The sequence below is a fragment of the Gorilla gorilla genome, chromosome 17 (assembly GCF_029281585.2).
Source record: "Gorilla gorilla gorilla isolate KB3781 chromosome 17, NHGRI_mGorGor1-v2.1_pri, whole genome shotgun sequence".
In the NCBI taxonomy this organism is placed as follows: domain Eukaryota; kingdom Metazoa; phylum Chordata; class Mammalia; order Primates; family Hominidae; genus Gorilla; species Gorilla gorilla.
In genome coordinates, this window is record NC_073241.2 from 18,142,322 (window position 1) to 18,214,410 (window position 72,089).

The following is a 72,089-nucleotide window of genomic DNA, read 5'->3' on the forward strand; positions in this document are numbered from 1 at the left end:
ATTCCATTCCATTCCATTCCATTCCATTCCATTCCATTCCATTCCATTCGATTCCGTTCGATTCCATTCCATTCCATTCCATTCCAATCCTGTCCATTCTACTCGGGTTGATTCCATTCCATTCCATTCCATTCCATTCCATTCCATTCCATTCCATTCCATTCCATTCCATTCCAATCCATTCCATTCTACTCGGGTTGCTTCCATTCCATTCCATTCCATTCCATTCGATTCCATTCCATTCCATTCCATTCCATCCCATTCTATACCATTCCATTCCATTCGATTGCATTCGATTCCATTCGATTCCATTCCATTCCATTCCTTTAAATTCCATTCCATTCCATTCCATTCCATTCCATTCCATTCCATTCCATTCCATTCCGTTCTGCTCGGGTTGATTCCATTCCATTCCATTCCATTCCATTCCATTCCATTCCATTCCATTCCATTCCATTCCATTCGATTCCATTCCAATCCATTCCATTCCAATCCATTCCATTCTACTCGGGTAGATTCCATTAAATTCCATTCCATTCCATTCCATTCCTTTCTATTCCATTCCATTCCATTCGATTCCATTCGATTCCATTCCATTCCATTCCATTCCAATCCATTCCATTCTACTCGGGTTGATTCCATTCCATTCCATTCCATTCCATTCCATTCCATTCCATTCCATTCCATTCCATTCCATTCCATTCCAATCCATTCCATTCTACTCGGGTTGATTCCATTCCATTCCATTCCATTCCATTCCATTCCATTCCATTCTATTCCTTTCCATTCCATTCCATTCCATTCGATTCCATTCGATTCCATTCGATTCCATTCCATTAAATTCCATTCCATTCCATTCCATTCCATTCCATTCCATTCCATTCCATTCCATTCCATTCCAATCCATTCCATTCTACTCGGGTTGATTCCATTCCATTCCATTCCATTCCATTCCATTCCATTCCATTCCATTCCATTCCTTTCGATTCCATTCCATTCCATTCCATTCCATTCCATTCCATTCCATTCCATTCCATTCCATTCCATTCCATTCCATTCTATTGCATTCCATTCCATTCCATTCCATTCCGTTCTACTCGGGTTGATTCCAATCTATTCCATTCCATTCTATTCCGTTACATTCCATTCCATTCCATTCCATTCCATTCCGTTCCATTCCATTCCATTCCATTCCAGTCCATTCCAATCCATTCCATTCTACTCGGGTTGATTCCATTCCATTCCATTCCATTACATTACATTCCATTCCAATCCATTCCATTCTACTTGGGTTGATACCGTTCCATTCCATTCCATTCCATTCCATTCCATTCCATTCCATTCCATTCCATTCCATTCCATTCTATTCCACTCCATTCCATTTCATTCCATTCCATTCCATTCCATTCCATTCCAATCCATTCCATTCTACTCGGGTTGATTTGATTCCATTCCATTCCGTTCCATTCCATTCCATTTCATTCCATTCCAGTCCATTCCAATCCATTCCATTCTACTCGGGTTGATTTGATTCCATTCCATTCCATTCCATTCCATTCCAGTCCATTCCAATCCATTCCATTCTACTCGGGTTGATTCCATTCCATTCCATTCCATTCCATTCCATTCAATTCCATTCCGTTCCTTTCTACTCGTTTTGACTCCATTGAGTTTCGTTCCGTTCCGTTTCGTCCCGTCCCGTCCCGTCCCATCCCGTCCCGTCCCATCCCGTCCCGTGCCGTTGTACTCTGGTTGATTACATTCCATTACGTTCCGTTCCTTTCCGTTCCGTTCCATTCCGTTCCACACGGGTTGATTCAATTCCATTCTATTACATTGAATTCCATTCCATTCCATTCCATTCCATTCTACTCGGATTGATTCCATTCCATTCCATTCCATTCCAGTCCACTCCAATCCATTCCATTCTACTCGGGTTGATTCCAGTCCATTCCATTCCATTCCATTCCATTCCATTCCATTCCAATCCATTCCTTTCTACTCGGGTTGATTCCATTCGATTCCATTCCATTCCATTCCATTCCATTCGATTCCATTCCATTCCAATCCATTCCATTCTACTCGTGTAGATTCCATTCCTTTCCATTCCATTCCATTCCATTCCATTCCATTCCATTCCATTCCATTCCATTCCATTCTGTTCCGTTCCATTCCATTCCATTCCATTCCATTCCATTCCATTCCAATCCATTCCATTCAACTCGGGTTGATTTGATTCCATTCCATTCCATTCCATTCCATTCCATTCCATTCCATTCCATTCCAGTCCATTCCAATCCATTCCATTCTACTCGGGTTGATTCCATTCCATTCCATTCCATTCCATTCCATTCCATTCCAATCCATTCCATTCTACTCGGGTTGATTCCATTCCATTCCATTCCATTCTATTCCACTCCATTCCATTTCATTCCATTCCATTCCATTCCATTCCGTTCTACTCGGGTTGATATCATTCTATTCCATTCCATTCCATTCGATTCCATTCGATTCCATTCCACTCCATTCCATTAAATTCCATTCCATTCCATTCCATTCCGTTCCATTCCATTACGTTCTACTCGGGAAGATTTCATTCTATTCCATTCCATTCCATTCCATTCCTTTCCATTCCATTCCATTCCATTCGATTCCATTCGATTCCATTCCATTCCATTCCATTCCAATCCATTCCGTTCTACTCGAGTTGATTCCATTCCATTCCATTCCATTCCATTCCATTCCATTCCATTCCATTCCATTCCATTCCATTCCATTTAAATCCACTCCTTTCTACTCGGGTTGATTCCATTCAATTCCATTCCATTCCATTCAATTCCATTCCGTTCCTTTCTACTCGTTTTGACTCCATTGAGTTCCGTTCCGTTCCGTTTCGTCCCGTCCCGTCCCGTCCCATCCCGTCCCGTCCCATCCCGTCCCGTGCCGTTGTACTCTGGTTGATTACATTCCATTACGTTCCGTTCCTTTCCGTTCCGTTCCATTCCGTTCCACACGGGTTGATTCAATTCCATTCTATTACATTGAATTCCATTCCATTCCATTCCATTCCATTCTACTCGGATTGATTCCATTCCATTCCATTCCATTCCAGTCCACTCCAATCCATTCCATTCTACTCGGGTTGATTCCAGTCCATTCCATTCCATTCCATTCCATTCCATTCCATTCCAATCCATTCCTTTCTACTCGGGTTGATTCCATTCCATTCCATTCCATTCCATTCCATTCCATTCCATTCGATTCCATTCCATTCCAATCCATTCCATTCTACTCGTGTAGATTCCATTCCTTTCCATTCCATTCCATTCCATTCCATTCCATTCCATTCTATTCCATTCCATTCCATTCTTTTCCGTTCCATTCCATTCCATTCCATTCCATTCCATTCCATTCCAATCCATTCCATTCAACTCGGGTTGATTTGATTCCATTCCATTCCATTCCATTCCATTCCATTCCATTCCAGTCCATTCCAATCCATTCCATTCTACTCGGGTTGATTCCATTCCATTCCATTCCATTCCATTCCATTCCATTCCATTCCATTCCAATCCATTCCATTCTACTCGGGTTGATTCCATTCCATTCCATTCCATTCTATTCCACTCCATTCCATTTCATTCCATTCCATTCCATTCCATTCCGTTCTACTCGGGTTGATCCCATTCTATTCCATTCCATTCCATTCGATTCCATTCGATTCCATTCCACTCCATTCCATTAAATTCCATTCCATTCCATTCCATTCCGTTCCATTCCATTACGTTCTACTCGGGAAGATTTCATTCTATTCCATTCCATTCCATTCCATTCCTTTCCATTCCATTCCATTCCATTCCATTCGATTCCATTCGATTCCATTCCATTCCATTCCATTCCAATCCATTCCGTTCTACTCGGGTTGATTCCATTCCATTCCATTCCATTCCATTTCATTCCATTCCATTCCATTCCATTCCATTCCATTTCAATCCACTCCTTTCTACTCGGGTTGATTCCATTCCATTCCATTCCATTCCATTCGATTCCATTCCATTCCATTCCATTCCATTCCATTCCATTCCAATCCATTCCATTCTACTCGGGTTGATTCCATTCCATTCCATTCCATTCCATTCCATTCCATTCCATTCCATTCCATTCCTTTCCATTCGATTCCATTCCATTCCATTCCATTCCGTTCTACTCGGGTTGATTCCATTCTATTCCATTCCATTCCATTCCATTCCATTCCATTCCTTTCCATTTCATTCCATTTGATTCCAATCCATTCCATTCCATTAAATTCCATTCCATTCCATTCCATTCCATTCCATTCCATTCCATTCCATTCCATTCCGTTCTACTCGGGTTGATTCCATTCCATTCCATTCCATTCCATTCCATTCCATTCCATTCCATTCCATTCCATTCCAATCCATTCCATTCTACTCGGGTAGATTCCATTCCATTCCATTCCATTCCATTCCATTCCATTCCATTCCATTCCATTCCGTTCCGTTCCATTCCATTCGATTACATTCCGTTCCAATCCAATCCATTCCATTCTACTCGTGTTGATTTCATTCCATTCCATTCCATTCCGTTCCTTTCTACTCGGGTTGACTCCATTGAGTTCCATTCCGTTCTCTTCCGTCCCGTCCCGTCCCGTCCCATCCCGTCCCGACCCGTCCCCACCAGTGCCGTTGTTCTCCGGTTGATTCCATTCCATTCCGTTCCGTTCCTTTCCGTTCCGTTCCATTCCGTTCCACACGGGTTGATTCAATTCCATTCTATTCTATTCCATTCCATTCCATTCCATTCCATTCCATTCCATTCCATTCCATTCCATTCCATTCTACTCTGGTTGATTCCATGCCGTTCCGTTCCGTTCCATTCCGTTCCACCCCGACCCGTCCCGTACCGTCCCGTCCCGTCCCATCCCGTTCCGATCTGCTCGGGTTGATTCCGTTCCATTCCGTTCCGTTCCTTTCCTTTCCGTTCCGTTCCATTCCGTTCCACGCGGGTTGATGCAATTCCATTCTATTACATTGAATTCATTCCATTCCATTCCATTCCATTCAACTCGGATTGATTCCATTCCATTAAATTCCATTCCAGTCCATTCCAATCCATTCCATTCTACTCGGGTTGATTCCATTCCATTCCATTCCATTCCATTCCATTCCATTCCATTCCATTCCAATCCATTCCATTCTACTCGGGTTGACTCCATTCCATTCCATTCCATTCCATTCCATTCCATTCCATTCCATTCCATTCCATTCCATTCCATTCTATTCCTTTCCATTCCATTCCATTCCATTCGATTCCATTCGATTCCATTCGATTCCATTCCATTAAATTCCATTCCATTCCATTCCATTCAATTCCATTCCATTCCATTCCATTCCATTCCGTTCTTCTCGGGTTGATTCCATTCCATTCCATTCCATTCCATTCCATTCCATTCCATTCCATTCCATTCCATTCCATTCCATTCGATTCCATTCCATTCCATTCCATTCCAATCCATTCCATTCTACTCGGGTTGATTCCATTCCATTCCATTCCATTCCATTCCATTCCATTCCATTCCATTCAATTCCATTCCATTCCATTCCATTCCATTCCATTCCATTCCATTCCATTCCATTCCATTCAATTCCATTCCATTCCATTCCATTCCATTCCATTCGATTCCATTCCATTCCATTCCATTCCATTCCAATCAATTCCATTCTACTCGGGTTGATTTGATTCCATTCCATTCCATTCCATTCCATTCCAGTCCATTCCAATCCATTCCATTCTACTCGGGTTGATTCCATTCCATTCCATTCCATTCCATTCCAATCAATTCCATTCTACTCGGGTTGATTCCATTCCATTCCATTCCATTCTATTGAACTCCATTCCATTTCATTCCATTCCATTCCATTCCATTCCATTCCAATCCATTCCATTCTTCTCGGGTTGATTCCATTCCATTCCATTCCATTCCATTCCATTCCATTCCATTCCAATCTATTCCATTCTACTCGGGTTGATTCCATTCCATTCCATTCCATTCCATTCCATTTCATTCCATTCCATTGCATTCCTTTCCATTCCATTCGATTCCATTCCAATCCATTCCATTCCAATCCATTCCATTCTTCTCGGGTAGATTCCATTCCATTCCATTCGATTCCATTCGATTCCATTCCATTCCATTCCATTCCAATCCATTCCATTCTACTCGGGTTGATTCCATTCCATTCCATTCCATTCCATTCCATTCCATTCCATTCCATTCCATTCCAATCCATTCCATTCTACTCGGGTTGCTTCCATTCCATTCCATTCCATTCCATTCGATTCCATTCCATTCCATTCCATTCCATCCCATTCTATACCATTCCATTCCATTCGATTGCATTCGATTCCATTCGATTCCATTCCATTCCATTCCATTAAATTCCATTCCATTCCATTCCATTCCATTCCATTCCATTCCATTCCATTCCATTCCATTCCATTCCATTCCATTCCATTCCGTTCTACTCGGGTTGATTCCATTCCATTCCATTCCATTCCATTCCATTCCATTCCATTCCATTCCATTCGATTCCGTTCGATTCCATTCCATTCCATTCCATTCCAATCCTGTCCATTCTACTCGGGTTGATTCCATTCCATTCCATTCCATTCCATTCCATTCCATTCCATTCCATTCCATTCCATTCCATTCCAATCCATTCCATTCTACTCGGGTTGCTTCCATTCCATTCCATTCCATTCCATTCGATTCCATTCCATTCCATTCCATTCCATCCCATTCTATACCATTCCATTCCATTCGATTGCATTCGATTCCATTCGATTCCATTCCATTCCATTCCTTTAAATTCCATTCCATTCCATTCCATTCCATTCCATTCCATTCCATTCCATTCCATTCCGTTCTGCTCGGGTTGATTCCATTCCATTCCATTCCATTCCATTCCATTCCATTCCATTCCATTCCATTCCATTCCATTCGATTCCATTCCAATCCATTCCATTCCAATCCATTCCATTCTACTCGGGTAGATTCCATTAAATTCCATTCCATTCCATTCCATTCCTTTCTATTCCATTCCATTCCATTCGATTCCATTCGATTCCATTCCATTCCATTCCATTCCAATCCATTCCATTCTACTCGGGTTGATTCCATTCCATTCCATTCCATTCCATTCCATTCCATTCCATTCCATTCCATTCCATTCCATTCCAATCCATTCCATTCTACTCGGGTTGATTCCATTCCATTCCATTCCATTCCATTCCATTCCATTCCATTCTATTCCTTTCCATTCCATTCCATTCCATTCGATTCCATTCGATTCCATTCGATTCCATTCCATTAAATTCCATTCCATTCCATTCCATTCCATTCCATTCCATTCCATTCCATTCCATTCCGTTCTACTCGGGTTGATTCCATTCCATTCCATTCCATTCCATTCCATTCCATTCCATTCCATTCCATTCCATTCGATTCCATTCGATTCCATTCCATTCCATTCCATTCCAATAAATTCCATTCTACTCGGGTTGATTCCATTCCATTCCATTCCATTCCATTCCATTCCATTCCATTACATTACATTCCAATACATTCCATTCTTCTCTGTTTTATTCCATTCCATTCCATTCCATTCCATTCCATTCCAATCTATTCCATTCTACTCGGGTTGATTCCATTCCGTTCCTTTCCATTCCATTCCATTCCATTCCATTCCGTTCCATTCCATTCCATTCCATTCCATTCGTTTCCATTCCTTTCCATTCCATTCCATTCCATTCCATTCCATTCTACTCGGGTTGATCCCATTCTATTCCATTCCATTCCATTCGATTCCATTCGATTCCATTCCACTCCATTCCATTAATTTCCATTCCATTCCATTCCATTCCGTTCCATTCCATTACGTTCTACTCGTTTAGATTTCATTCTATTCCATTCCATTCCATTCCATTCCTTTCCATTCCATTCCATTCCATTCGATTCCATTCGATTCCATTCCATTCCATTCCATTCCAATCCATTCCGTTCTACTCGGGTTGATTCCATTCCGTTCCATTCCATTCCATTCCATTCCATTCCATTCCATTCCGTTCCATTCCATTTCAATCCACTCCTTTCTACTCGGGTTGATTCCATTCAATTCCATTCCATTCCATTCGATTCCATTCCATTCCATTCCATTCCATTCCATTCCAATCCATTCCATTCTACTCGGGTTGATTCCATTCCATTCCATTCCATTCCATTCCATTCCATTCCATTCCTTTCCATTCGATTCCATTCCATTCCATTCCATTCCGTTCTACTCGGGTTGATTCCATTCTATTCCATTCAATTAAATTCCATTCCATTCCATTCCATTCCATTTCATTCCATTCGATTCCAATACATTCCATTCCATTAAATTCCATTCCATTCCATTCCATTCCATTCCATTCCATTCCATTCCATTCCATTCCATTCCATTCCATTCCATTCCGTTCTACTCTGGTTGATTCCATTCCATTCCATTCCATTCCATTCCATTCCATTCCATTCCATTCCATTCCATTCCATTCCAATCCATTCCATTCAACTCGGGTTGATTCCATTCAATTCCATTCCATTCCATTCCATTCCATTAAATTTTATTCCATTCCATTCCATTCCATTCCTTTCCATTCCATTCCATTCCATTACGTTCTACTCGGGTTGATTTCATTCCATTCCATTCCATTCCATTCCATTCCATTCCATTCCATTCCATTCCATTCCATTCCTTTCGATTCCATACGATTCCATTCCATTCCATTCCATTCCAATCAATTCCGTTCTACTCGGGTTGATTCCATTCCATTCCATTCCATTCCATTCGATTCCATTCCATTCCATTTCAATCCATTCCATTCTACTCGGATTGATTCCATTCCATTCCATTCCATTCCATTCCATTCAATTCCATTCCATTCCATTCCAGTCCATTCCAATCCATTCCATTCTACTCGGGTTGATTCCATTCCATTCCATTCCATTCCATTCCATTCCATTCCATTCCATTCCATTCCATTCCTTTCTACTCGGGTTGATTCCATTCGATTCCATTCCATTCCATTCCATTCCATTCCAGTCCAGTCCATTCCAATCCATTCCATTCTACTCGGGTTGATTTGATTCCATTCCATTCCATTCCATTCCATTCCAGTCCATTCCAATCCATTCCATTCTACTCGGGTTGATTCCATTCCATTCCATTCCATTCCATTCCATTCAATTCCATTCCGTTCCTTTCTACTCGTTTTGACTCCATTGAGTTTCGTTCCGTTCCGTTTCGTCCCGTCCCGTCCCGTCCCATCCCGTCCCGTCCCATCCCGTCCCGTGCCGTTGTACTCTGGTTGATTACATTCCATTACGTTCCGTTCCTTTCCGTTCCGTTCCATTCCGTTCCACACGGGTTGATTCAATTCCATTCTATTACATTGAATTCCATTCCATTCCATTCCATTCCATTCTACTCGGATTGATTCCATTCCATTCCATTCCATTCCAGTCCACTCCAATCCATTCCATTCTACTCGGGTTGATTCCAGTCCATTCCATTCCATTCCATTCCATTCCATTCCATTCCAATCCATTCCTTTCTACTCGGGTTGATTCCATTCGATTCCATTCCATTCCATTCCATTCCATTCGATTCCATTCCATTCCAATCCATTCCATTCTACTCGTGTAGATTCCATTCCTTTCCATTCCATTCCATTCCATTCCATTCCATTCCATTCCATTCCATTCCATTCCATTCCATTCTGTTCCGTTCCATTCCATTCCATTCCATTCCATTCCATTCCATTCCAATCCATTCCATTCAACTCGGGTTGATTTGATTCCATTCCATTCCATTCCATTCCATTCCATTCCATTCCAGTCCATTCCAATCCATTCCATTCTACTCGGGTTGATTCCATTCCATTCCATTCCATTCCATTCCATTCCATTCCATTCCAATCCATTCCATTCTACTCGGGTTGATTCCATTCCATTCCATTCCATTCTATTCCACTCCATTCCATTTCATTCCATTCCATTCCATTCCATTCCGTTCTACTCGGGTTGATATCATTCTATTCCATTCCATTCCATTCGATTCCATTCGATTCCATTCCACTCCATTCCATTAAATTCCATTCCATTCCATTCCATTCCGTTCCATTCCATTACGTTCTACTCGGGAAGATTTCATTCTATTCCATTCCATTCCATTCCATTCCTTTCCATTCCATTCCATTCCATTCGATTCCATTCGATTCCATTCCATTCCATTCCATTCCAATCCATTCCGTTCTACTCGAGTTGATTCCATTCCATTCCATTCCATTCCATTCCATTCCATTCCATTCCATTCCATTCCATTCCATTCCATTCCATTTAAATCCACTCCTTTCTACTCGGGTTGATTCCATTCAATTCCATTCCATTCCATTCAATTCCATTCCGTTCCTTTCTACTCGTTTTGACTCCATTGAGTTCCGTTCCGTTCCGTTTCGTCCCGTCCCGTCCCGTCCCATCCCGTCCCGTCCCATCCCGTCCCGTGCCGTTGTACTCTGGTTGATTACATTCCATTACGTTCCGTTCCTTTCCGTTCCGTTCCATTCCGTTCCACACGGGTTGATTCAATTCCATTCTATTACATTGAATTCCATTCCATTCCATTCCATTCCATTCTACTCGGATTGATTCCATTCCATTCCATTCCATTCCAGTCCACTCCAAACCATTCCATTCTACTCGGGTTGATTCCAGTCCATTCCAATCCATTCCATTCCATTCCATTCCATTCCAATCCATTCCTTTCTACTCGGGTTGATTCCATTCCATTCCATTCCATTCCATTCCATTCCATTCGATTCCATTCCATTCCAATCCATTCCATTCTACTCGTGTAGATTCCATTCCTTTCCATTCCATTCCATTCCATTCCATTCCATTCCATTCTGTTCCGTTCCATTCCATTCCATTCCATTCCATTCCATTCCATTCCAATCCATTCCATTCAACTCGGGTTGATTTGATTCCATTCCATTCCATTCCATTCCATTCCATTCCATTCCAGTCCATTCCAATCCATTCCATTCTACTCGGGTTGATTCCATTCCATTCCATTCCATTCCATTCCATTCCATTCCATTCCAATCCATTCCATTCTACTCGGGTTGATTCCATTCCATTCCATTCCATTCTATTCCACTCCATTCCATTTCATTCCATTCCATTCCATTCCATTCCGTTCTACTCGGGTTGATCCCATTCTATTCCATTCCATTCCATTCGATTCCATTCGATTCCATTCCACTCCATTCCATTAAATTCCATTCCATTCCATTCCATTCCGTTCCATTCCATTACGTTCTACTCGGGAAGATTTCATTCTATTCCATTCCATTCCATTCCATTCCTTTCCATTCCATTCCATTCCATTCGATTCCATTCGATTCCATTCCATTCCATTCCATTCCAATCCATTCCGTTCTACTCGGGTTGATTCCATTCCATTCCATTCCATTCCATTTCATTCCATTCCATTCCATTCCATTCCATTCCATTTCAATCCACTCCTTTCTACTCGGGTTGATTCCATTCCATTCCATTCCATTCCATTCGATTCCATTCCATTCCATTCCATTCCATTCCATTCCAATCCATTCCATTCTACTCGGGTTGATTCCATTCCATTCCATTCCATTCCATTCCATTCCATTCCATTCCATTCCATTCCTTTCCATTCGATTCCATTCCATTCCATTCCATTCCGTTCTACTCGGGTTGATTCCATTCTATTCCATTCCATTCCATTCCATTCCATTCCATTCCTTTCCATTTCATTCCATTTGATTCCAATCCATTCCATTCCATTAAATTCCATTCCATTCCATTCCATTCCATTCCATTCCATTCCATTCCATTCCATTCCGTTCTACTCGGGTTGATTCCATTCCATTCCATTCCATTCCATTCCATTCCATTCCATTCCATTCCAATCCATTCCATTCTACTCGGGTAGATTCCATTCCATTCCATTCCATTCCATTCCATTCCATTCCATTCCATTCCGTTCCGTTCCATTCCATTCGATTACATTCCGTTCCAATCCAATCCATTCCATTCTACTCGTGTTGATTTCATTCCATTCCATTCCATTCCGTTCCTTTCTACTCGGGTTGACTCCATTGAGTTCCATTCCGTTCTCTTCCGTCCCGTCCCGTCCCGTCCCATCCCGTCCCGACCCGTCCCGACCAGTGCCGTTGTTCTCCGGTTGATTCCATTCCATTCCGTTCCGTTCCTTTCCGTTCCGTTCCATTCCGTTCCACACGGGTTGATTCAATTCCATTCTATTCTATTCCATTCCATTCCATTCCATTCCATTCCATTCCATTCCATTCCATTCCATTCCATTCCATTCTACTCTGGTTGATTCCATGCCGTTCCGTTCCGTTCCATTCCGTTCCACCCCGACCCGTCCCGTACCGTCCCGTCCCGTCCCATCCCGTTCCGATCTGCTCGGGTTGATTCCGTTCCATTCCGTTCCGTTCCTTTCCTTTCCGTTCCGTTCCATTCCGTTCCACGCGGGTTGATGCAATTCCATTCTATTACATTGAATTCATTCCATTCCATTCCATTCCATTCAACTCGGATTGATTCCATTCCATTAAATTCCATTCCAGTCCATTCCAATCCATTCCATTCTACTCGGGTTGATTCCATTCCATTCCATTCCATTCCATTCCATTCCATTCCGTTCTACTCGGGTTGATTCCATTCCATTCTATTCCATTCCATTCCATTCCATTCCATTCCATTCCATTCCATTCCAATCCATTCCATTCCAATCCATTCCATTCTACTCGGGTAGATTCCATTCCATTCCATTCCATTCCATTCCATTCCTTTCCATTCCATTCCATTCCATTCGATTCCATTCGATTCCATTCCATTCCATTCCATTCCAATCCATTCCATTCTACTCGGGTTGATTCCATTCCATTCCATTCCATTCCATTCCATTCCATTCCATTCCATTCCAATCCATTCCATTCTACTCGGGTTGACTCCATTCCATTCCATTCCATTCCATTCCATTCCATTCCATTCCATTCCATTCCATTCCATTCTATTCCTTTCCATTCCATTCCATTCCATTCGATTCCATTCGATTCCATTCGATTCCATTCCATTAAATTCCATTCCATTCCATTCCATTCCATTCCATTCCATTCCATTCCATTCCATTCCATTCCGTTCTTCTCGGGTTGATTCCATTCCATTCCATTCCATTCCATTCCATTCCATTCCATTCCATTCCATTCCATTCCATTCCATTCCATTCCATTCGATTCCATTCCATTCCATTCCATTCCAATCCATTCCATTCTACTCGGGTTGATTCCATTCCATTCCATTCCATTCCATTCCATTCCATTCCATTCCATTCAATTCCATTCCATTCCATTCCATTCCATTCCATTCCATTCCATTCCATTCCATTCAATTCCATTCCATTCCATTCCATTCCATTCCATTCGATTCCATTCCATTCCATTCCATTCCATTCCAATCAATTCCATTCTACTCGGGTTGATTTGATTCCATTCCATTCCATTCCATTCCATTCCAGTCCATTCCAATCCATTCCATTCTACTCGGGTTGATTCCATTCCATTCCATTCCATTCCATTCCAATCAATTCCATTCTACTCGGGTTGATTCCATTCCATTCCATTCCATTCTATTGAACTCCATTCCATTTCATTCCATTCCATTCCATTCCATTCCATTCCAATCCATTCCATTCTTCTCGGGTTGATTCCATTCCATTCCATTCCATTCCATTCCATTCCATTCCATTCCAATCTATTCCATTCTACTCGGGTTGATTCCATTCCATTCCATTCCATTCCATTCCATTTCATTCCATTCCATTGCATTCCTTTCCATTCCATTCGATTCCATTCCAATCCATTCCATTCCAATCCATTCCATTCTTCTCGGGTAGATTCCATTCCATTCCATTCGATTCCATTCGATTCCATTCCATTCCATTCCATTCCAATCCATTCCATTCTACTCGGGTTGATTCCATTCCATTCCATTCCATTCCATTCCATTCCATTCCATTCCATTCCATTCCATTCCATTCCAATCCATTCCATTCTACTCGGGTTGCTTCCATTCCATTCCATTCCATTCCATTCGATTCCATTCCATTCCATTCCATTCCATCCCATTCTATACCATTCCATTCCATTCGATTGCATTCGATTCCATTCGATTCCATTCCATTCCATTCCATTAAATTCCATTCCATTCCATTCCATTCCATTCCATTCCATTCCATTCCATTCCATTCCATTCCATTCCATTCCATTCCATTCCATTCCATTCCGTTCTACTCGGGTTGATTCCATTCCATTCCATTCCATTCCATTCCATTCCATTCCATTCCATTCCATTCGATTCCGTTCGATTCCATTCCATTCCATTCCATTCCAATCCTGTCCATTCTACTCGGGTTGATTCCATTCCATTCCATTCCATTCCATTCCATTCCATTCCATTCCATTCCATTCCATTCCATTCCATTCCAATCCATTCCATTCTACTCGGGTTGCTTCCATTCCATTCCATTCCATTCCATTCGATTCCATTCCATTCCATTCCATTCCATCCCATTCTATACCATTCCATTCCATTCGATTGCATTCGATTCCATTCGATTCCATTCCATTCCATTCCTTTAAATTCCATTCCATTCCATTCCATTCCATTCCATTCCATTCCATTCCATTCCATTCCATTCCATTCCGTTCTGCTCGGGTTGATTCCATTCCATTCCATTCCATTCCATTCCATTCCATTCCATTCCATTCCATTCCATTCGATTCCATTCCAATCCATTCCATTCCAATCCATTCCATTCTACTCGGGTAGATTCCATTAAATTCCATTCCATTCCATTCCATTCCTTTCTATTCCATTCCATTCCATTCGATTCCATTCGATTCCATTCCATTCCATTCCATTCCAATCCATTCCATTCTACTCGGGTTGATTCCATTCCATTCCATTCCATTCCATTCCATTCCATTCCATTCCATTCCATTCCATTCCAATCCATTCCATTCTACTCGGGTTGATTCCATTCCATTCCATTCCATTCCATTCCATTCCATTCCATTCCATTCCATTCCATTCCATTCCATTCTATTCCTTTCCATTCCATTCCATTCCATTCGATTCCATTCGATTCCATTCGATTCCATTCCATTAAATTCCATTCCATTCCATTCCATTCCATTCCATTCCATTCCATTCCATTCCATTCCGTTCTACTCGGGTTGATTCCATTCCATTCCATTCCATTCCACTCCATTCCATTCCATTCCATTCCATTCCATTCGATTCCATTCGATTCCATTCCATTCCATTCCATTCCAATAAATTCCATTCTACTCGGGTTGATTCCATTCCATTCCATTCCATTCCATTCCATTCCATTCCATTACATTACATTCCAATACATTCCATTCTTCTCTGTTTTATTCCATTCCATTCCATTCCATTCCATTCCATTCCATTCCATTCCAATCTATTCCATTCTACTCGGGTTGATTCCATTCCGTTCCTTTCCATTCCATTCCATTCCATTCCATTCCGTTCCATTCCATTCCATTCCATTCCATTCGTTTCCATTCCTTTCCATTCCATTCCATTCCATTCCATTCCATTCTACTCGGGTTGATCCCATTCTATTCCATTCCATTCCATTCGATTCCATTCGATTCCATTCCTCTCCATTCCATTAATTTCCATTCCATTCCATTCCATTCCGTTCCATTCCATTACGTTCTACTCGTTTAGATTTCATTCTATTCCGTTCCATTCCATTCCATTCCTTTCCATTCCATTCCATTCCATTCGATTCCATTCGATTCCATTCCATTCCATTCCATTCCAATCCATTCCGTTCTACTCGGGTTGATTCCATTCCGTTCCATTCCATTCCATTCCATTCCATTCCATTCCATTCCGTTCCATTCCATTTCAATCCACTCCTTTCTACTCGGGTTGATTCCATTCAATTCCATTCCATTCCATTCGATTCCATTCCATTCCATTCCATTCCATTCCATTCCAATCCATTCCATTCTACTCGGGTTGATTCCATTCCATTCCATTCCATTCCATTCCATTCCATTCCATTCCATTCCTTTCCATTCGATTCCATTCCATTCCATTCCATTCCGTTCTACTCGGGTTGATTCCATTCTATTCCATTCAATTAAATTCCATTCCATTCCATTCCATTCCATTTCATTCCATTCGTTTCCAATCCATTCCATTCCATTAAATTCCATTCCATTCCATTCCATTCCATTCCATTCCATTCCATTCCATTCCATTCCATTCCATTCCATTCCGTTCTACTCTGGTTGATTCCATTCCATTCCATTCCATTCCATTCCATTCCATTCCATTCCATTCCATTCCATTCCAATCCATTCCATTCTACTCGGGTAGATTCCATTCCATTCCATTCCATTCCATTCCATTCCATTCCATTCCATTCCATTCCGTTCCGTTCCATTCCATTCGATTACATTCCATTCCAATCCAATCCATTCCATTCTACTCGTGTTGATTTCATTCCATTCCATTCCATTCCGTTACTTTCTACTCGGGTTGACTCCATTGAGTTCCATTCCGTTCTCTTCCGTCCCGTCCCGTCCCGTCCCATCCCGTCCCGTCCCGTCCCGACCAGTGCCGTTGTTCTCCGGTTGATTCCATTCCATTCCGTTCCGTTCCTTTCCGTTCCGTTCCATTCCGTTCCACACGGGTTGATTCAATTCCATTCTATTCCATTCCATTCCATTCCATTCCATTCCATTCCATTCCATTCCATTCTACTCTGGTTGATTCCATGCCGTTCCGTTCCGTTCCATTCCGTCCCACCCCGACCCGTCCCGTACCGTCCCGTCCCGACCCATCCCGTTCCGATCTGCTCGGGTTGATTCCGTTCCATTCCGTTCCGTTCCTTTCCTTTCCGTTCCGTTCCATTCCGTTCCACGCGCGTTGATGCAATTCCATTCTATTACATTGAATTCATTCCATTCCATTCCATTCCATTCTACTCGGATTGATTCCATTCCATTAAATTCCATTCCCGTCCATTCCAATCCATTCCATTCTACTCGGGTTGATTCCTTTCCATTCCATTCCATTCCATTCCGTTCTACTCGGGTTGATTCCATTCCATTCCATTCCATTCCATTCCATTCCATTCCATTCCATTCGATTCCATTCCAATCCATTCCATTCCAATCCATTCCATTCTACTCGGTTAGATTCCATTCCATTCCATTCCATTCCATTCCATTCCTATCCATTCCATTCCATTCCATTCGATTCCATTCGATTCCATTCCATTCCATTCCATTCCAATCCATTCCATTCTACTCGGGTTGATTCCATTCCATTCCATTCCATTCCATTCCATTCCATTCCATTCCATTCCATTCCAATCCATTCCATTCTACTCGGGTTGATTCCATTCCATTCCATTCCATTCCATTCCATTCCATTCCATTCCATTCCATTCCATTCCATTCCATTCTATTCCTTTCCATTCCATTCCATTCCATTCGATTCCATTCGATTCCATTCGATTCCATTCCATTAAATTCCATTCCATTCCATTCCATTCCATTCCATTCCATTCCATTCCATTCCATTCCATTCCATTCCATTCCGTTCTACTCGGGTTGATTCCATTCCATTCCATTCCATTCCATTCCATTCCATTCCATTCCATTCCATTCCATTCGATTCCATTCGATTCCATTCCATTCCATTCCATTCCAATAAATTCCATTCTACTCGGGTTGATTCCATTCCATTCCATTCCATTCCATTCCATTCAATTCCATTACATTACATTCCAATACATTCCATTCTTCTCTGGTTTATTCCGTTCCATTCCATTCCATTCCATTCCATTCCATTCCATTCCAATCTATTCCATTCTACTCGGGTTGATTCCATTCCGTTCCTTTCCATTCCATTCCATTCCATTCGTTTCCATTCCTTTCCATTCCATTCCATTCCATTCCATTCCATTCCATTCTACTCGGGTTGATCCCATTCTATTCCATTCCATTCCATTCGATTCCATTCGATTCCATTCCACTCCATTCCATTAATTTCCATTCCATTCCATTCCATTCCGTTCCATTCCATTACGTTCTACTCGTTTAGATTTCATTCTATTCCATTCCATTCCATTCCATTCCTTTCCATTCCATTCCATTCCATTCGATTCCATTCGATTCCATTCCATTCCATTCCATTCCAATCCATTCCGTTCTACTCGGGTTGATTCCATTCCATTCCATTCCATTCCATTCCATTCCATTCCATTCCATTCCATTCCGTTCCATTCCATTTCAATCCACTCCTTTCTACTCGGGTTGATTCCATTCAATTCCATTCCATTCCATTCGATTCCATTCCATTCCATTCCATTCCATTCCATTCCAATCCATTCCATTCTACTCGGGTTGATTCCATTCCATTCCATTCCATTCCATTCCATTCCATTCCTTTCCATTCGATTCCATTCCATTCCATTCCATTCCGTTCTACTCGGGTTGATTCCATTCTATTCCATTCAATTAAATTCCATTCCATTCCATTCCATTCCATTTCATTCCATTCGATTCCAATCCATTCCATTCCATTAAATTCCATTCCATTCCATTCCATTCCATTCCATTCCATTCCATTCCATTCCATTCCATTCCATTCCATTCCGTTCTACTCTGGTTGATTCCATTCCATTCCATTCCATTCCATTCCATTCCATTCCATTCCATTCCATTCCATTCCATTCCAATCCATTCCATTCTACTCGGGTAGATTCCATTCCATTCCATTCCATTCCATTCCATTCCATTCCATTCCATTCCATTCCGTTCCGTTCCATTCCATTCGATTACATTCCATTCCAATCCAATCCATTCCATTCTACTCGTGTTGATTTCATTCCATTCCATTCCATTCCGTTACTTTCTACTCGGGTTGACTCCATTGAGTTCCATTCCGTTGTCTTCCGTCCCGTCCCGTCCCGTCCCATCCCGTCCCGTCCCGTCCCGACCAGTGCCGTTGTTCTCCGGTTGATTCCATTCCATTCCGTTCCGTTCCTTTCCGTTCCGTTCCATTCCGTTCCACACGGGTTGATTCAATTCCATTCTATTCCATTCCATTCCATTCCATTCCATTCCATTCCATTCCATTCTACTCTGGTTGATTCCATGCCGTTCCGTTCCGTTCCATTCCGTCCCACCCCGACCCGTCCCGTACCGTCCCGTCCCGACCCATCCCGTTCCGATCTGCTCGGGTTGATTCCGTTCCATTCCGTTCCGTTCCATTCCTTTCCGTTCCGTTCCATTCCGTTCCACGCGCGTTGATGCAATTCCATTCTATTACATTGAATTCATTCCATTCCATTCCATTCCATTCTACTCGGATTGATTCCATTCCATTAAATTCCATTCCAGTCCATTCCAATCCATTCCATTCTACTCGGGTTGATTCCATTCCATTCCATTCCATTCCATTCCATTCCATTCCATTCCATTCGATTCCATTCCAATCCATTCCATTCCAATCCATTCCATTCTACTCGGGTAGATTCCATTCCATTCCATTCCATTCCATTCCATTCCTTTCCATTCCATTCCATTCCATTCGATTCCATTCGATTCCATTCCATTCCATTCCATTCCAATCCATTCCATTCTACTCGGGTTGATTCCATTCCATTCCATTCCATTCCATTCCATTCCATTCCATTCCATTCCATTCCATTCCATTCCATTCCATTCCAATCCATTCCATTCTACTCGGGTTGATTCCATTCCATTCCATTCCATTCCATTCCATTCCATTCCATTCCATTCCATTCCATTCCATTCTATTCCTTTCCATTCCATTCCATTCCATTCGATTCCATTCGATTCCATTCGATTCCATTCCATTAAATTCCATTCCATTCCATTCCTTTCCACTCCATTCCATTCCATTCCATTCCATTCCATTCCATTCCATTCCATTCCGTTCTACTCGGGTTGATTCCATTCCATTCCATTCCATTCCATTCCATTCCATTCCATTCCATTCCATTCCATTCGATTCCATTCGATTCCATTCCATTCCATTCCATTCAAATAAATTCCATTCTACTCGGGTTGATTCCATTCCATTCCATTCCATTCCATTCCATTCCATTCCATTACATTACATTCCAATACATTCCATTCTTCTCTGGTTTATTCCATTCCATTCCATTCCATTCCATTCCATTCCATTCCATTCCAATCTATTCCATTCTACTCGGGTTGATTCCATTCCGTTCCTTTCCATTCCATTCCATTCCATTCCATTCCGTTCCATTCCATTCCATTCCATTCCATTCGTTTCCATTCCTTTCCATTCCATTCCATTCCATTCCATTCCATTCCATTCTACTCGGGTTGATCCCATTCTATTCCATTCCATTCCATTCGATTCCATTCGATTCCATTCCACTCCATTCCATTAATTTCCATTCCATTCCATTCCATTCCGTTCCATTCCATTACGTTCTACTCGTTTAGATTTCATTCTATTCCATTCCATTCCATTCCATTCCTTTCCATTCCATTCCATTCCATTCGATTCCATTCGATTCCATTCCATTCCATTCCATTCCAATCCATTCCGTTCTACTCGGGTTGATTCCATTCCATTCCATTCCGTTCCATTCCATTTCAATCCACTCCTTTCTACTCGGGTTGATTCCATTCAATTCCATTCCATTCCATTCGATTCCATTCCATTCCATTCCATTCCATTCCATTCCAATCCATTCCATTCTACTCGGGTTGATTCCATTCCATTCCATTCCATTCCATTCCATTCCATTCCATTCCATTCCATTCCATTCCATTCCATTCCATTCCTTTCCATTCGATTCCATTCCATTCCATTCCATTCCGTTCTACTCGGGTTGATTCCATTCTATTCCATTCAATTAAATTCCATTCCATTCCATTCCATTCCATTTCATTCCATTCGAATCCAATCCATTCCATTCCATTAAATTCCATTCCATTCCATTAAATTCCATTCCATTCCATTCCATTCCATTCCATTCCATTCCATTCCATTCCATTCCATTCCATTCCATTCCGTTCTACTCTGGTTGATTCCATTCCATTCCATTCCATTCCATTCCATTCCATTCCATTCCATTCCAATCCATTCCATTCTACTCGGGTAGATTCCATTCCATTCCATTCCATTCCATTCCATTCCATTCCATTCCATTCCATTCCGTTCCGTTCCATTCCATTCGATTACATTCCATTCCAATCCAATCCATTCCATTCTACTCGTGTTGATTTCATTCCATTCCATTCCATTCCGTTACTTTCTACTCGGGTTGACTCCATTGAGTTCCATTCCGTTCTCTTCCGTCCCGTCCCGTCCCGTCCCATCCCGTCCCGTCCCGTCCCGACCAGTGCCGTTGTTCTCCGGTTGATTCCATTCCATTCCGTTCCGTTCCTTTCCGTTCCGTTCCATTCCGTTCCACACGGGTTGATTCAATTCCATTCTATTCCATTCCATTCCATTCCATTCCATTCCATTCCATTCCATTCCATTCTACTCTGGTTGATTCCATGCCGTTCCGTTCCGTTCCATTCCGTCCCACCCCGACCCGTCCCGTACCGTCCCGTCCCGACCCATCCCGTTCCGATCTGCTCGGGTTGATTCCGTTCCATTCCGTTCCGTTCCTTTCCTTTCCGTTCCGTTCCATTCCGTTCCACGCGCGTTGATGCAATTCCATTCTATTACATTGAATTCATTCCATTCCATTCCATTCCATTCTACTCGGATTGATTCCATTCCATTAAATTCCATTCCAGTCCATTCCAATCCATTCCATTCTACTCGGGTTGATTCCATTCCATTCCATTCCATTCCATTCCGTTCTACTCGGGTTGATTCCATTCCATTCCATTCCATTCCATTCCATTCCATTCCATTCCATTCGATTCCATTCCAATCCATTCCATTCCAATCCATTCCATTCTACTCGGGTAGATTCCATTCCATTCCATTCCATTCCATTCCATTCCTTTCCATTCCATTCCATTCCATTCGATTCCATTCGATTCCATTCCATTCCATTCCATTCCAATCCATTCCATTCCATTCCATTCCATTCCAATCCATTCCATTCCAATCCATTCCATTCTACTCGGGTAGATTCCATTCCATTCCATTCCATTCCATTCCATTCCTTTCCATTCCATTCCATTCCATTCGATTCCATTCGATTCCATTCGATTCCATTCCATTCCAATCCATTCCATTCTACTCGGGTTGATTCCATTCCATTCCATTCCATTCCATTCCATTCCATTCCATTCGATTCCATTCCAATCCATTCCATTCCAATCCATTCCATTCTTCTCGGGTAGATTCCATTCCATTCCATTCGATTCCATTCGATTCCATTCCATTCCATTCCATTCCAATCCATTCCATTCTACTCGGGTTGATTCCATTCCATTCCATTCCATTCCATTCCATTCCATTCCATTCCATTCCATTCCATTCCATTCCAATCCATTCCATTCTACTCGGGTTGCTTCCATTCCATTCCATTCCATTCCATTCGATTCCATTCCATTCCATTCCATTCCATCCCATTCTATACCATTCCATTCCATTCGATTGCATTCGATTCCATTCGATTCCATTCCATTCCATTCCATTAAATTCCATTCCATTCCATTCCATTCCATTCCATTCCATTCCATTCCATTCCATTCCATTCCGTTCTACTCGGGTTGATTCCATTCCATTCCATTCCATTCCATTCCATTCCATTCCATTCCATTCCATTCCATTCGATTCCGTTCGATTCCATTCCATTCCATTCCATTCCAATCCTGTCCATTCTACTCGGGTTGATTCCATTCCATTCCATTCCATTCCATTCCATTCCATTCCATTCCATTCCATTCCATTCCATTCCAATCCATTCCATTCTACTCGGGTTGCTTCCATTCCATTCCATTCCATTCCATTCGATTCCATTCCATTCCATTCCATTCCATCCCATTCTATACCATTCCATTCCATTCGATTGCATTCGATTCCATTCGATTCCATTCCATTCCATTCCATTAAATTCCATTCCATTCCATTCCATTCCATTCCATTCCATTCCATTCCATTCCATTCCATTCCATTCCGTTCTACTCGGGTTGATTCCATTCCATTCCATTCCATTCCATTCCATTCCATTCCATTCCATTCCATTCCATTCCATTCGATTCCATTCCAATCCATTCCATTCCAATCCATTCCATTCTACTCGGGTAGATTTCATTAAATTCCATTCCATTCCATTCCATTCCTTTCTATTCCATTCCATTCCATTCGATTCCATTCGATTCCATTCCATTCCATTCCATTCCAATCCATTCCATTCTACTCGGGTTGATTCCATTCCATTCCATTCCATTCCATTCCATTCCATTCCATTCCATTCCATTCCATTCCATTCCAATCCATTCCATTCTACTCGGGTTGATTCCATTCCATTCCATTCCATTCCATTCCATTCCATTCCATTCCATTCCATTCCATTCCATTCCATTCTATTCCTTTCCATTCCATTCCATTCCATTCGATTCCATTCGATTCCATTCGATTCCATTCCATTAAATTCCATTCCATTCCATTCCATTCCATTCCATTCCATTCCATTCCATTCCATTCCATTCCATTCCATTCCGTTCTACTCGGGTTGATTCCATTCCATTCCATTCCATTCCATTCCATTCCATTCCATTCCATTCCATTCGATTCCATTCGATTCCATTCCATTCCATTCCATTCCAATAAATTCCATTCTACTCGGGTTGATTCCATTCCATTCCATTCCATTCCATTCCATTACATTACATTCCAATACATTCCATTCTTCTCTGGTTTATTCCATTCCATTCCATTCCATTCCATTCCATTCCATTCCATTCCATTCCATTCCAATCTATTCCATTCTACTCGGGTTGATTCCATTCCGTTCCTTTCCATTCCATTCCATTCCATTCCATTCCGTTCCATTCCATTCCATTCCATTCCATTCGTTTCCATTCCTTTCCATTCCATTCCATTCCATTCCATTCCATTCTACTCGGGTTGATCCCATTCTATTCCATTCCATTCCATTCGATTCCATTCGATTCCATTCCACTCCATTCCATTAATTTCCATTCCATTCCATTCCATTCCGTTCCATTCCATTACGTTCTACTCGTTTAGATTTCATTCTATTCCATTCCATTCCATTCCATTCCTTTCCATTCCATTCCATTCCATTCGATTCCATTCGATTCCATTCCATTCCATTCCATTCCAATCCATTCCGTTCTACTCGGGTTGATTCCATTCCGTTCCATTCCATTCCATTCCATTCCATTCCATTCCATTCCATTCCGTTCCATTCCATTTCAATCCACTCCTTTCTACTCGGGTTGATTCCATTCAATTCCATTCCATTCCATTCGATTCCATTCCATTCCATTCCATTCCATTCCATTCCAGTCCATTCCATTCTACTCGGGTTGATTCCATTCCATTCCATTCCATTCCATTCCATTCCATTCCATTCCTTTCCATTCGATTCCATTCCATTCCATTCCATTCCGTTCTACTCGGGTTGATTCCATTCTATTCCATTCAATTAAATTCCATTCCATTCCATTCCATTCCATTTCATTCCATTCGATTCCAATCCATTCCATTCCATTAAATTCCATTCCATTCCATTCCATTCCATTCCATTCCATTCCATTCCATTCCATTCCATTCCATTCCATTCCGTTCTACTCTGGTTGATTCCATTCCATTCCATTCCATTCCATTCCATTCCATTCCATTCCAATCCATTCCATTCTACTCGGGTAGATTCCATTCCATTCCATTCCATTCCATTCCATTCCATTCCATTCCATTCCATTCCGTTCCGTTCCATTCCATTCGATTACATTCCATTCCAATCCAATCCATTCCATTCTACTCGTGTTGATTTCATTCCATTCCATTCCATTCCGTTACTTTCTACTCGGGTTGACTCCATTGAGTTCCATTCCGTTCTCTTCCGTCCCGTCCCGTCCCGTCCCATCCCGTCCCGTCCCGTCCCGACCAGTGCCGTTGTTCTCCGGTTGATTCCATTCCATTCCGTTCCGTTCCTTTCCGTTCCGTTCCATTCCGTTCCACACGGGTTGATTCAATTCCATTCTATTCCATTCCATTCCATTCCATTCCATTCCATTCCATTCCATTCTACTCTGGTTGATTCCATGCCGTTCCGTTCCGTTCCATTCCGTCCCACCCCGACCCGTCCCGTACCGTCCCGTCCCGACCCATCCCGTTCCGATCTGCTCGGGTTGATTCCGTTCCATTCCGTTCCGTTCCTTTCCTTTCCGTTCCGTTCCATTCCGTTCCACGCGCGTTGATGCAATTCCATTCTATTACATTGAATTCATTCCATTCCATTCCATTCCATTCTACTCAGATTGATTCCATTCCATTAAATTCCATTCCCGTCCATTCCAATCCATTCCATTCTACTCGGGTTGATTCCATTCCATACCATTCCATTCCATTCCGTTCTACTCGGGTTGATTCCATTCCATTCCATTCCATTCCATTCCATTCCATTCCATTCCATTCGATTCCATTCCAATCCATTCCATTCCAATCCATTCCATTCTACTCGGGTAGATTCCATTCCATTCCATTCCATTCCATTCCATTCCTTTCCATTCCATTCCATTCCATTCGATTCCATTCGATTCCATTCCATTCCATTCCATTCCAATCCATTCCATTCTACTCGGGTTGATTCCATTCCATTCCATTCCATTCCATTCCATTCCATTCCATTCCATTCCATTCCATTCCAATCCATTCCATTCTACTCGGGTTGATTCCATTCCATTCCATTCCATTCCATTCCATTCCATTCCATTCCATTCCATTCCATTCCATTCCATTCCATTCTATTCCTTTCCATTCCATTCCATTCCATTCGATTCCATTCGATTCCATTCGATTCCATTCCATTAAATTCCATTCCATTCCATTCCATTCCATTCCATTCCATTCCATTCCATTCCATTCCATTCCATTCCATTCCATTCCATTCCGTTCTACTCGGGTTGATTCCATTCCATTCCATTCCATTCCATTCCATTCCATTCCATTCCATTCCATTCCATTCCATTCCATTCGATTCCATTCGATTCCATTCCATTCCATTCCATTCCAATAAATTCCATTCTACTCGGGTTGATTCCATTCCATTCCATTCCATTCCATTCCATTCCATTCCATTACATTACATTACATTCCAATACATTCCATTCTTCTCTGGTTTATTCCATTCCATTCCATTCCATTCCATTCCATTCCATTCCATTCCAATCTATTCCATTCTACTCGGGTTGATTCCATTCCGTTCCTTTCCATTCCATTCCATTCCATTCCATTCCGTTCCATTCCATTCCATTCCATTCCATTCGTTTCCATTCCTTTCCATTCCATTCCATTCCATTCCATTCCATTCCATTCTACTCGGGTTGATCCCATTCTATTCCATTCCATTCCATTCGATTCCATTCGATTCCATTCCACTCCATTCCATTAATTTCCATTCCATTCCATTCCATTCCGTTCCATTCCATTACGTTCTACTCGTTTAGATTTCATTCTATTCCATTCCATTCCATTCCATTCCTTTCCATTCCATTCCATTCCATTCGATTCCATTCGATTGCATTCCATTCCATTCCATTCCAATCCATTCCGTTCTACTCGGGTTGATTCCATTCCATTCCATTCCATTCCATTCCATTCCATTCCATTCCATTCCGTTCCATTCCATTTCAATCCACTCCTTTCTACTCGGGTTGATTCCATTCAATTCCATTCCATTCCATTCGATTCCATTCCATTCCATTCCATTCCATTCCATTCCATTCCAATCCATTCCATTCTACTCGGGTTGATTCCATTCCATTCCATTCCATTCCATTCCATTCCATTCCATTCCTTTCCATTCGATTCCATTCCATTCCATTCCATTCCGTTCTACTCGGGTTGATTCCATTCTATTCCATTCAATTAAATTCCATTCCATTCCATTCCATTCCATTTCATTCCATTCGATTCCAATCCATTCCATTCCATTAAATTCCATTCCATTCCATTCCATTCCATTCCATTCCATTCCATTCCATTCCATTCCATTCCATTCCATTCCATTCCATTCCGTTCTACTCTGGTTGATTCCATTCCATTCCATTCCATTCCATTCCATTCCATTCCATTCCATTCCATTCCAATCCATTCCATTCTACTCGGGTAGATTCCATTCCATTCCATTCCATTCCATTCCATTCCATTCCATTCCATTCCATTCCATTCCGTTCCGTTCCATTCCATTCGATTACATTCCATTCCAATCCAATCCATTCCATTCTACTCGTGTTGATTTCATTCCATTCCATTCCATTCCGTTACTTTCTACTCGGGTTGACTCCATTGAGTTCCATTCCGTTCTCTTCCGTCCCGTCCCGTCCCGTCCCATCCCGTCCCGTCCCGTCCCGACCAGTGCCGTTGTTCTCCGGTTGATTCCATTCCATTCCGTTCCGTTCCTTTCCGTTCCGTTCCATTCCGTTCCACACGGGTTGATTCAATTCCATTCTATTCCATTCCATTCCATTCCATTCCATTCCATTCCATTCCATTCTACTCTGGTTGATTCCATGCCGTTCCGTTCCGTTCCATTCCGTCCCACCCCCACCCGTCCCGTACCGTCCCGTCCCGACCCATCCCGTTCCGATCTGCTCGGGTTGATTCCGTTCCATTCCGTTCCGTTCCTTTCCTTTCCGTTCCGTTCCATTCCGTTCCACGCGCGTTGATGCAATTCCATTCTATTACATTGCATTCATTCCATTCCATTCCATTCCATTCTACTCGGATTGATTCCATTCCATTAAATTCCATTCCAGTCCATTCCAATCCATTCCATTCTACTCGGGTTGATTCCATTCCATTCCATTCCATTCCATTCCGTTCTACTCGGGTTGATTCCATTCCATTCCATTCCATTCCATTCCATTCCATTCCATTCCATTCCATTCGATTCCATTCCAATCCATTCCATTCCAATCCATTCCATTCTACTCGGGTAGATTCCATTCCATTCCATTCCATTCCATTCCATTCCTTTCCATTCCATTCCATTCCATTCGATTCCATTCGATTCCATTCCATTCCATTCCATTCCAATCCATTCCATTCTACTCGGGTTGATTCCATTCCATTCCATTCCATTCCATTCCATTCCATTCCATTCCATTCCATTCCAATCCATTCCATTCTACTCGGGTTGATTCCATTCCATTCCATTCCATTCCATTCCATTCCATTCCATTCCATTCCATTCCATTCCATTCTATTCCTTTCCATTCCATTCCATTCCATTCGATTCCATTCGATTCCATTCGATTCCATTCCATTAAATTCCATTCCATTCCATTCCATTCCATTCCATTCCATTCCATTCCATTCCATTCCATTCCATTCCATTCCATTCCATTCCGTTCTACTCGGGTTGATTCCATTCCATTCCATTCCATTCCATTCCATTCCATTCCATTCCATTCCATTCCATTCGATTCCATTCGATTCCATTCCATTCCATTCCATTCCAATAAATTCCATTCTACTCGGGTTGATTCCATTCCATTCCATTCCATTCCATTCCATTCCATTCCATTACATTACATTCCAATACATTCCATTCTTCTCTGGTTTATTCCATTCCATTCCATTCCATTCCATTCCATTCCATTCCATTCCAATCTATTCCATTCTACTCGGGTTGATTCCATTCCGTTCCTTTCCATTCCATTCCATTCCATTCCATTCCGTTCCATTCCATTCCATTCCATTCCATTCGTTTCCTTCCTTTCCATTCCATTCCATTCCATTCCATTCCATTCCACTCTACTCGGGTTGATCCCATTCTATTCCATTCCATTCCATTCGATTCCATTCGATTCCATTCCACTCCATTCCATTAATTTCCATTCCATTCCATTCCATTCCGTTCCATTCCATTACGTTCTACTCGTTTAGATTTCATTCTACTCCATTCCATTCCATTCCATTCCTTTCCATTCCATTCCATTCCATTCGATTCCATTCGATTCGATTCCATTCCATTCCATTCCAATCCATTCCGTTCTACTCGGGTTGATTCCATTCCATTCCATTCCGTTCCATTCCATTTCAATCCACTCCTTTCTACTCGGGTTGATTCCATTCAATTCCATTCCATTCCATTCGATTCCATTCCATTCCATTCCATTCCATTCCATTCCAATCCATTCCATTCTACTCGGGTTGATTCCATTCCATTCCATTCCATTCCATTCCATTCCATTCCATTCCATTCCATTCCATTCCATTCCATTCCATTCCTTTCCATTCGATTCCATTCCATTCCATTCCATTCCGTTCTACTCGGGTTGATTCCATTCTATTCCATTCAATTAAATTCCATTCCATTCCATTCCATTCCATTTCATTCCATTCGATTCCAATCCATTCCATTCCATTAAATTCCATTCCATTCCATTCCATTCCATTCCATTCCATTCCATTCCATTCCATTCCATTCCGTTCTACTCTGGTTGATTCCATTCCATTCCATTCCATTCCATTCCATTCCATTCCATTCCATTCCATTCCAATCCATTCCATTCTACTCGGGTAGATTCCATTCCATTCCATTCCATTCCATTCCATTCCATTCCATTCCATTCCATTCCATTCCGTTCCGTTCCATTCCATTCGATTACATTCCATTCCAATCCAATCCATTCCATTCTACTCGTGTTGATTTCATTCCATTCCATTCCATTCCGTTACTTTCTACTCGGGTTGACTCCATTGAGTTCCATTCCGTTCTCTTCCGTCCCGTCCCGTCCCGTCCCATCCCGTCCCGTCCCGTCCCGACCAGTGCCGTTGTTCTCCGGTTGATTCCATTCCATTCCGTTCCGTTCCTTTCCGTTCCGTTTCATTCCGTTCCGCACGGGTTGATTCAATTCCATTCTATTCCATTCCATTCCATTCCATTCCATTCCATTCCATTCCATTCTACTCTGGTTGATTCCATGCCGTTCCGTTCCGTTCCATTCCGTCCCACCCCGACCCGTCCCGTACCGTCCCGTCCCGACCCATCCCGTTCCGATCTGCTCGGGTTGATTCCATTCCATTCCGTTCCGTTCCTTTCCTTTCCGTTCCGTTCCATTCCGTTCCACGCGCGTTGATGCAATTCCATTCTATTACATTGCATTCATTCCATTCCATTCCATTCCATTCTACTCGGATTGATTCCATTCCATTAAATTCCATTCCAGTCCATTCCAATCCATTCCATTCTACTCGGGTTGATTCCATTCCATTCCATTCCATTCCATTCCGTTCTACTCGGGTTGATTCCATTCCATTCCATTCCATTCCATTCCATTCCATTCCATTCCATTCGATTCCATTCCAATCCATTCCATTCCAATCCATTCCATTCTACTCGGGTAGATTCCATTCCATTCCATTCCATTCCATTCCATTCCTTTCCATTCCATTCCATTCCATTCGATTCCATTCGATTCCATTCCATTCCATTCCATTCCAATCCATTCCATTCTACTCGGGTTGATTCCATTCCATTCCATTCCATTCCATTCCATTCCATTCCAATCCATTCCATTCTACTCGGGTTGATTCCATTCCATTCCATTCCATTCCATTCCATTCCATTCCATTCCATTCCATTCCATTCTATTCCTTTCCATTCCATTCGATTCCATTCGATTCCATTCGATTCCATTCCATTAAATTCCATTCCATTCCATTCCATTCCATTCCATTCCATTCCATTCCATTCCATTCCATTCCATTCCGTTCTACTCGGGTTGATTCCATTCCATTCCATTCCATTCCATTCCATTCCATTCCATTCCATTCCATTGCATTCGATTCCATTCGATTCCATTCGATTCCATTCCATTCCAATAAATTCCATTCTACTCGGGTTGATTCCATTCCATTCCATTCCATTCCATTCCATTCCATTACATTACATTACATTCCAATACATTCCATTCTTCTCTGGTTTATTCCATTCCATTCCATTCCATTCCATTCCATTCCATTCCATTCCAATCTATTCCATTCTACTCGGGTTGATTCCATTCCGTTCCTTTCCATTCCATTCCATTCCATTCCATTCCATTCCATTCCGTTCCATTCCATTCCATTCCATTCCATTCGTTTCCATTCCTTTCCATTCCATTCCATTCCATTCCATTCCATTCCATTCTACTCGGGTTGATCCCATTCTATTCCATTCCATTCCATTCGATTCCATTCGATTCCATTCCACTCCATTCCATTAATTTCCATTCCATTCCATTCCATTCCGTTCCATTCCATTACGTTCTACTCGTTTAGATTTCATTCTATTCCATTCCATTCCATTCCATTCCTTTCCATTCCATTCCATTCCATTCGATTCCATTCGATTCCATTCCATTCCATTCCATTCCAATCCATTCCGTTCTACTCGGGTTGATTCCATTCCATTCCATTCCATTCCATTCCATTCCATTCCATTCCATTCCATTCCGTTCCATTCCATTTCAATCCACTCCTTTCTACTCGGGTTAATTCCATTCAATTCCATTCCATTCCATTCGATTCCATTCCATTCCATTCCATTCCATTCCAATCCATTCCATTCTACTCGGGTTGATTCCATTCCATTCCATTCCATTCCATTCCATTCCATTCCATTCCTTTCCATTCGATTCCATTCCATTCCATTCCTTTCCGTTCTACTCGGGTTGATTCCATTCTATTCCATTCCATTAAATTCCATTCCATTCCATTCCATTCCATTTCATTCCATTCGATTCCAATCCATTCCATTCCATTAAATTCCATTCCATTCCATTCCATTTAATTCCATTCCATTCCATTCCATTCCATTCCATTCCATTCCATTCCATTCCATTCCATTCCATTCCATTCCATTCCATTCCGTTCTACTCTGGTTGATTCCATTCCATTCCATTCCATTCCATTCCATTCCATTCCATTCCATTCCATTCCATTCCATTCCAATCCATTCCATTCTACTCGGGTAGATTCCATTCCATTCCATTCCATTCCATTCCATTCCATTCCATTCCATTCCATTCCGTTCCGTTACATTCCATTCGATTACATTCCATTCCAATCCAATCCATTCCATTCTACTCGGGTAGATTCCATTCCATTCCATTCCATTCCATTCCATTCCATTCCATTCCATTCCATTCCGTTCCGTTCCATTCCATTCGATTACATTCCATTCCAATCCAATCCATTCCATTCTACTCGTGTTGATTTCATTCCATTCCATTCCATTCCGTTACTTTCTACTCGGGTTGACTCCATTGAGTTCCATTCCGTTCTCTTCCGTCCCGTCCCGTCCCGTCCCATCCCGTCCCGTCCCGTCCCGACCAGTGCCGTTGTTCTCCGGTTGATTCCATTCCATTCCGTTCCGTTCCTTTCCGTTCCGTTCCATTCCGTTCCACACAGGTTGATTCAATTCCATTCTATTCTATTCCATTCCATTCCATTCCATTCCATTCCATTCCATTCTACTCTGGTTGATTCCATGCCGTTCCGTTCCGTTCCATTCCGTCCCACCCCGACCCGTCCCGTACCGTCCCGCCCGACCCATCCCGTTCCGATCTGCTCGGGTTGATTCCATTCCATTCCGTTCCGTTCCTTTCCTTTCCGTTCCGTTCCATTCCGTTCCACGCGGGTTGATGCAATTCCATTCTATTACATTGAATTCATTCCATTCCATTCCATTCCATTCTACTCGGATTGATTCCATTCCATTAAATTCCATTCCAGTCCATTCCAATCCATTCCATTCTACTCGGGTTGATTCCATTCCATTCCATTCCATTCCATTCCGTTCTACTCGGGTTGATTCCATTCCATTCCATTCCATTCCATTCCATTCCATTCCATTCCATTCCATTCCATTCGATTCCATTCCAATCCATTCCATTCCAATCCATTCCATTCTACTCGGGTAGAATCCATTCCATTCCATTCCATTCCATTCCATTCCTTTCCATTCCATTCCATTCCATTCGATTCCATTCCATTCCATTCCATTCCATTCCATTCCAATCCATTCCATTCTACTCGGGTTGATTCCATTCCATTCCATTCCATTCCATTCCATTCCATTCCATTCCATTCCATTCCAATCCATTCCATTCTACTCGGGTTGATTGCATTCCATTCCATTCCATTCCATTCCATTCCATTCCATTCCATTCCATTCCATTCCATTCCATTCTATTCCTTTCCATTCCATTCCATTCCATTCGATTCCATTCGATTCCATTCGATTCCATTCCATTAAATTCCATTCCATTCCATTCCATTCCATTCCATTCCATTCCATTCCATTCCATTCCATTCCATTCCATTCCATTCCATTCCGTTCTACTCGGGTTGATTCCATTCCATTCCATTCCATTCCATTCCATTCCATTCCATTCCATTCCATTCCATTCCATTCCATTCGATTCCATTCGATTCCATTCCATTCCATTCCATTCCAATAAATTCCATTCTACTCGGGTTGATTCCATTCCATTCCATTCCATTCCATTCCATTCCATTCCATTCAATTCCATTCCATTCCATTCCATTCCATTCAATTCCATTCCATTCAATTCCATTCCATTCCATTCCATTCCATTCCATTCCATTCCAATCCATTCCATTCTACTCGGGTTGATTTGATTCCATTCCATTCCATTCCATTCCATTCCAGTCCATTCCAATCCATTCCATTCTACTCGGGTTGATTCCATTCCATTCCATTCCATTCCATTCCAATCCATTCCATTCTACTCGGGTTGATTCCATTCCATTCCATTCCATTCTATTGAACTCCATTCCATTTCATTCCATTCCATTCCATTCCATTCCATTCCAATCCATTCCATTCTTCTCGGGTTGATTCCATTCCATTCCATTCCATTCCATTCCATTCCATTCCATTCCATTCCTTTCCGTTCCATTCCATTCGATTACATTCCATTCCAATCCAATCCATTCCATTCTACTCGTGTTGATTTCATTCCATTCCATTCCATTCCGTTACTTTCTACTCGGGTTGACTCCATTGAGTTCCATTCCGTTCTCTTCCGTCCCGTCCCGTCCCGTCCCATCCCGTCCCGTCCCGTCCCGACCAGTGCCGTTGTTCTCCGGTTGATTCCATTCCATTCCGTTCCGTTCCTTTCCGTTCCGTTCCATTCCGTTCCACACGGGTTGATTCAATTCCATTCTATTCTATTCCATTCCATTCCATTCCATTCCATTCCATTCCATTCTACTCTGGTTGATTCCATGCCGTTCCGTTCCGTTCCATTCCGTCCCACCCCGACCCGTCCCGTACCGTCCCGTCCCGACCCATCCCGTTCCGATCTGCTCGGGTTGATTCCGTTCCATTCCGTTCCGTTCCTTTCCTTTCCGTTCCGTTCCATTCCGTTCCACGCGCGTTGATGCAATTCCACTCTATTACATTGAATTCATTCCATTCCATTCCATTCTACTCGGATTGATTCCATTCCATTAAATTCCATTCCAGTCCATTCCAATCCATTCCATTCTACTCGGGTTGATTCCATTCCATTCCATTCCATTCCATTCCGTTCTACTCGGGTTGATTCCATTCCATTCCATTCCATTCCATTCCATTCCATTCCATTCCATTCCATTCCATTCCATTCCATTCCATTCGATTCCATTCCAATCCATTCCATTCCAATCCATTCCATTCTACTCGGGTAGATTCCATTCCATTCCATTCCATTCCATTCCATTCCATTCCTTTCCATTCCATTCCATTCCATTCGATTCCATTCGATTCCATTCCATTCCATTCCATTCCAATCCATTCCATTCTACTCGGGTTGATTCCATTCCATTCCATTCCATTCCATTCCATTCCATTCCATTCCATTCCATTCCATTCCAATCCATTCCATTCTACTCGGGTTGATTTCATTCCATTCCATTCCATTCCGTTACTTTCTACTCGGGTTGACTCCATTGAGTTCCATTCCGTTCTCTTCCGTCCCGTCCCGTCCCGTCCCATCCCGTCCCGTCCCGTCCCGACCAGTGCCGTTGTTCTCCGGTTGATTCCATTCCATTCCGTTCCGTTCCTTTCCGTTCCGTTCCATTCCGTTCCACACGGGTTGATTCAATTCCATTCTATTCTATTCCATTCCATTCCATTCCATTCCATTCCATTCCATTCTACTCTGGTTGATTCCATGCCGTTCCGTTCCGTTCCATTCCGTCCCACCCCGACCCGTCCCGAACCGTCCCGTCCCGACCCATCCCGTTCCGATCTGCTCGGGTTGATTCCGTTCCATTCCGTTCCGTTCCTTTCCTTTCCGTTCCGTTCCATTCCGTTCCACGCGCGTTGATGCAATTCCATTCTATTACATTGAATTCATTCCATTCCATTCCATTCCATTCTACAAGGATTGATTCCATTCCATTAAATTCCATTCCAGTCCATTCCAATCCATTCCATTCTACTCGGGTTGATTCCATTCCATTCCATTCCATTCCATTCCGTTCTACTCGGGTTGATTCCATTCCATTCCATTCCATTCCATTCCATTCCATTCCATTCCATTCCATTCCATTCGATTCCATTCCAATCCATTCCATTCCAATCCATTCCATTCTACTCGGGTAGATTCCATTCCATTCCATTCCATTCCATTCCATTCCTTTCCATTCCATTCCATTCCATTCGATTCCATTCGATTCCATTCCATTCCATTCCATTCCAATCCATTCCATTCTACTCGGGTTGATTCCATTCCATTCCATTCCATTCCATTCCATTCCATTCCATTCCATTCCAATCCATTCCATTCTACTCGGGTTGATTCCATTCCATTCCATTCCATTCCATTCCATTCCATTCCATTCCATTCCATTCCATTCCATTCCATTCCATTCCATTCCATTCCATTCCATTCCATTCCATTCTATTCCTTTCCATTCCATTCCATTCCATTCGATTCCATTCGATTCCATTCGATTCCATTCCATTAAATTCCATTCCATTCCATTCCATTCCATTCCATTCCATTCCATTCCATTCCATTCCATTCCATTCCATTCCATTCCATTCCGTTCTACTCGGGTTGATTCCATTCCATTCCATTCCATTCCATTCCATTCCATTCCATTCCATTCCATTCCATTCCATTCGATTCCATTCCATTCCATTCCATTCCATTCCAATAAATTCCATTCTACTCGGGTTGATTCCATTCCATTCCATTCCATTCCATTCCATTCCATTCCATTCCATTCCATTACATTCCAATACATTCCATTCTTCTCTGGTTTATTCCATTCCATTCCATTCCATTCCATTCCATTCCATTCCATTCCATTCCAATCTATTCCATTCTACTCGGGTTGATTCCATTCCGTTCCTTTCCATTCCATTCCATTCCATTCCATTCCGTTCCATTCCATTCCATTCCATTCCATTCGTTTCCATTCCTTTCCATTCCATTCCATTCCATTCCATTCCATTCCATTCCATTCTACTCGGGTTGATCCCATTCTATTCCATTCCATTCCATTCGATTCCATTCGATTCCATTCCACTCCATTCCATTAATTTCCATTCCATTCCATTCCATTCCGTTCCATTCCATTACGTTCTACTCGTTTAGATTTCATTCTATTCCATTCCATTCCATTCCATTCCTTTCCATTCCACTCCATTCCATTCGATTCCATTCGATTCCATTCCATTCCATTCCATTCCAATCCATTCCGTTCTACTCGGGTTGATTCCATTCCATTCCATTCCATTCCATTCCATTCCATTCCATTCCATTCCATTCCATTCCATTCCATTCCGTTCCATTCCATTTCAATCCACTCCTTTCTACTCGGGTTGATTCCATTCAATTCCATTCCATTCCATTCGATTCCATTCCATTCCATTCCATTCCATTCCATTCCAATCCATTCCATTCTACTCGGGTTGATTCCATTCCATTCCATTCCATTCCATTCCATTCCATTCCATTCCTTTCCATTCGATTCCATTCCATTCCATTCCATTCCGTTCTACTCGGGTTGATTCCATTCTATTCCATTCCATTAAATTCCATTCCATTCCATTCCATTCCATTTCATTCCATTCGATTCCAATCCATTCCATTCCATTAATTTCCATTCCATTCCATTCCATTCCATTCCATTCCATTCCATTCCATTCCATTCCATTCCATTCCATTCCATTCCATTCCATTCCGTTCTACTCTGGTTGATTCCATTCCATTCCATTCCATTCCATTCCATTCCATTCCATTCCATTCCATTCCATTCCATTCCAATCCATTCCATTCTACTCGGGTAGATTCCATTCCATTCCATTCCATTCCATTCCATTCCATTCCATTCCATTCCATTCCGTTCCGTTCCATTCCATTCGATTACATTCCATTCCAATCCAATCCATTCCATTCTACTCGTGTTGATTTCATTCCATTCCATTCCATTCCGTTCCTTTCTACTCGGGTTGACTCCATTGAGTTCCATTCCGTTCTCTTCCGTCCCGTCCCGTCCCGTCCCATCCCGTCCCGTCCCGTCCCGACCAGTGCCGTTGTTCTCCGGTTGATTCCATTCCATTCCGTTCCGTTCCTTTCCGTTCCGTTCCATTCCGTTCCACACGGGTTGATTCAATTCCATTCTATTCTATTCCATTCCATTCCATTCCATTCCATTCCATTCCATTCTACTCTGGTTGATTCCATGCCGTTCCGTTCCGTTCCATTCCGTCCCACCCCGACCCGTCCCGTACCGTCCCGTCCCGACCCTTCCCGTTCCGATCTGCTCGGGTTGATTCCGTTCCATTCCGTTCCGTTCCTTTCCTTTCCGTTCCGTTCCATTCCGTTCCACGCGGGTTGATGCAATTCCATTCTATTACATTGAATTCATTCCATTCCATTCCATTCCATTCTACTCGGATTGATTCCATTCCATTAAATTCCATTCCAGTCCATTCCAATCCATTCCATTCTACTCGGGTTGATTCCATTCCATTCCATTCCATTCCATTCCGTTCTACTCGGGTTGATTCCATTCCATTCCATTCCATTCCATTCCATTCCATTCCATTCGATTCCATTCCATTCAATTCCATTCCAATCCATTCCATTCTACTCGGGTTGATTCCATTCCATTCCATTCCATTCCATTCCATTCCATTCCATTCCATTCCAATCCATTCCATTCTACTCGGGTTGATTCCATTCCATTCCATTCCATTCCATTCCATTCCATTCCATTCCATTCCATTCCATTCCATTCCATTCCATTCTATTCCTTTCCATTCCATTCCATTCCATTCGATTCCATTCGATTCCATTCGATTCCATTCCATTAAATTCCATTCCATTCCATTCCATTCCATTCCATTCCATTCCATTCCATTCCATTCCATTCCGTTCTACTCGGGTTGATTCCATTCCATTCCATTCCATTCCATTCCATTCCATTCCATTCCATTCGATTCCATTCGATTCCATTCCATTCCTTTCCATTCCAATAAATTCCATTCTACTCGGGTTGATTCCATTCCATTCCATTCCATTCCATTCCATTCCATTCCATTCCATTCCATTCCATTCCATTCCATTCCATTCCCTTCCATTCCATTCCATTCCATTCCATTCCAATCCATTCCATTCTACTCGGGTTGATTTGATTCCATTCCATTCCATTCCATTCCATTCCAGTCCATTCCAATCCATTCCATTCTACTCGGGTTGTTTCCATTCCATTCCATTCCATTCCATTCCAATCCATTCCATTCTACTCGGGTTGATTCCATTCCATTCCATTCCATTCTATTGAACTCCATTCCATTTCATTCCATTCCATTCCATTCTATTCCATTCCAATCCATTCCATTCTTCTCGGGTTGATTCCATTCCATTCCATTCCATTCCATTCCATTCCATTCCAATCCATTCCATTCTACTCGGGTTGATTCCATTCCATTCCATTCCATTCCATTCCATTCCATTCCATTCCATTCCATTCCATTCCATTACATTACATTCCATTCCATTCCAATCCATTCCATTCCAATCCATTCCCTTCTACTCGGGCAGATTCCATTCCATTCCATTCGATTCCATTCGATTCCATTCCATTCCATTCCATTCCAATCCATTCCATTCTACTCTGGTTGATTCCATTCCATTCCATTCCATTCCATTCCATTCCATTGCATTCCATTCCATTCCATTCCATTCCAATCCATTCCATTCTACTCGGGTTGCTTCCATTCCATTCCATTCCATTCCATTCGATTCCATTCCATTCCATTCCATTCCATCCCATTCTATACAATTCCATTCCATTCGATTCCATTCGATTCCATTCGATTCCATTCCATTCCATTCCATTAAATTCCATTCCATTCCATTCCATTCCATTCCATTCCATTCCATTCCATTCCATTCCATTCCATTCCGTTCTACTCGGGTTGATTCTATTCCATTCCATTCCATTCCATTCCATTCCATTCCATTCCATTCCATTCCAGTCCATTCCAATCCATTCAATTCTACTCGGGTTGATTCCATTCTGTTCCATTCCATTCCATTCCATTCCATTCCATTCCATTCCATTCCATTCCATTCCATTCCTTTCCATTCCATTCCATTCCATTCCGTTCTACTCGGGTTGATTCCATTCTATTCCATTCCATTCCATTCGATTCCATTCGATTCCATTCGATTCCATTCCATTCCATTCCATTAAATTTCATTCCATTCCATTCCATTCCATTCCATTCCATTCCATTCCTTTCCATTCCATTCCGTTCTATTCCATTCCATTCCATTCCATTCCAATGCAATCCTTTCCATTCTACTCGGGTTGATTCCATTCCATTCCATTCCATTCCATTCCATTCCATTCCGTTCCATTCCAATCCATTCCATTCTACTCGGGTTGATTCCATTCCATTCCATTCCATTCCATTCCATTCCATTCCATTCCATTCCATTCCATTCCATTCGAATCCATTCCATTCTACTCGGGTTGATTCCATTCCATTCCATTCCATTCCATTCCATTCCATTCCATTCCAATCCATTCCATTCAACTCGGGTTGATTCCATTCAATTCCATTCCATTCCATTCCATTCCATTAAATTTTATTCCATTCCATTCCATTCCATTCCTTTCCATTCCATTCCATTACATTACGTTCTACTCGGGTTGATTTCATTCCATTCCATTCCATTCCATTCCATTCCATTCCATTCCATTCCATTCCATTCCATACGATTCCATTCCATTCCATTCCATTCCAATCCATTCCGTTCCACTCGGGTTGATTCCATTCCATCCCATTCCATTCCATTCCATTCCATTCCATTCCATTCCATTCCATTCCATTTCAATCCATTCCATTCTCCTCGGGTTGATTCCATTCCATTCCATTCTATTCCATTCCATTCCATTCCATTCCATTCCATTCCATTCCAGTCCATTCCAATCCATTCCATTCTACTCGGGTTGATTCCATTCCATTCCATTCCATTCCATTCCATTCCATTCCATTCCATTCCATTCCTTTTGATTCCATTCCATTCCATTCCATTCCATTCCATTCTATTGCATTCCATTCCATTCCATTCCATTCTGTTCTACTCGGGTTGATTCCAATCTATTCCATTCCATTCCATTCCGTTACATTCCATTCCATTCCATTCCATTCCATTCCGTTCCATTCCATTCCATTCCATTCCAGTCCATTCCAATCCATTCCATTCTACTCGGGTTGATTCCATTCCATTCCATTCCATTCCATTACATTCCATTCCAATCCATTCCATTCTACTTGTGTTGATTCCATTCCATTCCATTCCATTCCAATCCATTCCGTTCCACTCGGGTTGATTCCATTCCATCCCATTCCATTCCATTCCATTCCATTCCATTCCATTCCATTCCATTCCATTTCAATCCATTCCATTCTCCTCGGGTTGATTCCATTCCATTCCATTCTATTCCATTCCATTCCATTCCATTCCATTCCATTCCATTCCAGTCCATTCCAATCCATTCCATTCTACTCGGGTTGATTCCATTCCTTTCCATTCCATTCCATTCCATTCCATTCCATTCCATTCCATTCCATTCCATTCCATTCCATTCCATTCTATTGCATTCCATTCCATTCCATTCCATTCTGTTCTACTCGGGTTGATTCCAATCTATTCCATTCCATTCCATTCCGTTACATTCCATTCCATTCCATTCCATTCCATTCCGTTCCATTCCATTCCATTCCATTCCAGTCCATTCCAATCCATTCCATTCTACTCGGGTTGATTCCATTCCATTCCATTCCATTCCATTACATTCCATTCCAATCCATTCCATTCTACTTGTGTTGATTCCATTCCATTCCATTCCATTCCATTCCATTCCATTCCATTCCATTCCATTCCATACGGTTCCATTCCATTCCATTCCATTCCATTCCATTCCATTAAATTTTATTCCATTCCATTCCATTCCATTCCTTTCCTTTCCATTCCATTCCATTCCATTCCATTACGTTGTACTCGGGTTGATTTCATTCCATTCCATTCCATTCCATTCCATTCCATTCCATTCCATTCCATTCCATTCCATTCGATTCCATTCCATTCCATTCCATTCGATTCCATTCCGTTCCATTCCATTCCAATCCATTCCGTTCTACTCGGGTTGATTCCATTCCATTCCATTCCATTCCATTCCATTCGATTCCATTCCATTCCATTTCAATCCATTCCATTCTACTCGGGTTCATTCCATTCCATTCCATTCCATTCCATTCCATTCCATTCCATTCCATTCCATTCCAATCCATTCCGTTCTAGTCGGGTTGATTCCATTCCATTCCATTCCATTCCATTCCATTCCATTCCATTCCATTCCATTTCATTCCATTCCATTCCATTCCAATCCATTCCATTCAACTCGGGTTGATTCCACTCAATTCCATTCCATTCCATTCCATTCCATTAAATTTTATTCCATTCCATTCCATTCCATTCCTTTCCATGCCATTCCATTCCATTCCATTCCATTACGTTCTCCTCGGGTTGATTTCATTCCATTCCATTCCATTCCATTCCATTCCATTCCATTCCATTCCATTCCATTCCTTTCGATTCCATACGATTCCATTCCATTCCATTCCATTCCAATCCATTCCGTTCTACTCGGGTTGATTCCATTCCATTCCATTCCATTCCATTCCATTCCATTCCATTCCATTTCAATCCATTCCATTCTACTCGGGTTGATTCCATTCCATTCCATTCCATTCCATTCCATTCCAATCCATTCCATTCCATTCCATTCCAGTCCATTCCTATCCATTCCATTCTACTCGGGTTGATTCCATTCCGTTCCATTCCATTCCATTCCATTCCATTCCATTCCATTCCTTTCGATTCCATTCCATTCCATTCCATTCCATTCCATTCCATTCCTTTCCATTCTATTGCATTCCATTCCATTCCATTCCATTCCGTTCTACTCGGGTTGATTCCAATCTATTCCATTCCATTCCATTCCGTCACATTCCATTCCATTCCATTCCATTCCATTCCATTCCGTTCCATTCCATTCCATTACATTCCAGTCCATTCCAATCCATTCCATTCTACTCGGGTTGATTCCATTCCATTCCATTCCATTCCATTCCATTCCACTCCATTACATTACATTACATTCCATTCCAATCCATTCCATTCTACTCGGGTTGATTCCATTCCATTCCATTCCATTCCATTCCATTCCATTCCATTCCATTCCATTCCATTAAATTTATTCCATTCCATTCCATTCCATTCCTTTCCTTTCAATTCCATTCCATTCCATTCCATTCCATTCCATTCGATTCCATTCCATTCCATTCCATTCCAATCCATTCCGTTCTACTCGGGTTGATTCCATTCCATTCCATTCCATTCCATTCGATTCCATTCGATTCCATTCCATTCCATTCCTTTAAATTCCCATCCATTCCATTCCATTCCATTAAATTCCATTCCATTCCATTCCATTCCATTCCGTTCTACTCGGGTTGATTCCATTCCATTCCATTCCATTCCATTCCATTCCATTCCATTCCATTCCATTCCATTCCATTCCATTCCATTCCATTCGATTCCTTTCCATTCCATTCCATTCCAATCCATTCCATTCTACTCGGGTTGATTCCATTCCATTCCATTCCATTCCATTCCATTCCATTCCATTCCATTCAATTCCATTCCATTCCATTCCATTCGATTCCATTCCATTCCATTCCAATCCATTCCATTCTACTCGGGTTGATTTGATTCCATTCCATTCCATTCCATTCCATTCCATTCCATTCCATTCCAATCCATTCCATTCTACTCGGGTTGATTCCATTCCATTCCATTCCATTCTATTCCACTCCATTCCATTTCATTCCATTCCATTCCATTCCATTCCATTCCATTCCATTCCAATCCATTCCATTCTACTCGGGTTGATTTGATTCCATTCCATTCCATTCCATTCCATTCCATTCCAGTCCATTCCGATCCATTCCATTCTACTCGGCTTGATTTGATTCCATTCCATTCCATTCCATTCAATTCCAGTCCATTCCAATCCATTCCATTCTTCTCGGGTTGATTCCATTCCATTCCATTCCATTCCATTCCATTCCATTCCATTCCATTCCATTCCGTTCTACTCTGGTTGAATTCATTCCTTTCCATTGCATTCCATTCCATTCCATTCCATTCTATGCCATTCGATTCCATTCCATTCCATTTCAATCCATTCCATTCTACTCGGGTTGATTCCATTCCATTCCATTCCATTCCATTCCATTCCATTCCATTCCATTCCATTCCATTCCAGTCCATTCCAATCCATTCCATTCTACTCGGGTTGATTCCATTCGATTCCATTCCATTCCATTGGATTCCATTCCATTCCATTCCATTCCATTCCGTTCCATTCGATTCGATTCCATTCCATTCCAATCCATTCCATTCCATTCCATTCCATTCCATTCCATTCCTTTCCATTCCATTGGATTCCATTCCATTCCATTCCATTCCATTCCATTCCATTCCATTCCATTCCATTCCTTTCCATTCCATTCCATTCCATTCCTTTCTACTCGGGTTGATTCCATTCTATTCCATTCCATTCCATTCGATTCCATTCGATTCCATTCGATTCCATTCCATTCCATTCCATTAAATTTCATTCCATTCCATTCCATTCCATTCCATTCCATTCCATTCCATTCCATTCCATTCCATTCCGTTCGATTCCATTCCATTCCATTCCAATCCAATCCATTCCACTCTACTCGGGTTGATTCCATTCCATTCCATTCCATTCCATTCCATTCCATTCCGTTCCATTCCAATCCACTCCATTCTACTCGGGTTGATTCCATTCCATTCCATTCCATTCCATTCCATTCCATTCCAATCCATTCCATTCTACTCGGGTTGATTCCATTCCATTCCATTCCATTCCATTCCATTCCATTCCATTCCATTCCATTCCATTCCAATCCATTCCATTCAACTCGGGTTGATTCCATTCAATTCCATTCCATTCCATTCCATTCCATTAAATTTTATTCCATTCCATTCCATTCCATTCCTTTCCATTCCATTCCATTCCATTACGTTCTACTCGGGTTGATTTCATTCCATTCCATTCCATTCCATTCCATTCCATTCCATTCCATTCCATTCCTTTCGATTCCATACGATTCCATTCCATTCCATTCCATTCCAATCAATTCCGTTCTACTCGGGTTGCTTCCATTCCATTCCATTCCATTCCATTCGATTCCATTCCATTCCATTTCAATCCATTCCATTCTACTCGGGTTGATTCCATTCCATTCCATTCCATTCCATTCCATTCAATTCCATTCCATTCCATTCCAGTCCATTCCAATCCATTCCATTCTACTCGGGTTGATTCCATTCCATTCCATTCCATTCCATTCCATTCCATTCCATTCCATTCCATTCCATTCCTTTCGATTCCTTTCCATTCCATTCCATTCCATTCCATTCCATTCCATTCCATTCCATTCCATTCTATTGCATTCCATTGCATTCCATTCCATTCCGTTCTACTCGGGTTGATTCCAATCTATTCCATTCCATTCTATTCCGTTACATTCCATTCCATTCCATTCCATTCCATTCCGTTCCATTCCATTCCATTCCATTCCAGTCCATTCCAATCCATTCCATTCTACTCGGGTTGATTCCATTCCATTCCATTCCATTCCATTACATTCCATTCCAATCCATTCCATTCTACTTGGGTTGATACCATTCCATTCCATTCCGTTCCATTCCATTCCATTCCATTCCATTCGATTCCATTCCATTCCATTCCATTCCATTAAATTTTATTCCATTCCATTCCATTCCATTCCTTTCCTTTCCATTCCATTCCATTCCATTCCATTACGTTCTACTCGGGTTGATTTCATTCCATTCCATTCCATTCCATTCCATTCCATTCCATTTCATTCCATTCCATTCCAATCCATTCCGTTCTACTCGGGTTGATTCCATTCCATTCCATTCCATTCCATTCGATTCCATTCCATTCCATTTCAATCCATTCCATTCTACTCGGGTTGATTCCATTCCATTCCATTCTATTCCATTCCATTCGATTACATTCCATTCCATTCCATTCTATTCCATTCCATTCCATTCCATTCCATTCGATTCTATTCGACTCCATTCCATTCCTTTCCATTAAATTCCATTCCATTCCATTCCATTCCATTAAATTCCATTCCATTCCGTTCCATTCCATTCCGTTCTACTCGGGTTTATTCCATTCCATTAAATTCCCTTCCATTCCATGCCATTCCATTCCATTCCATTCCATTCGATTCCACTCCATTCCATTTCATTCCATTCCATTCCATTCCATTCCATTCCATTCCATTCCAATCCATTCCATTCTACTCGGGTTGATTTGATTCCATTCCATTCCATTCCATTCCATTCCATTCCAGTCCATTCCAATCCATTCCATTCTACTCGGCTTGATTTGATTCCATTCCATTCCATTCCATTCCATTCCAGTCCATTCCAATCCATTCCATTCTTCTCGGGTTGATTCCATTCCATTCCATTCCATTCCATTCCATTCCATTCCGTTCTACTCTGGTTGAATTCATTCCTTTCCATTGCATTCCATTCCATTCCATTCCATTCTATGCCATTCGATTCCATTCCATTCCATTTCAATCCATTCCATTCTACTCGGGTTGATTCCATTCCATTCCATTCCATTCCATTCCATTCCATTCCATTCCATTCCATTCCAGTCCATTCCAATCCATTCCATTCTACTCGGGTTGATTCCATTCGATTCCATTCCATTCCATTGGATTCCATTCCATTCCATTCCATTCCATTCCGTTCCATTCGATTCGATTCCATTCCATTCCAATCCATTCCATTCCATTCCATTCCATTCCATTCCATTCCATTCCTTTCCATTCCATTGGATTCCATTCCATTCCATTCCATTCCATTCCATTCCATTCCATTCCATTCCATTCCATTCCTTTCCATTCCATTCCATTCCATTCCTTTCTACTCGGGTTGATTCCATTCTATTCCATTCCATTCCATTCGATTCCATTCGATTCCATTCGATTCCATTCCATTCCATTCCATTAAATTTCATTCCATTCCATTCCATTCCATTCCATTCCATTCCATTCCATTCCATTCCATTCCATTCCATTCCGTTCGATTCCATTCCATTCCATTCCAATCCAATCCATTCCACTCTACTCGGGTTGATTCCATTCCATTCCATTCCATTCCATTCCATTCCATTCCGTTCCATTCCAATCCATTCCATTCTACTCGGGTTGATTCCATTCCATTCCATTCCATTCCATTCCATTCCATTCCAATCCATTCCATTCTACTCGGGTTGATTCCATTCCATTCCATTCCATTCCATTCCATTCCATTCCATTCCATTCCATTCCAATCCATTCCATTCAACTCGGGTTGATTCCATTCAATTCCATTCCATTCCATTCCATTCCATTAAATTTTATTCCATTCCATTCCATTCCATTCCTTTCCATTCCATTCCATTCCATTACGTTCTACTCGGGTTGATTTCATTCCATTCCATTCCATTCCATTCCATTCCATTCCATTCCATTCCATTCCATTCCATTCCTTTCGATTCCATACGATTCCATTCCATTCCATTCCATTCCAATCAATTCCGTTCTACTCGGGTTGCTTCCATTCCATTCCATTCCATTCCATTCGATTCCATTCCATTCCATTTCAATCCATTCCATTCTACTCGGGTTGATTCCATTCCATTCCATTCCATTCCATTCCATTCAATTCCATTCCATTCCATTCCAGTCCATTCCAATCCATTCCATTCTACTCGGGTTGATTCCATTCCATTCCATTCCATTCCATTCCATTCCATTCCATTCCATTCCATTCCATTCCTTTCGATTCCATTCCATTCCATTCCATTCCATTCCATTCCATTCCATTCCATTCTATTGCATTCCATTGCATTCCATTCCATTCCGTTCTACTCGGGTTGATTCCAATCTATTCCATTCCATTCTATTCCGTTACATTCCATTCCATTCCATTCCATTCCATTCCGTTCCATTCCATTCCATTCCATTCCAGTCCATTCCAATCCATTCCATTCTACTCGGGTTGATTCCATTCCATTCCATTCCATTCCATTACATTCCATTCCAATCCATTCCATTCTACTTGGGTTGATACCATTCCATTCCATTCCATTCCATTCCATTCCATTCCATTCCATTCGATTCCATTCCATTCCATTCCATTCCATTAAATTTTATTCCATTCCATTCCATTCCATTCCTTTCCTTTCCATTCCATTCCATTCCATTCCATTACGTTCTACTCGGGTTGATTTCATTCCATTCCATTCCATTCCATTCCATTCCATTCCATTTCATTCCATTCCATTCCAATCCATTCCGTTCTACTCGGGTTGATTCCATTCCATTCCATTCCATTCCATTCGATTCCATTCCATTCCATTTCAATCCATTCCATTCTACTCGGGTTGATTCCATTCCATTCCATTCTATTCCATTCCATTCGATTACATTCCATTCCATTCCATTCTATTCCATTCCATTCCATTCCATTCCATTCGATTCTATTCGACTCCATTTCATTCCTTTCCATTAAATTCCATTCCATTCCATTCCATTCCATTCCATTCCATTCCATTCCGTTCCATTCCATTCCGTTCTACTCGGGTTTATTCCATTCCATTAAATTCCCTTCCATTCCATGCCATTCCATTCCATTCCATTCCATTCGATTCCATTCGATTCCATTCCATTCCATTCCATTCCAATCCATTCCATTCTACTCGGGTTGATTCCATTCCATTCCATTCCATTCCATTCCATTCCATTCCATTCCAATCCATTCCATTCCATTCGATTCCATTCCATTCCATTCCAATCCATTCCATTCTACTCGGGTTGATTTGATTCCATTCCATTCCATTCCAGTCCATTCCAATCCATTCCATTCTACTCGGGTTGATTCCATTCCATTCCATTCCATTCCATTCCATTCCATTCCATTCCATTCCATTCCAATCCGTTCCATTCTACTCGGGTTGATTCCATTCCATTCCATTCCATTCTATTCCACTCCATTCCATTTCATTCCATTCCATTCCATTCCATTCCATTCCATTCCATTCCATTCCATTCCATTCCATTCCATTCCATTCCAATCCATTCCATTCTACTCGGGTTGATTTGATTCCATTCCATTCCGTTCCATTCCATTCCATTCCACTCCATTCCAATCCATTCCATTCTACTCGGGTTGATTTGATTCCATTCCATTCCATTCCATTCCATTCCAGTCCATTCCAATCCATTCCATTCTACTCGGGTTGATTCCATTCCATTCCATTCCATTCCATTCCATTCCATTCCATTCCATTCCATTCCATTCCGTTCCTTTCTACTCGTTTTGACTCCATTGAGTTCCGTTCCGTTCCGTTTCGTCCCGTCCCGTCCCGTCCCATCCCGTCCCGTCCCATCCCGTCCCGTGCCGTTGTACTCTGGTTGATTACTTTCCATTACTTTCCGTTCCTTTCCGTTCCGTTCCATTCCGTTCCACACGGGTTGATTCAATTCCATTCTATTACATTGAATTCCATTCCATTCCATTCCATTCCATTCTACTCGGATTGATTCCATTCCATTCCATTCCATTCAAGGCCACTCCAATCCATTCCATTCTACTCGGGTTGATTCCAGTCCATTCCATTCCATTCCATTCCATTCCATTCCATTCCAATCCATTCCTTTCTACTCGGGTTGATTCCATTCCATTCCATTCCATTCCATTCCATTCCATTCCATTCCATTCCATTCCAATCCTTTCCATTCTACTCGTGTAGATTCCATTCCTTTCCATTCCATTCCATTCCATTCCATTCCATTCCATTCCATTCCATTCCATTCTGTTCCGTTCCATTCCATTCGATTCCATTCCATTCCATTCCAATCCATTCCATTCAATTCGGGTTGATTTGATTCCATTCCATTCCATTCCATTCCATTCCATTCCATTCCATTCCAGTCCATTCCAATCCATTCCATTCTACTCGGGTTGATTCCATTCCATTCCATTCCATTCCATTCCATTCCATTCCAATCCATTCCATTCTACTCGGGTTGATTCCATTCCATTCCATTCCATTCTATTCCACTCCATTCCATTTCATTCCATTCCATTCCATTCCATTCCATTCCAATCCATTCCATTCTTCTCTGGTTTATTCCAATCCATTCCATTCCATTCCATTCCATTCCATTCCATTCCAATCCATTCCATTCTACTCGGGTTGATTCCATTCCGTTCCTTTCCATTCCATTCCTTTCCATTCCATTCCATTCCATTCCATTCCGTTCCATTCCATTCCATTCCATTCCATTCCATTCGTTTCCATTCCTTTCCGTTCCATTCCGTTCCATTCCATTCCATTCCGTTCTACTCGGGTTGATCCCATTCTATACCATTCCATTCCATTCGATTCCATTCGATTCCATTCCACTCCATTCCATTAAATTCCATTCCATTCCATTCCATTCCGTTCCATTCCATTACGTTCTACTCGGGAAGATTTCATTCTATTCCATTCCATTCCATTCCATTCCTTTCCATTCCATTCCATTCCATTCGATTCCATTCGATTCCATTCCATTCCATTCCATTCCAATCCATTCCGTTCTACTCGGGTTGATTCCATTCCATTCCATTCCATTCCATTCCATTCCATTCCATTCCAATCCATTCCATTCCATTCCATTTCAATCCACTCCTTTCTACTCGGGTTGATTCCATTCAATTCCATTCCATTCCATTCGATTCCATTCCATTCCATTCCATTCCAATCCATCCCATTCTACTCGGGTTGATTCCATTCCATTCCATTCCATTCCATTCCATTCCATTCCATTCCATTCCATTCCATTCCATTCCTTTCCATTCCATTCCATTCCATTCCATTCCATTCCGTTCTACTCGGGTTGATTCCATTCTATTCCATTCCATTCCATTCCATTCCATTCCATTCCATTCCATTCCATTCCATTTCATTCCATTCGATTCCAATCCATTCCATTCCATTAAATTCCATTCCATTCCATTCCATTCCATTCCATTCCATTCCATTCCATTCCATTCCGTTCTACTCGGGTTGATTCCATTCCATTCCATTCCATTCCATTCCATTCCATTCCATTCCAATCCATTCCATTCTACTCGGGTAGATTCTATTCCATTCCATTCCATTCCATTCCATTCCATTCCATTCCATTCCATTCCATTCCATTCCATTCCGTTCCGTTCCATTCCTTTCGATTACATTCCATTCCAATCCAATCCATTCCATTCTACTCGTGTTGATTTCATTCCATTCCATTCCATTCCGTTCCTTTCTACTCGGGTTGACTCCATTGAGTTCCATTCCGTTCTCTTCCGTCCCGTCCCGTCCCGTCCCATCCCGTCCCGACCCGTCCCGACCAGTGCCATTTTTCTCCGGTTGATTCCATTCCATTCCATTCCGTTCCTTTCCGTTCCGTTCCATTCCGTTCCACACGGGTTGATTCAATTCCATTCTATTCTATTCCATTCCATTCCATTCCATTCCATTCCATTCCATTCCATTCCATTCCATTCTACTCTGGTTGATTCCATGCCGTTCCGTTCCGTTCCATTCCGTTCCACCCCGACCCGTCCCGTACCGTCCCGTCCCGTCCCATCCCGTTCCGATCTGCTCGAGTTGATTCCGTTCCATTCCGTTCCGTTCCTTTCCTTTCCGTTCCGTTCCATTCCGTTCCACGCGGGTTGATGCAATTCCATTCTATTACATTGAATTCATTCCATTCCATTCCATTGTACTCGGATTGATTCCATTCCATTAAATTCCATTCCAGTCCATTCCAATCCATTCCATTCTACTCGGGTTGATTCCATTCAATTCCATTCCATTCCATTCCATTCCATTCCGTTCTACTCGGGTTGATTCCATTCCATTCTATTCCATTCCATTCCATTCCATTCCATTCCATTCCATTCCATTCCATTCCAATCCATTCCATTCCAATCCATTCCATTCTACTCGGGTAGATTCCATTCCATTCCATTCCATTCCATTCCATTCCTTTCCATTCCATTCCATTCCATTCGATTCCATTCGATTCCATTCCATTCCATTCCATTCCAATCCATTCCATTCTACTCGGGTTGATTCCATTCCATTCCATTCCATTCCATTCCATTCCATTCCATTCCAATCCATTCCATTCTACTCGGGTTGATTCCATTCCATTCCATTCCATTCCATTCCATTCCATTCCATTCCATTCCATTCCATTCCATTCCATTCTATTCCTTTCCATTCCATTCCATTCCATTCGATTCCATTCTATTCCATTCGATTCCATTCCATTAAATTCCATTCCATTCCATTCCATTCCATTCCATTCCATTCCATTCCATTCCATTCCATTCCATTCCATTCCATTCCGTTCTTCTCGGGTTGATTCCATTCCATTCCATTCCATTCCATTCCATTCCATTCCATTCCATTCCATTCCATTCCATTCCATTCCATTCCATTCGATTCCATTCCATTCCATTCCATTCCATTCCATTCCATTCCATTCCAATCCATTCCATTCTACTCGGGTTGATTCCATTCCGTTCCATTCCATTCCATTCCATTCCATTCCATTCCATTCAATTCCATTCCATTCCATTCCATTCCATTCGATTCCATTCCATTCCATTCCATTCCATTCCATTCCATTCCATTCCATTCCATTCCATTCCATTCCATTCCATTCCATTCCATTCTGTTCCGTTCCATTCCATTCGATTCCATTCCATTCCATTCCAATCCATTCCATTCAACTCGGGTTGATTTGATTCCATTCCATTCCATTCCATTCCATTCCATTCCATTCCAGTCCATTCCAATCCATTCCATTCTACTCGGGTTGATTCCATTCCATTCCATTCCATTCCATTCCATTCCATTCCAATCCATTCCATTCTACTCGGGTTGATTCCATTCCATTCCATTCCATTCTATTCCACTCCATTCCATTTCATTCCATTCCATTCCATTCCATTCCATTCCAATCCATTCCATTCTTCTCTGGTTTATTCCATTCCATTCCATTGCATTCCATTCCATTCCATTCCATTCCAATCCATTCCATTCTACTCGGGTTGATTCCATTCCGTTCCTTTCCATTCCATTCCATTCCATTCCATTCCATTCCATTCCATTCCATTCCGTTCCATTCCATTCCATTCCATTCCATTCGTTTCCATTTCTTTCCATTCCATTCCGTTCCATTCCATTCCATTCCGTTCTACTCGGGTTGATCCCATTCTATTCCATTCCATTCCATTCGATTCCATTCGATTCCATTCCACTCCATTCCATTAAATTCCATTCCATTCCATTCCATTCCGTTCCATTCCATTACGTTCTACTCGGGAAGATTTCATTCTATTCCATTCCATTCCATTCCATTCCTTTCCATTCCATTCCATTCCATTCGATTCCATTCGATTCCATTCCATCCCATTCCATTCCAATCCATTCCGTTCTACTCGGGTTGATTCAATTCCATTCCATTCCATTCCTTTCCATTCCATTCCATTCCATTCCATTCCATTCCATTCCATTCCATTCCATTCCAATCCATTCCATTCTACTCGGGTTGATTCCATTCCATTCCATTCCATTCCATTCCATTCCATTCCATTCCATTCCATTCCATTCCATTCCATTCCATTCCTTTCCATTCGATTCCATTCCATTCCATTCCATTCCGTTCTACTCGGGTTGATTCCATTCTATTCCATTCCATTCCATTCCATTCCGTTCCATTCCATTCCATTTCATTCCATTCGATTCCAATCCATTCCATTCCATTAAATTCCATTCCATTCCATTCCATTCCATTCCATTCCATTCCATTCCATTCCATTCCATTCCGTTCTACTCGGGTTGATTCCATTCCATTCCATTCCATTCCATTCCATTCCATTCCATTCCATTCCAATCCATTCCATTCTACTCGGGTAGATTCCATTCCATTCCATTCCATTCCATTCCATTCCATTCCATTCCGTTCCGTTCCATTCCATTCCATTCCATTCCATTCCAATCCATTCCATTCTTCTCTGGTTTATTCCATTCCATTCCATTGCATTCCATTCCATTCCATTCCATTCCAATCCATTCCATTCTACTCGGGTTGATTCCATTCCGTTCCTTTCCATTCCATTCCATTCCATTCCATTCCATTCCATTCCATTCCATTCCATTCCGTTCCATTCCATTCCATTCCATTCCATTCGTTTCCATTTCTTTCCATTCCATTCCGTTCCATTCCATTCCATTCCGTTCTACTCGGGTTGATCCCATTCTATTCCATTCCATTCCATTCGATTCCATTCGATTCCATTCCACTCCATTCCATTAAATTCCATTCCATTCCATTCCATTCCGTTCCATTCCATTACGTTCTACTCGGGAAGATTTCATTCTATTCCATTCCATTCCATTCCATTCCTTTCCATTCCATTCCATTCCATTCGATTCCATTCGATTCCATTCCATCCCATTCCATTCCAATCCATTCCGTTCTACTCGGGTTGATTCAATTCCATTCCATTCCATTCCTTTCCATTCCATTCCATTCCATTCCATTCCATTCCATTCCATTCCATTCCATTCCATTCCAATCCATTCCATTCTACTCGGGTTGATTCCATTCCATTCCATTCCATTCCATTCCATTCCATTCCATTCCATTCCATTCCATTCCATTCCATTCCATTCCTTTCCATTCGATTCCATTCCATTCCATTCCATTCCGTTCTACTCGGGTTGATTCCATTCTATTCCATTCCATTCCATTCCATTCCGTTCCATTCCATTCCATTTCATTCCATTCGATTCCAATCCATTCCATTCCATTAAATTCCATTCCATTCCATTCCATTCCATTCCATTCCATTCCATTCCATTCCATTCCATTCCGTTCTACTCGGGTTGATTCCATTCCATTCCATTCCATTCCATTCCATTCCATTCCATTCCATTCCAATCCATTCCATTCTACTCGGGTAGATTCCATTCCATTCCATTCCATTCCATTCCATTCCATTCCATTCCGTTCCGTTCCATTCCATTCGATTACATTCCATTCCAATCCAATCCATTCCATTCTACTCGTGTTGATTTCATTCCATTCCATTCCATTCCGTTCCTTTCTACTCGGGTTGACTCCATTGAGTTCCATTCCGTTCTCTTCCGTCCCGTCCCGTCCCGTCCCATCCCGTCCCGACCCGTCCCGACCAGTGCCATTGTTCTCCAGTTGATTCCATTCCATTCCGTTCCGTTCCTTTCCGTTCCGTTCCATTCCGTTCCACACGGGTTGATTCAATTCCATTCTATTCTATTCCATTCCATTCCATTCCATTCCATTCCATTCCATTCTACTCTGGTTGATTCCATGCCGTTCCGTTCCGCTCCATTCCGTTCCACCCCGACCCGTCCCGTACCGTCCCGTCCCGTCCCATCCCGTTCCGATCTGCTCGGGTTGATTCCGTTCCATTCCGTTCCGTTCCTTTCCTTTCCGTTCCGTTCCATTCCGTTCCACGCGGGTTGATGCAATTCCATTCTATTACATTGAATTCATTCCATTCCATTCCATTCCATTCTACTCGGATTGATTCCATTCCATTAAATTCCATTCCAGTCCATTCCAATCCATTCCATTCTACTCGGGTTGATTCCATTCCATTCCATTCCATTCCATTCCATTCCATTCCATTACATTCCGTTCTACTCGGGTTGATTCCATTCCATTCTACTCCATTCCATTCCATTCCATTCCATTCCATTCCATTCCATTCCATTCCATTCCATTCCATTCCATTCCAATCCATTCCATTCCAATCCATTCCATTCTACTCGGGTAGATTCCATTCCATTCCATTCCATTCCATTCCATTCCTTTCCATTCCATTCGATTCCATTCGATTCCATTCGATTCCATTCCATTCCATTCCATTCCAATCCATTCCATTCTACTCGGGTTGATTCCATTCCATTCCATTCCATTCCATTCCATTCCATTCCAATCCATTCCATTCTACTCGGGTTGATTCCATTCCATTCCATTCCATTCCATTCCATTCCATTCCATTCCATTCCATTCCATTCTATTCCTTTCCATTCCATTCCATTCCATTCGATTCCATTCGATTCCATTCGATTCCATTCCATTAAATTCCATTCCATTCCATTCCATTCCATTCCATTCCATTCCATTCCATTCCATTCCATTCCATTCCATTCTGTTCCGTTCCATTCCATTCGATTCCATTCCATTCCATTCCAATCCATTCCATTCAACTCGGTTTGATTTGATTCCATTCCATTCCATTCCATTCCATTCCATTCCATTCCAGTCCATTCCAATCCATTCCATTCTACTCGGGTTGATTCCATTCCATTCCATTCCATTCCATTCCATTCCATTCCAATCCATTCCATTCTACTCGGGTTGATTCCATTCCATTCCATTCCATTCTATTCCACTCCATTCCATTTCATTCCATTCCATTCCATTCCATTCCATTCCAATCCATTCCATTCTTCTCTGGTTTATTCCATTCCATTCCATTGCATTCCATTCCATTCCATTCCATTCCAATCCATTCCATTCTACTCGGGTTGATTCCATTCCGTTCCTTTCCATTCCATTCCATTCCATTCCATTCCATTCCATTCCATTCCATTCCGTTCCATTCCATTCCATTCCATTCCATTCGTTTCCATTCCTTTCCATTCCATTCCGTTCCATTCCATTCCATTCCGTTCTACTCGGGTTGATCCCATTCTATTCCATTCCATTCCATTCGATTCCATTCGATTCCATTCCACTCCATTCCATTAAATTCCATTCCATTCCATTCCATTCCGTTCCATTCCATTACGTTCTACTCGGGAAGATTTCATTCTATTCCATTCCATTCCATTCCATTCCTTTCCATTCCATTCCATTCCATTCGATTCCATTCGATTCCATTCCATCCCATTCCATTCCAATCCATTCCGTTCTACTCGGGTTGATTCAATTCCATTCCATTCCATTCCATTCCATTCCATTCCATTCCATTCCATTCCATTCCATTCCATTCCATTCCAATCCATTCCATTCTACTCGGGTTGATTCCATTCCATTCCATTCCATTCCATTCCATTCCATTCCATTCCATTCCATTCCATTCCATTCCATTCCATTCCATTCCTTTCCATTCGATTCCATTCCATTCCATTCCATTCCGTTCTACTCGGGTTGATTCCATTCTATTCCATTCCATTCCATTCCATTCCGTTCCATTCCATTCCATTTCATTCCATTCGATTCCAATCCATTCCATTCCATTAAATTCCATTCCATTCCATTCCATTCCATTCCATTCCATTCCATTCCATTCCATTCCATTCCATTCCGTTCTACTCGGGTTGATTCCATTCCATTCCATTCCATTCCATTCCATTCCATTCCATTCCATTCCAATCCATTCCATTCTACTCGGGTAGATTCCATTCCACTCCATTCCATTCCATTCCATTCCATTCCATTCCGTTCCGTTCCATTCCATTCGATTACATTCCATTCCAATCCAATCCATTCCATTCTACTCGTGTTGATTTCATTCCATTCCATTCCATTCCGTTCCTTTCTACTCGGGTTGACTCCATTGAGTTCCATTCCGTTCTCTTCCGTCCCGTCCCGTCCCGTCCCATCCCGTCCCGACCCGTCCCGACCAGTGCCGTTGTTCTCCAGTTGATTCCATTCCATTCCGTTCCGTTCCTTTCCGTTCCGTTCCATTCCGTTCCACACGGGTTGATTCAATTCCATTCTATTCTATTCCATTCCATTCCATTCCATTCCATTCCATTCCATTCTACTCTGGTTGATTCCATGCCGTTCCGTTCCGTTCCATTCCGTTCCACCCCGACCCGTCCCGTACCGTCCCGTCCCGTCCCATCCCGTTCCGATCTGCTCGGGTTGATTCCGTTCCATTCCGTTCCGTTCCTTTCCTTTCCGTTCCGTTCCATTCCGTTCCACGCGGGTTGATGCAATTCCATTCTATTACATTGAATTCATTCCATTCCATTCCATTCCATTCTACTCGGATTGATTCCATTCCATTAAATTCCATTCCAGTCCATTCCAATCCATTCCATTCTACTCGGGTTGATTCCATTCCATTCCATTCCATTCCATTCCATTCCATTACATTCCGTTCAACTCGGGTTGATTCCATTCCATTCTACTCCATTCCATTCCATTCCATTCCATTCCATTCCATTCCATTCCATTCCATTCCATTCCATTCCAATCCATTCCATTCCAATCCATTCCATTCTACTCGGGTAGATTCCATTCCATTCCATTCCATTCCATTCCATTCCTTTCCATTCCATTCGATTCCATTCGATTCCATTCGATTCCATTCCATTCCATTCCATTCCAATCCATTCCATTCTACTCGGGTTGATTCCATTCCATTCCATTCCATTCCATTCCATTCCATTCCAATCCATTCCATTCTACTCGGGTTGATTCCATTCCATTCCATTCCATTCCATTCCATTCCATTCCATTCCATTCCATTCCATTCTATTCCTTTCCATTCCATTCCATTCCATTCGATTCCATTCGATTCCATTCGATTCCATTCCATTAAATTCCATTCCATTCCATTCCATTCCATTCCATTCCATTCCATTCCATTCCATTCCATTCCATTCCATTCCGTTCCATTCCGTTCTTCTCGGGTTGATTCCATTCCATTCCATTCCATTCCATTCCTTTCCATTCCATTCCATTCCATTCCATTCCATTCGATTCCATTCCATTCCATTCCATTCCAATCCATTCCATTCTACTCGGGTTGATTCCATTCCATTCCATTCCATTCCATTCCATTCCATTCCATTCCATTCCATTCCATTCCATTCAATTCCATTCCATTCCATTCCATTCCATTCCATTCCATTCCATTCCATTCCATTCCATTCCATTCCAATCCATTCCATTCTTCTCGGGTTGATTCCATTCCATTCCATTCCATTCCATTCCATTCCATTCCATTCCATTCCATTCCTTTCCATTCCATTCCATTCCATTCGATTCCATTCCAATCCATTCCATTCCAATCCTTTCCATTCTACTCGGGTAGATTCCATTCCATTCCATTCGATTCCATTCGATTCCATTCCATTCCATTCCATTCCAATCCATTCCATTCTACTCTGGATGATTCCATTCCATTCCATTCCATTCCATTCCATTCCATTCCATTCCATTCCATTCCATTCCATTCCATTCCAATCCATTCCATTCTACTCGGGTTGCTTCCATTCCATTCCATTCCATTCCATTCGATTCCATTCCATTCCATTCCATTCCATCCCATTCTATACCATTCCATTCCATTCGATTACATTCGATTCCATTCGATTCCATTCCATTCCATTCCATTAAATTCCATTCCATTCCATTCCATTCCATTCAATTCCATTCCATTCCATTCCATTCCATTCCATTCCATTCCACTCCGTTCTACTCGGGTTGATTCCATTCCATTCCATTCCATTCCATTCCATTCCATTCCGTTCCATTCCATTCCATTCCATTCCAGTCCATTCCAATCCATTCCATTCTACTCGGGTTGATTCCATTCCATTCCATTCCATTCCATTCCATTCCATTCCTTTCCATTCCATTCCATTCCGTTCCATTCCAATCCATTCCATTCTACTCGGGTTGATTCCATTCCATTCCATTCCATTCCATTCCATTCCATTCCATTCCATTCCATTCCATTCCGTTCTACTCGGGTTGATTCCATTCTATTCCATTCAATTCCATTCGATTCCATTCAATTCCATTCGATTCCATTCCATTCCATTCCATTAAATTTCATTCCATTCCATTCCATTCCATTCCATTCCATTCCGTTCTATTCCATTCCATTCCATTCCAATCCAATCCATTCCATTCTACTCGGGTTGATTCCATTCCATTCCATTCCATTCCATTCCATTCCATTCCATTCCATTCCGTCCCATTCCAATCCATTCCATTCTACTCGGGTTGATTCCATTCCATTCCATTCCATTCCATTCCATTCCATTCCATTCCAATCCATTCCATTCTACTCGGGTTGATTCCATTCCATTCCATTCCATTCCATTCCATTCCATTCCATTCCAATCCATTCCATTCTACTCGGGTTGATTCCATTCCATTCCATTCCATTCCATTCCATTCCATTCCATTCCATTCCATTCCATTCCATTCCATTGCATTCCATTCCATTCCTTTCGATTCCATTCCATTCCATTCCATTCCGTTCCATTCCATTCCATTCCATTCCATTCCATTCCATTCCATTCTATTGCATTCCATTCCATTCCATTCCATTACGTTCTACTCGGGTTGATTCCAATCTATTCCATTCCATTCCATTCCGTTCCATTCCATTCCATTCCATTCCATTCCATTCCATTCCATTCCGTTCCATTCCATTTCATTCCATTCCAGTCCATTCCAATCCATTCCATTCTACTCGGGTTGATTCCATTCCATTCCATTCCATTCCATTACATTCCTTTCCAATCCATTCCATTCTACTTGTGTTGATTCCATTCCATTCCATTCCATTCCATTCCATTCCATTCCATTCCCTTCCATTCGGTTCCATTCCATTCCATTCCATTCCATTCCATTCCATTAAATTTTATTCCATTCCATTCCACTCCATTCCTTTCCTTTCCATTCCATTCCATTCCATTCCATTCCATTCCATTCCATTCCATTCGATTCCATTCCATTCCATTCCATTCCAATCCTGTCCATTCTACTCGGGTTGATTCCATTCCATTCCATTCCATTCCATTCCATTCCATTCCATTCCATTCCATTCCATTCCATTCCATTCCATTCGATTCCATTCCATTCCATTCCATTCTACTCGGGTTGATTCTATTCCATTCCATTCCATTCCATTCCATTCCATTCCATTCCATTCCATTCCATTCCATTCCATTGCATTCCATTCCATTCCTTTCGATTCCATTCCATTCCATTCCATTCCATTCCATTCCATTCCATTCCATTCCATTCTATTGCACTCCATTCCATTCCATTCCATTACGTTCTACTCGGGTTGATTCCAATCTATTCCATTCCATTCCATTCCGTTACATTCCATTCCATTCCATTCCATTCCATTCCATTCCGTTCCATTCCATTCCATTCCATTCCAGTCCATTTTAATCCATTCCATTCTACTCGGGTTGATTCCATTCCATTCCATTCCATTCCATTCCATTCCATTCCATTACATTCCATTCCAATCCATTCCATTCTACTCGGGTTGATTCCATTCCATTCCATTCCATTCCATTCCTTTCGATTCCTTTCCATTCCATTCCATTCCATTCCATTCCATTCCATTCCATTCCATTAAATTTTATTCCATTCCATTCCATTCCATTCCTTTCCTTTCCATTCCATTCCATTCCATTCCATTACGTTCTACTCGGGTTGATTTCATTCCATTCCATTCCATTCCATTCCATTCCATTCCATTCCATTCCATTCCATTCCATTCCATTCGATTCCATTCCAATCCATTCCATTCCAATCCATTCCGTTCTACTCGGGTTGATTCCATTCCATTCCATTCCATTCCATTCGATTCCATTCCATTCCATTTCAATCCATTCCATTCTACTCGGGTTGATTCCATTCCATTCCATTCCATTCCATTCCATTCCATTCCATTCCATTCCATTCCATTCCGTTCTACTCGGGTTGATTCCATTTCATTCCATTCCATTCCATTCCATTCCATTCCAATCCATTCCATTCTACTCGGGTTGATTTGATTCCATTCCATTCCATTCCATTCCATTCCATTCCATTCCATTCCATTCCATTCCATTCCATTCCAGTCCATTCCAATCCATTCCATTCTATTCGGCTTGATTTGATTCCATTCCATTCCATTCCATTCCATTCCATTCCAGTCCATTCCAATCCATTCCATTCTACTCGGGTTGATTCCATTCCATTCCATTCCATTCCATTCCATTCCGTTCTACTCTGGTTGAATTCATTCCTTTCCATTGCATTCCATTCCATTCCACTCCTTTCTATTCCATTCGATTCCATTCCATTCCATTTCAATCCATTCCGTTCTACTCGGGTTGATTCCATCCATTCCATTCCATTCCATTCCAGTCCATTCCAATCCATTCCATTCTACTCGGGTTGATTCCATTCGATTCCATTCCATTCCATTGGATTCCATTCCATTCCATTCCATTCCGTTCCATTCGATTCGATTCCATTCCATTCCAATCAATTCCATTCCATTCCATTCCATTCCATTCCATTCCATTCCATTCCATTCCTTTCCATTCCATTCCATTCCGTTCCATTCCAATCCATTCCATTCTACTCGGGTTGATTCCATTCCATTCCATTCCATTCCATTCCATTCCATTCCATTCCATTCCATTCCATTCCGTTCTACTCGGGTTGATTCCATTCTATTCCATTCCATTCCATTCGATTCCATTCGATTCCATTCGATTCCATTCCATTCCATTCCATTAAATTTCATTCCATTCCATTCCATTCCATTCCATTCCATTCCATTCCGTTCTATTCCATTCCATTCCATTCCAATCCAATCCATTCCATTCTACTCGGGTTGATTCCATTCCATTCCATTCCATTCCATTCCATTCCATTCCATTTCGTTCCATTCCAATCCATTCCATTCTACTCGGGTTGATTCCATTCCATTCCATTCCATTCCATTCCATTCCATTCCATTCCAATCCATTCCATTCTACTCGGGTTGATTCCATTCCATTCCATTCCATTCCATTCCATTCCATTCCATTCCATTCCATTCCATTTCAATCCATTCCATTCTACTCGGGTTGATTCCATTCCATTCCATTCCATTACATTACATTACATTCCATTCCATTCCATTCCATTCCATTCCATTGCATTCCATTCCATTCCTTTCGATTCCATTACATTCCATTCCATTCCATTCCATTCCATTCCATTCCATTCCATTCCATTCCATTCCATTCTATTGCATTCCATTCCATTCCATTCCATTACGTTCTACTCGGGTTGATTCCAATCTATTCCATTCCATTCCATTCCGTTACATTCCATTCCATTCCATTCCATTCCATTCCATTCCGTTCCATTCCATTCCATTCCATTCCAGTCCATTCCAATCCATTCCATTCTACTCGGGTTGATTCCATTGCATTCCATTCCATTCCATTACATTCCTTTCCAATCCATTCCATTCTACTTGTGTTGATTCCATTCCATTCCATTCCATTCCATTCCATTCCATTCCATTCCATTCGGTTCCATTCCATTCCATTCCATTCCATTCCATTCCATTAAATTTTATTCCATTCCATTCCACTCCATTCCTTTCCTTTCCATTCCATTCCATTCCATTCCATTCCATTCCATTCGATTCCATTCGATTCCATTCCATTCCATTCCATTCCAATCCTGTCCATTCTACTCGGGTTGATTCCATTTCATTCCATTCCATTCCATTCCATTCCATTCCATTCCATTCCATTCCATTCCATTCCATTCCATTCCATTCCATTCTACTCGTGTTGATTCTATTCCATTCCATTCCATTCCATTCCATTCCATTCCATTCCATTCCATTCCAGTCCATTCCAATCCATTCAATTCTACTCGGGTTGATTCCATTCCGTTCCATTCCATTCCATTCCATTCCATTGCATTCCATTCCATTCCTTTCGATTCCTTTCCATTCCATTCCATTCCATTCCATTCCATTCCATTCCATTCCATTCCATTCTATTGCATTCCATTCCATTCCATTCCATTACGTTCTACTCGGGTTGATTCCAATCTATTCCATTCCATTCCATTCCGTTACATTCCATTCCATTCCATTCCATTCCATTCCATTCCGTTCCATTCCATTCCATTCCATTCCTGTCCATTCCAATCCATTCCATTCTACTCGGGTTGATTCCATTCCATTCCATTCCATTCCATTCCATTCCATTCCATTCCATTACATTACATTACATTACATTCCAATCCATTCCATTCTACTCGGGTTGATTCCATTCCATTCCATTCCATTCCATTCCATTCCATTCCATTCCATTCCATTCCATTCCATTCGATTCCTTTCCATTCCATTCCATTCCATTCCATTCCATTCCATTCCATTAAATTTTATTCCATTCCATTCCATTCCATTCCTTTCCTTTCCATTCCATTCCATTCCATTCCATTACGTTCTACTCGGGTTCATTTCATTCCATTCCATTCCATTCCATTCCAATCCATTCCATTCCAATCCACTCCGTTCTACTCGGGTTGATTCCATTCCATTCCATTCCATTCCATTCCATTCGTTTCCATTCCATTCCATTTCAATCCATTCCATTCTACTCGGGTTGATTCCATTCCATTCCATTCCATTCCATTCCATTCCATTCCATTCCATTCCGTTCTACTCGGGTTGATTCCATTTCATTCCATTCCATTCCATTCCATTCCATTATAATCCATTCCATTCTACTCGGGTTGATTTGATTCCATTCCATTCCATTCCATTCCATTCCATTCCATTCCATTCCATTCCATTCCAGTCCATTCCAATCCATTCCATTCTACTCGGCTTGATTTGATTCCATTCCATTCCATTCCATTCCATTCCAGTCCATTCCAATCCTTTCCATTCTACTCGGGTTGATTCCATTCCATTCCATTCCATTCCATTCCATTCCGTTCTACTCTGGTTGAATTCATTCCTTTCCATTGCATTCCATTCCATTCCACTCATTTCTATTCCATTCGATTCCATTCCATTCCATTTCAATCCATTCCGTTCTACTCGGGTTGATTCCATTCCATTCCATTCCATTCCATTCCATTCCATTCCATTCTGTTCTTCTCAGGTTGATTCCATTCCATTCCATTCCGTTCTATTCCATTCCGTTCTACTCGGGTTGATTCCATTCGATTCCATTCCATTCCATTGGATTCCATTCCATTCCATTCCATTCCATTCCATTCCGTTCCATTCGATTCGATTCCATTCCATTCCAATCAATTCCATTCCATTCCATTCCATTCCATTCCATTCCATTCCATTCCATTCCTTTCCATTCCATTCCATTCCGTTCCATTCCAATCCATTCCATTCTACTCGGGTTGATTCCATTCCATTCCATTCCATTCCATTCCATTCCATTCCATTCCATTCCATTCCATTCCGTTCTACTCGGGTTGATTCCATTCTATTCCATTCCATTCCATTCGATTCCATTCGATTCCATTCGATTCCATTCCATTCCATTCCATTAAATTTCATTCCATTCCATTCCATTCCATTCCATTCCATTCCATTCCATTCCATTCCATTCCATTCCATTCCGTTCTATTCCATTCCATTCCATTCCAATCCAATCCATTCCATTCTACTCGGGTTGATTCCATTCCATTCCATTCCATTCCATTCCATTCCATTCCATTCCGTTCCTTTCCAATCCATTCCATTCTACTCGGGTTGATTCCATTCCATTCCATTCCATTCCATTCCATTCCATTCCATTCCAATCCATTCCATTCTACTCGGGTTGATTCCATTCCATTCCATTCCATTCCATTCCATTCCAATCCATTCCATTCATCTCGGGTTGATTCCATTCCATTCCATTCCATTCCATTCCATTCCATTCCATTGCATTCCATTCCATTCCTTTCGATTCCATTCCATTCTATTCCATTCCATTCCATTACATTCCTTTCCATTCCATTCCATTCTATTGCATTCCATTCCATTCCATTCCATTACGTTCTACTCGGGTTGATTCCAATCTATTCCATTGCATTCCATTCCGTTACATTCCATTCCATTCCATTCCATTCCATTCCGTTCCATTCCATTCCATTCCATTCCAGTCCATTCCAATCCATTCCATTCTACTCGGGTTGATTCCATTCCATTCCATTCCATTACATTACATTCATTTCCAATCCATTCCATTCTACTTGTGTTGATTCCATTCCATTCCATTCCATTCCATTCCATTCCATTCCATTCGGTTCCATTCCATTCCATTCCATTCCATTCCATTCCATTAAATTTTATTCCATTGCATTCCACTCCATTCCTTTCCTTTCCATTCCATTCCATTCCATTCCATTACGTTGTACTCGGGTTGATTTCATTCCATTCCATTCCATTCCATTCCATTCCATTCCATTCCATTCCATTCGATTCCATTCCATTCCATTCCATTCGATTCCATTCCATTCCATTCCATTCCAATCCATTCCGTTCTACTCGGGTTGATTCCATTCCATTCCATTCCATTCCATTCCATTCCATTCCATTCCATTTCAATCCATTCCATTCTACTCGGGTTGATTCCATTCCATTCCATTCCATTCCATTCCATTCCATTCCATTCCATTCCATTCCATTCCATTCCAATCCATTCCATTCTACTCGGGTTGATTCCATTCCATTCCATTCCATTCCATTCCATTCCATTCCATTCCATTCCATTCCATTCCATTCCAATCCATTCCGTTCAACTCGGGTTGATTCCATTCAATTCCATTAAATTCCATTCCATTCCATTAAATTTTATTCCATTCCATTCCATTCCATTCCTTTCCATTCCATTCCATTCCATTCCATTCCATTACGTTCTACTCGGGTTGATTTCATTCCATTCCATTCCACTCCATTCCATTCCATTCCATTCCATTCCTTTCGATTCCATACGATTCCATTCCATTCCATTCTATTCCAATCCATTCCGTTCTACTCGGGTTGATTCCATTCCATTCCATTCCATTCCATTCGATTCCATTCCATTCCATTTCAATCCATTCCATTCTAATCGGGTTGATTCCTTTCCATTCCATTCCATTCCATTCCATTCCATTCCATTCCATTCCATTCCATTCCATTCCAGTCCATTCCTATCCATTCCATTCTACTCGGGTTGATTCCATTCCGTTCCATTCCATTCCATTCCATTCCATTCAATTCCATTCCTTTCGATTCCATTCCATTCCATTCCATTCCATTCCATTCCATTCCATTCCATTCCATTCCATTCTATTGCATTCCATTCCATTCCATTCCATTCCGTTCTACTCGGGTTGATTCCAATCTATTCCATTCCATTCCATTCCGTTACATTCCATTCCATTCCATTCCATTCCATTCCATTCCATTAAGTTCCATTCCATTCCATTCCATTCCAGTCCATTCCAATCCATTCCATTCTACTCGGGTTGATTCCATTCCATTCCATTCCATTCCTTTCCATTCCATTATATTCCATTCCAATCCATTCCATTCTACTCGGGTTGATTCCATTCCATTCCATTCCATTCCATTCCATTCCATTCCATTCCATTCGATTCCATTCCATTCCATTCCATTCCTTTCCATTCCATTAAATTTTATTCCATTCCATGCCATTCCATTCCTTTCCTTTCAATTCCATTCCATTCCATTCCATTCCATTCCATTCCATTCCATTCCGTTCTACTCGTGTTGATTCCATTCCATTCCATTCCATTCCATTCCATTCCATTCCATTCCATTCCATTCCATTCCATTCCATTCGATTCCATTCCATTCCCTTCCTTTAAATTCCCTTCCATTCCATTCCATTCCATTAAATTCCCTTCCATTCCATTCCATTCCATTAAATTCCATTCCATTCCATTCCATTCCATTCCTTTCTACTCGGGTTGATTCCATTCCATTCCATTCCATTCCATTCCATTCCATTCCATTCCGTTCCATTCGATTCCATTCGATTCCATTCCATTCCATTCCATTCCAATCCATTCCATTCTACTCGGGTTGATTCCATTCCATTCCATTCCATTCCATTCCATTCCATTCCATTCCATTCAACTCCATTCCATTCCATTCCATTCGATTCCATTCCATTCCATTCCAATCCATTCCATTCTACTCGGGTTGATTTGATTCCATTCCATTCCATTCCATTCCATTCCAGTCCAGTCCAGTCCATTCCAATCCATTCCATTCTACTCGGGTTGATTCCATTCCATTCCATTCCATTCCATTCCATTCCATTCCATTCCATTCCATTCCAATCCATTCCATTCTACTCGGGTTGATTCCATTCCATTCCATTCCATTCTATTCCACTCCATTCCATTTCATTCCATTCCATTCCATTCCATTCCATTCCATTCCAATCCATTCCATTCTACTCGGGTTGATTTGATTCCATTCCATTCCATTACATTCCATTCCATTCCATTCCATTCCAGTCCATTCCAATCCATTCCATTCTACTCGGCTTGATTTGATTCCATTCCATTCCATTCCATTCCATTCCAGTCCATTCCAATCCATTCCATTCTTCTCGGGTTGATTCCATTCCATTCCATTCCATTCCATTCCATTCCATTCCATTCCATTCCATTCCGTTCTACTCTGGTTGAATTCATTCCTTTCCATTTCATTCCATTCCATTCCATTCCATTCTATGCCATTCGATTCCATTCCATTCCATTTCAATCCATTCCGTTCTACTCGGGTTGATTCCATTCCATTCCATTCCATTCCATTCCATTCCATTCCATTCCAATCAATTCCAATCCATTCCATTCTACTCGGGTTGATTCCATTCGATTCCATTCCATTCCATTGGATTCCATTCCATTCCATTCCATTCCATTCCGTTCCATTCGATTCGATTCCATTCCATTCCAATCCATTCCATTCCATTCCATTCCATTCCATTCCATTCCTTTCCATTCCATTGGATTCCATTCCATTCCATTCCATTCCATTCCATTCCTTTCCATTCCATTCCATTCCATTCCGTTCTACTCGGGTTGATTCCATTCTATTCCATTCCATTCCATTCGATTCCATTCGATTCCATTCGATTCCATTCCATTCCATTCCATTAAATTTCATTCCATTCCATTCCAATCCATTCCATTCCATTCCATTCCATTCCGTTCGATTCCATTCCATTCCATTCCAATCCAATCCATTCCATTCTACTCGGGTTGATTCCATTCCATTCCATTCCATTCCATTCCATTCCATTCCATTCCATTCCATTCCAATCCATTCCATTCTACTCGGGTTGATTCCATTCCATTCCATTCCATTCCATTCCATTCCATTCCATTCCATTCCATTCCAATCCAATCCATTCCATTCAACTCGGGTTGATTCCATTCAATTCCATTCCATTCCATTCCATTCCATTCCATTCTATTAAATTTTATTCCATTCCATTCCATTCCATTCCTTTCCATTCCATTCCATTCCATTACGTTCTACTCGGGTTGATTTCATTCCATTCCATTCCATTACATTCCATTCCATTCCATTCCATTCCATTCCTTTCGATTCCATACGATTCCATTCCATTGCATTCCATTCCAATCCATTCCGTTCTACTCGGGTTGATTCCATTCCATTCCGTTCCATTCCATTCGATTCCATTCCATTCCATTTCAATCCATTCCATTCTACTCGGGTTGATTCCATTCCATTCCATTCCATTCCATTCCATTCAATTCCATTCCATTCCATTCCAGTCCATTCCAATCCATTCCATTCTACTCGGGTTGATTCCATTCCATTCCATTCCATTCCATTCCATTCCATTCCATTCCATTCCATTCCTTTCGATTCCATTCCATTCCATTCCATTCCATTCCATTCCATTCCATTCCATTCCATTCTATTGCATTCCATTCCATTCCATTCCATTCCGTTCTACTCGGGTTGATTCCAATCTATTCCATTCCATTCTATTCCGTTACATTCCATTCCATTCCATTCCATTCCATTCCGTTCCATTCCATTCCATTCCATTCCAGTCCATTCCAATCCATTCCATTCTACTCGGGTTGATTCCATTCAATTCCATTCCATTCCATTCCATTACATTCCATTCCAATCCATTCCATTCTCCTTGGGTTGATACCATACCATTCCATTCCATTCCATTCCATTCCATTCCATTCCATTCGATTCCATTCCATTCCATTCCATTCCATTAAATTTTATTCCATTCCATTCCATTCCATTCCTTTCCTTTCCATTCCATTCCATTCCATTTCATTACGTTCTACTCGGGTTGATATCATTCCATTCCATTCCATTCCATTCCATTCCATTCCAAACCATTCCGTTCTACTCGGGTTGATTCCATTCCATTCCATTCCATTCCATTCGATTCCATTCCATTCCATTTCAATCCATTCCATTCTACTCGGGTTGATTCCATTCCATTCCATTCCTTTCCATTCCATTCCATTCCATTCCATTCCATTCCATTCCATTCCATTCCATTCCATTCCATTCCATTCCATTCCATTCCATTCCATTCTATTCCATTCCATTCCATTCCATTCCATTCCATTCCATTCCATTCGATTCGATTCCATTCCATTCCTTTCCATTAAATTCCATTCCATTCCATTCCATTCCATTCCATTCCATTCCGTTCCATTCCATTCCGTTCTACTCGGTTTGATTCCATTCCATTAAATTCCATTCCATTCCATTCCATTCCATTCCATTCCATTCCATTCCATTCCATTCCATTCGATTCCGTTCCATTCCATTCCATTCCATTCCATTCCATTCCATTCCATTCCATTCCATTCCATTCCATTCCAATCCATTCCATTCTACTCGGGTTGATTCCATTCCATTCCATTCCATTCCATTCCATTCCATTCCATTCCATTCCATTCCATTCCATTCCATTCCATTCATTTCAATTCCAATCCATTCCATTCCATTCGATTCCATTCCATTCCATTCCAATCCAATCCATTCTACTCGGGTTGATTTGATTCCATTCCATTCCATTCCAGTCCATTCCAATCCATTCCATTCTACTCGGGTTGATTCCATTCCATTCCATTCAATTCTATTCCACTCCATTCCATTTCATTCCATTCCGTTCCATTCCATTCCATTCCATTCCATTCCAATCCATTCCATTCTACTCGGGTTGATTTGATTCCATTCCATTCCGTTCCATTCCATTCCATTCCATTCCATTCCAGTCCATTCCAATCCATTCCATTCTACTCGGGTTGATTTGATTCCTTTCCATTCCATTCCATTCCATTCCAGTCCATTCCAATCCATTCCATTCTACTCGGGTTGATTCCATTCCATTCCATTCCATTCCATTCCATTCCATTCCATTCCATTCCGTTCCTTTCTACTCGGGTTGACTCCATTGAGTTCCGTTCCGTTCCGTTACGTCCCGTCCCGTCCCGTCCCATCCCGTCCCATCCCGTCCCGTCCCGTGCCGTTGTACTCGGGTTGATTACATTCCATTACGTTCCGTTCCTTTCCGTTCCGTTCCATTCCGTTCCACACGGGATGATTCAATTCCATTCTATTACATTGAATTCCATTCCATTCCATTCCATTCCATTCAACTCGGATTGATTCCATTCCATTCCATTCCATTCCAGTCCACTCCAATCCATTCCATTCTACTCGGGTTGATTCCAGTCCATTCCATTCCATTCCATTCCATTCCATTCCATTCCATTCCAATCAATTCCATTCTATTCTATTCTATTCCATTCCATTCCATTCCATTCCATTCCATTCCATTCCATTCCATTACATTCCATTCCATTCCATTCCAATCCATTCCATTCTCCTCGGGTTGATTCCATTCCATTCCATTCCATTCCATTCCATTCCATTCCATTCCATTCCATTCCATTCCAGTCCATTCCAATCCATTCCATTCTACTCGGGTTGATTCCATTCCATTCCATTCCATTCCATTCCATTCCATTCCATTCCATTCCATTCCATTCCTTTCGATT